General features: G+C 38.9%; 1 protein-coding gene across 1 annotated transcript; it reads left to right on the top strand.

Moving 5' to 3' along the window:
* The first annotated feature begins 5104 nt into the window (after positions 1-5104).
* Positions 5105-30409, top strand: CD28 (CD28 molecule). Its single transcript, XM_012725296.1, has 4 exons — positions 5105-5159; positions 24048-24404; positions 24656-24780; positions 30281-30409. Exons 1-4 carry the CDS (start codon positions 5105-5107, stop codon positions 30407-30409), a joined length of 666 nt encoding a protein of 221 aa, XP_012580750.1.
* The last annotated feature ends 33486 nt before the right edge of the window (positions 30410-63895 follow it).

The raw sequence follows: 63895 nt of genomic DNA, 5'->3' as shown, positions 1-63895 counted from the left end.
ATTTGAATTCCTTGTATGCCTTTTTCCTGTCTTATTGCTCTGGCTAGAACTTCCAGTGTTATGTTGAAGAGCAGTGGTGATAGTGGACACCCTTGTCAAGTCCATGGGATTTTAAGTCTTGCCTGCACTTTTAGTCACTAAACCCCCCAAATTCTGCTGCATTCAAAATAGTAAACTGAGTCTGGATATGCTTTGGGTATAAGAAATATTTTTATTTAGCCCAGAGGAGAGATGAAAGAGATACAGACTGGTAAGAAATGTCTCTGACCTGGACTGAAAGGGAAGGAAGTAAATCTCTGAGTCTCTTACATTATTCAGCTCACACAGAATAAGGGAGATGACAGGAGGAATACAGAGCTAACGTTTTGTTTGACTTAGGGTAAGGTACATTTTAAACTGGAATAGTCTTAGGATCGTGTCTTTAGGAAACAAGCTGCAGGAAGATTGTCCTTTCCAGGGTCCCAGAGAGAGGAACCTGCAATTGCAGCCCTATTAATTAGGGGTTGGGAGGACAATAGTGGAGTGTTTCATTGTTACAGTAAGTATCCTACAGAGCATTCCCTTTTTGCTAGACACAGGATACAGCACGAACTAGAGAGCTGTGGATGCCACCCTCAAAATGTTTATAGTCTAGCGGAGGCCACAGGCTTCAAACAAAATACGGCACAAACAAATGTGTGGTCACTTTCCTTCATGTCTTCTACCTCAATTTACAAAGAGCGGGATGGAGGTTACAGGGCGCTGAGGTAGGGTGTGTGTGTGTGTGTGGGGGGTGTGGGCAGTGGAAAAGCATCCTGAGGAGGTTCTATACATTCTGAATCTGGGAAGATGAGTGTGATTTACTCCAGCTGGAGGGAAACATCCTTGCCAGGGGGAGTACATGGTAAAACTTTGTAAGGAAAATCTCTGCTTCTCCTCACTCATACAAGACTTTCAGGCATTAAATGTGTGGGTCTCTCTCTGTAACACCTGAGACACCAGCTGGGTGTCCTACAACTTGACTCAGTTCTGATACTTTTTACTTGGAGTAGAAGGTCCCAAAAGTTAAGGGCTCAGTCCCACAAGACCACCCCCCTTTCAGATGCCAATTATAACCAGCTTGTATTTCCAGTTGGCCGACCGCAAATCATTGTTCCCATAACCCCCTCAGGTATAATAATTTGCTAAAATGGCTCACAGAAATCAGGAAAACACTTATTCCTAATAAGGGATACAAATGAACAGCAAGATGGAGAAAGATATAGGATGAGCTCTGGGGGGGTCTCACGTACACAGCTCCTGTGAAGTTGGGGTGCTTCATTCTCCCAGTTTGGAATATGTTCACCAACTCAGTTCTCTGACTTCGGTCATTCAGGAATTTTTATGAAGGCTTTGTCATATAGACATAACTGTTAATTAACTCAAACCCCAGCCCTTGCCTCTCCCCCCAAAAAGAGATTTTAAGTTCTAATAACCATCCTGAAGTTATTCAGGAATCTACCCTGAGTCATCTCATTAGAACAAAAGGTGCTCCTATTTTCCAGGAAATTCCAAGGGAGGTAGAAGTTCTCTGTCAGGAATAAGGACCAAAGATAAAATATTGGAACAAAAGCTGCATCTAGCGCCTTTATCACTTAGGAAATGGCAGAGCTTTTGGGAGCTCTTGCCAGGAGCCAAAGATGAAGACTGAAACAGATGTCTCTTATTCTAAGCATGGAAGTGTTCCCCATACCCTTCTCAGGCTCTTATACCCAGGCATAGTTTCTTTTGTATTTCAAACAGCCTGTGGAATTCGGTCACTTGTATTTTATTTTTCTCCGACAAGTCATGTAATCAGAACTCGTGCATTTATTGAGTGATTAAGGTTGTTATTTTTTCACTTATGATACATATGTCCTGAATTTCAAGAATATGTGCAGATTTAAGGAATTTGGAATTTATCCAAAGAAGTACAGGTACATTTTTCTGAAACAAAGTTTGATATGTCTGCCCAGGGCCATCTTGGGTTCCTACCCCTCACTCTTGTCACACAGGCTCTATTAAGACAACCTTCCAGATGTTGCCATGGAAAGGTAAGCACACTCTTCCCATCCTATGTTCTGAGGGAATTTGCAATACAGGAAAGAGTTGACAGTGCAGAGTCAATATAGTACTATGATTAGGACATAGCAGCTGAAGTTAGAAAGTTCTCGTTTCTAATTCTAGTTCCACCACTTCCTGACACTTTTTGACCTCTTAGAGTCAGTCTTTTCTTCTGTAAAATGGGGATAATTACATCACTTCCCTTACAGGTTGTGTGCACATTAAACGAGCTGGAGCATGTAAAGTGTTTGGTATATAAATATTAATTATTATTATGATTATTGGAAATGTATCACTAGTAAGGTCCCACTGATGGATTTAAGGTCTTTTATTTTATTCTATCACTTCTGCTTCTTGGTATTTATTTAAATGACATAGCATTTCAAGAACAAATGTGAAAAGGAATGCAAATATCAAAGTTTGTGTTTATTTTATTCTATGCAATGAAAACTAACTAGGATTGGTCAAGTAATAGAAGCAAGTACACCGAATTATTGGTTCATGAGTTTGTATAAGTCAGTTATCTTTTCTGGGCTTTACCTTCCTTCTCTGCAAATTAAAGGTATTAGAACAGGTAACCAACCGTACATTTTTCCAGTTAAATTGGTTCAGTTAGGCACTACCACATCACATTGACTAGATGCTGTAGAATGACCCTTAACAATCCTGAAGACAGGTGAAGGCAGTTATTAACTTGCTTCTGTTGTTGTCAGTTACAGGGAAATTTTTATTCTCACTGTACACATCTTGTGATAAGGTTTAGAACCCCTTTTTTATTTTTTTAAAGATTTATTTATTTATGCATACAAGAACTGGGGTACAGCCCAGAGGTGGGGTGGGGAGAGAATTAATCAGAGGCATTATGGGGAGTAGAATAGGTGGACTGACCAACATACACTGCTGAGGGGAGCAGTGGGTGAGGCAGAGAGGTCTGCTGTGCCATGTAGGTCACCTCCATGGCTGGGGATCAAACTCATGCTGCTGTGGCTGCAGATAGTTTCATAGCGCTGCACTTTAACTTCTTTTGCTACCAGGGAGGCCCACAGGTTCAGAACCTCTTGTTATAGATCCAGGTAGTCTAGTGGCTTCAGAAAAGGGCTATATTTTAGAGACAAGATGTTTCTTTCTTTAAATTTCCCCTGGGAAACATGTTTCCCTAACTAGGTAGAGGATCAGAATCAGAATGGTAAGTCAAGCTCTTTTCCAGAACTCACCACTTCACCATGAAGGGTAACTTCACCACTTAGCTTTAGTTCAGAAAGGCAAGTGAATCATTTCCAAGGACAAACTGTTGCAAAGGTCAGAGAGATATATTGTTCTGGGAGGATTACAAAGACTATGTGAGAAAACTGAAAAGTGGACAATAAGGGTCTATCAGGAGAGAAAATACTTTTGATTTGTCACTTATTAGATCAAGAGGGAGGGACGTGACAAGAAGGAGAAGGATGTGAAATCTTCTACCACTTATAACTATGTCATTAAAAATGTTCACTGTAGCATTTCAAAACAGCAAAACAATCTGGTAATACCACTAGGGAATTGTTAAGACAATTTTATGATATGAAGATAAACATTATGTATCAATTACAAATATTTACAAAGAATTCTTAAATTCTCTCACCTCTCCTCCAATCCCCCATACCTCTGGCCTGTACCTCAGTTCTTCTATGCATAAATAAATAAATCTTTAAAAAAAATACTTAAATGGGCCCTCCCTGGTGGCGCAGCGGGTTAAAGCACTGCACTGAGAAACTAAAGCCACTTCAGCATGAGTTCGATCCCACCTGCCCCGGAGGTGACCACATGGCGCGGCAGACCTCTCCTGACCCACCCACTGCTCCCCTCAGCAGTGTACTTCATTGATCTGTCTGTTCTGCTCCCCACTCTGTCGCTGGTGAATGCTCTCACCCTCCGCATCTCTGGCCTGTACCCCAGTACTGTATGAATAAATCAATAAATCTTTAAAAAAAATACTTAAATGTCATGGGAAATATTCATGATAAAAAAGATAACAGTATAAATCAGATGAAAATGATAAATAAGACATAATATCAAATGTGTAAGTGTCTTAACAAAAAGCCACAGAGAAGGCTGTGGCCAGGATGTTAACAGTGCTTGTGTCAGAGTTTCATTGTAATGATTATTTTAAACAAATGTGCCCTTTTTTCTAAATGAGATATGTCCGTTTTTATAGTCAGAATCAAAGATAATACAAGCTATCTTAAAAAAAAAAACCTACATGCACAAACTCCAAATTAGAATAGTCATATGAAGTTTAGATTGTCAGGAAAAAGAAAAAAAAATATTGGAAAAATTCTGAGAAAACCATTTAGTACAAGACCAGGTGCCAGAAGAAGAAAGTAGAGTTGTCTGTGGCCCCTAAAATCCTCAGTGCAGAAGGGCTGCCACGGGCAGAGGCCTGCAAGGGTGGTTAGTAGCCTTAGGGACCCGTTGGGTGATTCTACTTTTATACCTTTTCATTTTTAACTCTTAGTAAGTCCTTGAGGGACAGAATGAATATACTTCATTAGGGGGTTTCTGGTTTCCTTACTATTCCCCTAAGGGCCCGTGATGTTTTCTGACACCCCCCTCTGCTTAGGGCACCTCCTCCAGATACTCAGTGGGTTGAATTTGTGCAAATGGGGTGCTTTTGCAAATTCCTAGAAGTGAATGTGAGGCATGAGATGCAGCCTAGCGTAAAGTAGCAGTATTGATAATGATTCAGAGGTCGACATTCTTTTTTTTTAAAAGCTTTATTTATTTATGCATACAAGAACTGGCGTATGTTCTTTTTCAGTGACAAGAAAAAGGCTTGTCTTTAAGAGAAAAAGTCTGAAGTCATCATAATAATGTAATATCCTGTGTGTGAAATGTCAGTCACAATGCTGCGGTTTCAGTTCCTTGATCTGTGCCTAAGGAAGGCAGTTGGTGGTGGCTGTGGATGACTGAGAAACTCAGGCCTGGGCAGGTGTGTCTCGGGCTCACCTCACCATTTGGGCTCCTCAGGGAGGGGCAGCAGGAACCCTGGCCCACTGCTAGCACCATGGTCCTCAGGCTACTCCTGGCGCTCAACTTCTTCCCCTCCGTTCAAGTAACAGGTAAACACTTTTGACTTCTTTCTTCTTCCAAGTTTTTCCAAGTTTTCGAGCTCTTGGATTGACCTCGATCACCTTAAATTTCAAACACCTTGTGAAATTTAGACATCTGAAGAGTAGTTTCGCTCTCACATGGTGATCTGTTGTTTGGAAGGTTGCCGATTCTCAGACTGCTGCATAGTATTTTAATGAACATCCGCTGGAATTCGATACTATCTGTTTAGGTATTAGTTGATAGTGTCCCAAGAATCTGTAGCTCATGTTTAGCTTTTATTTTATTTTATTTGGGCTCCTCAGGAAGGGGCAGCAGGAACCCTGGCCCACTGCTAGCCCCATGGTCCTCAGGCTACTCCTGGAGCTCAACTTCTTCCCCTCTGTTCGAGGGGAATGAAAACGGATATTAGCATGTTGGTCCTGAAGCTCTGGATTTAGACTGCCTGAGATCGTATCACAGATTCACTTCTTATTACTGAGCTTACATGAATATTTAAACTCTCTAAGCCAGGGCTTCCATATCTGTAGGGTGGGGATGATAATACCATCATCATCATCTCAAGGTAATTGTGAGGACAGAATAAATGCATGTGAAATGCTTAGTGTACTTGGTGCTTGGCTAGCAAGGTAAGGATTAGTTATAATTATATGTCTACCTGAATTGAATGAGTGCTAAAATGAATTCTGGAGTTGTCACAGAAGCAAGTACAACCCAATGCAAATAAATCAGTTTTCTTTTATAATTGACTGATATTGGTTTTCTTAGATTAACATCTTTGAGTTTCCAATGATGATGAGGAGAATGACACAACTAACAGGACGGTAGCTAATGCCATTTAGATGAAGAGCTTGAGGGTAGCAACGCTAATTTGTCAGGATGTGTGCCCACTCACTGCTGCAACCCAGACCTGAAGCACCTTATTCTGACCTTGGAACCTTATTTGGATTCCAGAGTCAACCTGCTTGACCATTATGCTAGTCTCCTAACACAATGCGCTTTGTAACTTCAGTGCTACTGATCTATTCAGGGTGAAATAATCAGAAATCATGATGGCAAGCACAAAGAACTACTCTGGTAGGCAGGAGGAGGTGTTTGTTCAGCTTGTCCTTGCAGTTCGAATAGGATCTCTCATCTCCAGTAACTGTCTAATAGGGTCCACCTGCAGGTTTCAATAAGGGCAGTATTTTCCACCTCAAACATACATGGAAAAGCCAGTATCTTCAATTTTCTTTCTCATTTATTTTGAGGGGCTGCAATATTTGTTCCACCATAGCATGTGCTCTATTGGGAATAACTCCCCAAATGCCACACATATAGTCGTATATCAATACCCATCTATTTCATGGTCTGAGGTGCTAGTGAGCACACTTACAAATTATCCATATTTATAAAAGGTGTTGAGATTAAAAAAAAGACATATTTTGGTGAGGGTAGGTGTTAATTCTCAGTATTTAATACCAAACATTTAGAGCTACCAAGATATTCTTTAAAAAAATTATTTTAAAGGAATTTTTTTTAAAAAAATGTTTTTTTAAGAAAGTAAAGAACAGTTTATTTAAAGATAACTAGAACTATTTCAAACTGGTAATTGTATGCTTCTCTGATGTGCATGGTGGACAACCACCTACCAACAATTCATTGGTTTTTTTGATTTTTTTTAACATAAGACTCAAAGCTTTACATTTTTCTTTTAGAACATTTTTGAAATGGAGACTAGCTAAAATAACAATTCAAACATGGAACCTTTGCTACCCATTTTAAGATACATCTAGTTTTCAAATGGCAACTCACCCTTGCAATAACTTTCAAGATTTGCTGCTGAGTGGTCATTTAATGAAGTGGGAAGGAGTCAGGGTAGAGAGGGAACTTCTGACATGACTTTTCTAGTAAGAATATCTATGAGAAAGAAAATAATTACAGCAAATAAAAAAGTCTGATCCATTCTAATCAGTGCTGCAAAACTGTCTGTGACTTCTAGTTTTTCTCCACGAAGAAATTATAGATACGGAACTTCTCTGGTCAAAGTATAATTGTCCTTTCTAGAATTGCCAGAGACTTATTATTCTGCGCTGAGATGTAACTGTAAAGAGCAATTCTTTTTTCCATTAATTGAACAATGATAACTCATTGGTTCATAGTATAGTTTAAAATGAAGGTTAAGCTTAACCTGATTTTTCATGATTTTGATGATTCTGTAGATATATCTTTATGGCTATATTCAAGATGTATGATGCAGGAAGGGTGAAGAAATCCTAATCGATAGTTCCTTTGCTAAAGCTATACGTTTTCTATTGGGTTTGGACAGTTGTGCAGTTACGATCCACAACAGAGGATTTTGCTAGACTTTGGCATAAATCAAGCTTAGAACTCAAGTCCTTGAAAGGTAAATGACTAATGATTGAGAGGAGTGTGCATGTAACACATGGCATTGTTCATAGATATTTTCAGCCCGTATTGGCTATTTTTCAGCCAGCTAACCATCCAGTATGAAGACTAGGACAGGAAAACATTACTTATTTTTCCAGGACACATTTATTTTTATTTCCTCCTAAGCAGCAAATAAACTGCCAAAATGGTCAGTTCAGACTACTATTGATTTCTCTAGTGCTGCTGCATTTTTCTCGCCACTTCTTTTTCTGAGAGGCACTGAAAATAGGAAAATGGTTGGAATTTGATAAAAAATCAGCAAAGCATAGTACTTAAGAACTTTAATTTTTAGCTCATCAAATTACCTTTCTGAGATAGTTGTGCACAAAAAATTGTGATGTACCCCTAAAGTTAAGTGTTGCTTTGAGACAAGTCTTAGAAAAGTAAAGTAAAAAGATGCAAATTGAAGTATACAATATATGGGCCTCCCTGGTGGCACAAGGAGTTAAGCCTTCAGTACTATGAAGCTAGCCACAGTCACTGCAGCATAGGTTTCATCCCCAGCCAGGGAGTGCGTCAAGGCACAGCAGACCTCTCCTGTCTGGCCCACTGCCCCCCTCCTCAGTTTATTTCAGTCGTTCCACCTATTCTGCTCCTCACTCTTGTTTCTGGTGAATCATCTCACTTCCCACACCTCTGGCCTGTACCCCAGTTCTTGTTTGCATAAATAAAACAAATCTTTCAAAAACAAGAATATACTACAGTACTGTATCGACATTAAAAGATACTTCTTAAAAAGGCAACCATCCAGGCCCTCCCTGGTGGAGCAGCGGGTTAAAGCACGGCACTAGGAAGCTTAAGCCACTTCTGCATGAGCTCGATTCCCGCCTGCCCCGGAGGTGACCACGTGGCGCGGCAGACCTCTCCTGACCCGCCCGCTGCTCCCCTCAGCAGTGTACTTCGTCAATCTGCCTGTTCTGTTCCCCACTCTGTCTCTGGTGAAGCCTCTCACCCTCCCCATCTCTGGCCTGTACCCCAGTTCTGTATGAATAAATAAATAAATCTTAAAAAAAAAAAAAAGGCAACCATCCAGAAAGGGTTTTTCTAGCAAGGACTATAAAATTAATATCAATACATCAATACCAGGAAATAGAATGAGTCTTTCCCAGATAAATTAGAAACAGAAATGAGTCTGAGACCATAAATCTGAGGCTCTCATATTCAAACATTTGCTCTGGGTGGCAAGGGGTCTCAGTGTCTCTCCTTCCTTAGACCTAGGCTGTCCTCCTCTATAATGACTTTATCCTATTTTCATGACTAGACAAATGCCATATGGCTACTGTTCAACTTTTATCATGTGTGGATATCTGCCTCCAAGTATTTCCTGTATGCAGTGTGCTGACATTTGCAAAATGAACATTTTATGCCACCAACATCCCCCAAAATTCATTTTGTAGTTTATCATCTCTAAAACAATAGCTCTTTACTGGTTAGGTAGGCACTGACAGGGCAGCATAATTCACTGCAGACTCTCGTCTAAAAATCAGGGGACAGCCACTCTTGAAAGCATAGCTGTTTCACAGCAGCTCATTGAGGAGGATAAAATCTTTTCTCCTTTTCATCTTGGCTATGTTTTGTTTTCCTTTCAAGTAATTTATTACTTATGAACGTCACAGTGGCTGGAATTTTTCTTTTCAGTAAATAATTTAGCTAAACATCAGAAAAAAACCAACATCTGGCTGTTTTGTGACTGACTGAAAGAGTCTCTGGTTTTCCAAGTCAAGGAATCTGTATCTCTTATGGTGATTTCTTTCACCCTCTTTGGTCAATGACATGGTGTTGTCACCAAAAAATGCAACTGGAGCATTCTCAATCTGAGAATTGTTGCATGAGAACTGGTCCGTGCAGTTGAAGTGAAGGTAACTCAGGTCCCACAAAGACGTGGTTGGAAAATGGGTGTCTAGCTTCTTGCTTGTTATTCTCGTTTTGCTGACTCTGAACACTGGAAGAAAGGCGTGCTGCACAAAATGAAGAGTGACTCAGTTTCTTGGTAGAGGAGCTTAGACTAAAAAAGAGAGCTTAGACTCTTTTTGCCTTAACATTTCAATGTGCCATAGGCATATGAATTTAGTCTGAGTATCAACATGCAGTTTGTGTGTTTATCACTCTTGCTGCAAGCAAAACTGCACTATGGTGGAGAACCTCTTAACTCTGATTTGCTTCTTTATCTCAAAACCATTGTTAGTACTGTCTTTGCACTTGTTACCATCTCCATCATGTGGGGGTCTGCAGCAGCCAAGGTAAGCAGCTTAATTGTTTTTCATGATGCCATCAGTCACCCACTCACAGTTCACTTTGACCTCTGATCTATTTGTGAGCCTCTTCAGCAGAATTTAAGTCACCCTCTTGACTCACAATCTACCAAATAAAAATTAATCACAGCAGCAACTCTTGACATCTCTCGCTAATTCACCAAAGAAGCGGAATCATTGAGTCTTACATTTTTGACAGAGCTTTAAAAGAAGGCAGGGGGTGTGGAGGGGAGGAGAGAGTGTTTGACTTATTTTTCTACTTTTTAATTGTTTTTACTTTCTGACAAAGTAGAGTTGTGTTCTTCATTGATTAGGGAAGAACATCTCTGTGACTGTATTTGAGTTTCCACGGGACGTGATGACTTTCTTTGATACTGAACATTACTACTAATAAAAGGGCACATAATTGAAGAATAGTTTTAGGAATGCTGAGTCAGCAGACTACCTTTGTGATCCACAGACTCTCTCCCACAGAACTCGGTAAGAATGGCATATATAAGGAGAATGTTTCCTTTCACCATGCGTTTCCTGGATGAAGGTGGGTGAACAGTACAAGGTTATTGTTCTCTGAAGTACTGAGTTTCTGTGCTGGTAAAGTGCCTACTTTTTCTTATGCTTTGGTAAGGCAGGTCTTCTTTCATGTGCTCACTCAACGGATATTCATAAATATCTATGTGTTATTTTGGTTTGGGGACAGATACAAAAACCCATTTTAAGCTTCAAAAAAGTGAAAATGAGAATTGTAAAATCTTCCTAGGAGTTTTTTTTTTCTTCCAATTTTGGAACACTGGGAATAATACTCTATTCACATTTCTTTTATGGAAAAAGATTTTAAGCAGAAGCAGCCATAGAATTACTGAATTCAATTACAGACATTTAAAGATTAGAGGGAATGTAGACATCTCTCAATTTATAGAACAAAAGTTGTGTTGATGCTTCTTAGAAGATGTTCATAGAAAGATTGCACTGCTATGTTTCCTGGTACTCTGGATATTTTGGGGCTGACCACATTGGATTACTTATCCAATCTACCTGCTTTTATACCCTATTCTAAGATCCTTAACTTCAGTCTTTCAGGTTTCTTCACTATTCCATACACCTGCATTCTATTATATGAACTTTCTGATGCTATTTCCATCTTGGAAACTCTTTTATTCCCCTTTCCAGTAACCATATCCTACTCATCTTTTGCTTGATGTACTCAGTGTTGGGTACAAATCTTTGAGAAAGCTTCCCCTGGATATTAAGCCATTTATGTTAGACTTAAAAGAAGAGTTTCAATGGGAGTGTAACTCAATTAACAAATATTTATTAAACTTCTGTTCTATTTTAATCTCTACTGGAATCTGAGGTATTATAAAAAGAGGATTAACAAGTTATTTCTGCTTTTGTGGACTCTATGACATAGTTGAGAAGACTATATATAGCAAAATGTAGCAATTGGAAGTAAAAAATACTTGGCAGCCCACTGCCTCACCATGACGCCGTAATGATTGCATATGTTGTTGTCCCCTCAGTATCTCACCCAAGACCCTAACAAAGTGGGGGACTTCTTTCCTTCTAAGGGTTCCCAAGACTGTCACTGTAATTTGGAACATCTGATTTTCTTACTAGATTTCACAATCTTGTGAACTCCTTGTGGGCAGATCATGTCTTTTTTATCTTGATATAATTTCAGTACAGTGCTGAAAGTCTTATGGGTGTTCCATAAATATTGTTGAAAGAATAAATGAATGAATCAGAACTAAGATGGGGAAGATTAAAATAAATATTCCAGTAAGGTTAATAAAGAATGGTAAGCCTTTATGGAGAGTAGGGAATTTAACTGAATTTTTTTTTTTTAAGATTTATTTATTTGTGCATACAGAACTGGGGTGCAGGCCAGAGGCTCAGGGGCGGTGAGAGGCTTCACCAGAGACAGAGTGGGGAACAGAACAGGCAGATCGATGAAGTACACTGCTGAGGGGAGCAGCGGGCAGGTCAGGAGAGGTCTGCCACGCCATGTGGTCACCTCCAGGGCAGGCGGGAATTGAACTCATGCGGAAGAGGCTTTAGGTTCTCAGTGCTGTGCTTTAATCTGCTGCACCACCAAGGAGGGCCCTCAATTGAGTTTTATAGCTAGATATTACTTATACTGCCTACCATAATATTTTGTACATAGTAGGCATATATTTTTAAAAATATTTATTTATTTATTTCAAAAAAAGATTTATTTACCTATGCATAAAAGAGCTATGGTGTAGGCCAGAGGTGTGGTGGGGTTGTGGGGGGTTAGAGGACTCATGGGGGGCGGGGAGGGAGCAGAATCGGTAGACTAACTGAAATACATTGCTGAGGGGAGCATTGGGTGAGACAGGCCAGGTCTGCTACACCATGTGGGTCAGCTCATTGGCCTAAGGTGGAACTTTTGCTACAGTGCTAAGACTTAACCCTTGCACCACCAGGGAGGCCCTAAATGTTTTAATTTAATTAATGAATTTTTAAAATTAAGGTAACATTAGGGCCCACCCCCTTGTCCAAATAAAGTATCACTGCCATTATAACTGTTTGCTAACTGACTTAATTTTGTTGAAATGCTGAAGGACCCAGGTGCTGGTTGTATGTGTGTGTGTGTGTGTGTGTGTGTGTGTATAGTGTTGTAGAGGTGATGGGGCTATTAGAGAGAGAAGACGCATCTCTAAAGAAGGAAATGGAAAGAGAAAAGGTTTATGGGAACAGCTTTGTTACGATAAAGCTACAGTAGAGCAGCAATACCAATCTAACAAACCTGGTATATAATACTCTCAGAAGAGGTTATAGTGTTAAAATTTCTATCAGCAAGGGCTACTAGAACAATGTGGACCTTGACTTTGAAGACTTAGCCCATGTGTGATTTAAATTTGCTTGAGTCTTCAAAAATGTGGCTGAGTTTGGCCTCAGCTGTGACGGAGATAACGGGGTCACAAGGGTAAGACAGCCCTGCCCAGTGTCACAGGCCAGCTCATTTCTGGTCAGACAAGTCAATCTCCAAATCTTCCACACCCCTCGCCCTGCCTCCCTGGCCCTAAAGCAAAGAAGTGACTATTTGCCCTTAGTTGTGGGAAGTTAATATTGACTGATTATTTTAACCTTTCTTCTTCTTCTTTTTTTTTTTTTTCAAACTTAAAAGCTAAAGTCAAGATATGGGCATATCATTAGAAGCTTTAGTCTGCTATATGGTAATATAACTTTTCTAGACCTTCATTTCCTTATTTGATATATGACGTAGTTGGATTCAAAGACATCTTAAGATCTGTTTCTGACTTAAAATGCTTCTTACATGGAATAAAAACATTCAGGCCCTGGCCCTCCCTGGTGGCGCAGTGGGTTAAAGCACAGCACTAAGAACCTAAAGCCACTTCAGCATGAGTTTGATCCCCATTCCAGAGGTGATCCACATGGCAGATCTCTCCTGACCCACCTGCTGCTCTCCTCAGCGCTGTAATTCGTCGATCTGCTTGTTCTGCACTCCACTCCGCCTCTGGTGAATCCTCTCACCGCCCCTGTACCTCTGGCTTGTACCCCAGTTCTGTATGCATAAATAAATAAATCGTAAGAAAACAAACACTCAGGCCCCAACAAAGCAGGTCAACGAACTCCACTTCTTTGAGAATGCTTTTACAGTTTGAGAGATATGATAAAATATTGTAAGCCAATCTCTTGGGGAGACTGGGAATCAGGATCTTAGATACTCAGATGCTTAGAAATGACAGGAAGACTTTGGGAGACAATATTGGCTTTGCTCCTTCTTATCTTCCTATGCAGTGTTAAGGTTTAGCACTATATTTATCTGCAAACTTTCAGGTCATGACACTGTACTAGTGATCCTGCATTGCCAAGGTGGACCTGCGTACACTCTTTGGAAGTAAAAGATCTAGGGACAATGACAGACAAGAAAAATGTGACTTGTCTTCTTTACAAAGTTGTTTGAATGATGGATCAAACAATGGTAAGTCTGGAGGAAAACAAGGACCCCAAATTTGGTTACTAGGTAGTAACCAAATACATAGTCAGAAAATAATATATTAATATAGAAGTCCCTTGATTCCGATGGGATTGCATTCTTGTAACTGAATTACTGCCATAGTATACACAAAGAAGGCTCTTAAGACCCTGGCTGTCCACTATTTGGACTACTGACAGCCTATAAGGGTAGCGGGCATTTGATTTTGGGGGGTGACTTGTTGGCTTTTGGTATAGTTAAGAAATTCTGCTGTGTCTTTGATTGTCCTTCTAGCATCAGGAGCTGAGAGGCCCCCTTTAGTAAGGACTGGCTCATATCATGCCCATGTTCACATTGCTTTGTGTTTAGAAGGTTTTAGTCCTAGACTGCAATGCCTGCATTGCTGGGCAGTGTCTCTGCGTGGCAGGGGTGGATTACTGTGTGACAATGTTTTTTGGTAGTGTTAATATTAACTGTCATCCTAAAATGGGAAACGTCCCAGTGTTCATATCTGTCTCTGACTTTCTGAAGCTCTAGTCTGATATATTTTGTTGCCAGATTTTTCTTCCAGGATGCTCTACCTGCTTCTCAAACCCAACATACTACAACTGAACCCAGAGGCTTTTTTTCCCTTTTTAAAAAATAATTGTTTTTTTTTAAGAGTTATTTTTATTTATTTATGCATATAAGAACAGGGGTCTGGGTTAGAAGTATTAGGGGTGGGAGTGGTGGTGAAAGGATTCACCACTGACAGAGTGGGGAGAAGAAGGCAGATCTACTGAAATATACTGCTGTGGGGAGCAGTGGATAGGTCAGGAGAGGTCTGCTGTGCCATGTGGGTAGCTCCCTGGCTGGGGACTTACTCCAGCACAGCAACTGTGCTGTAATGGCTGCTGACAGCTTGATAATGCTGAGACTTAAACCTTGTGCCACCAGGGAGGCCCTCAAGTAGCTTTTTTCCAAAAAAATTTTCTCTTTTCACTTGCCTAATTTTGTCTTCCCTTTCACCTTCTCTAGTCCATGAACTTCTTACCATTTTTGATTCCTGCTCACTGTCACTGAGCACAAGTGAACACCTCTGAACACCAATACCATGCTCAACATGCCATCCCAGCTGCTTCCTTTGCTACTCAGGACTTAGAAGCTTGCATTGATGTTATAACAATCATGATCTCGGTGTCTCTACCTCAGCTCTTCCCTTTTCCAGGCCAACATGCTTTGTGTGTTGCTGTGCTAACCTTCCTGAAGTATCACTTACCACCTCATTCTCAACTGAGATGACTTCAGCATCTCCTGTTACTATCATGTGTCTCTCATGAGCATTTGAGGCTCTCCATGTTTGTTAACAGCCAACTGCCTTGCCCAGATGGACAGCTCCTCTAGTCCCCAGGAAATCCTTCCACTAAGGTCATTTCCTTCATCTTAGTCCATCTGAATTTGCCCAGAATTCATGGAACAGCTAATGGCATGCATGTGCAAAAATTCTAGCCTCACCTCCTCTGTCGATGACCTCTAGTAGCCATGCATCATATAGGACTTCAGGCTGTAACTCATTGTACTTGTTTTCAAATACCTAAGAGGCCATATCTTTTACATTTTCCCATCTTCTAAGAATCTAGTTCATTAGGTCACTTTATTTGTAGAACGAATGCATGAGTTTGTCATGGCAGGAATCAGACTACCAAAGAGCAATTTTCTGACACATCAAAATTTCTTTTCAAAAACTACTCATTGATAGTTTTGATAATTTTTCTCTCTCAAGAATCAGTATCATGTCTAGGTGCTCAGATGGGACTTTTTGCTACTCAAGTATCTAAACTCTGATTTCCTTTTGGATGTTTGCATTGACATAATCAATTTTAGAAGGGTAAGGACATATGTCCATTACACTAGAGAGTCTGCTTACTTAGGAATACAACCTTTTTAGGAAATGTATGGGCTTGATGTAAGTGATAGTTGCACATACACAAATTTGTGCATGGCAGGTTGCTTAGCTTGACAATTTCTCTCGAAAGAAGGCATTTCTATGTGGTCTCCTCAACACAACTGTCTTTCATCTGGTTCTGGTAACCTCATCTTCCGCTCAACCCTTTGGCTCTGAAGGAGGTCATGAATTTGCTGATATGAGCACTGGGTTCTAGCATGCTGGTTGTGGATCCAAACCTTTGCCAACAGTTCCTTTATAAATCAACTTTCCTTCTACAATCCAATTTTGATTGTGCCATCTGTTTTCTGTTGATGAGACAACACTATATCTACCTCTGTCTATATGCTAAACCTGTATATCTAGACCTAGTTCCTGCTTATTTAAAGTCTTTAAAAGAGGCTTTCCTGGCCCTCCCTGGTGGTGCAGTGGGTTAAAGCACAGCATTGAGAATCTAATGCCGCTTCTGCATGAGTTCGATTCCCGCCTGCCCTGGGAGGTGACCACATGGTGTGGCAGACCTCTCCTGACCCACCCGCTGCTCCCCTCAGCAGTGTACTTAGTCGATCTGCCTGTTCTGTTCCCCACTCTGTCTCTGGTGAAGCCTCTCACCGCCCCTGAGCCTCTGGCCTGTACCCCAGTTCTGTATGCACAAATAAATAAATCTTTAAAAAAAAAAAGAGGCTTTCCTTAAATTTCTATTCAATAAGAAGATAGGGAAGGGTTTGAGGCAATCCACAGAAGTATATATGTAATCTGCAAAATTATATTCATTTAAAAAATATTTTATTTATTTGTGCATCCAAGAACTGAGGTATAGGCCAGAGGCACAGTGGGGTAAGCAGATTCACCAGAGACAGAGTGGGAAGCAGAACAGGCAGATCCACTGAACTACACTGCTGAGGGGAGCAGAAGGCAAGACAGGAAAAGTCTGCTGTGCCATGTGGGTCAGCTCCCTGGCCAGGGATTGAACTCGTGTTGCAGTAGTTGCGGATAGTTTCATAGTGCTGTAACTTAATCTCTTGTGCCACCAGAGAGGCCCTACTGTTATTCATTTTAATACAAACTACAGAGTCTGGAATCTGACAGGTTCTTAGTAGCTTTGTTCTTAACTTCTTAGTGGTCTAGGAGGGCGAGCAGGATGCTGTGCCCCATAAAGATGGGTACTCTTACTTACATCTATAGGAAGCCAAGCCACCAGCTCTCAAGTTCCCGTAGGCACAGGTGTTCCTCCCAGAAAGCACAGTTGTTTTAGAGGTTTCTGAGCAAACACTGGCTTGCCTGCCACTGGGGGAGCCTGAAAAGTGGGTGGTCAGAAGGCCACGTGTTGAAGGGCATCTCGGGCCTGAATGGAAATGTTTCAGAGGAAAGTTATGGTAACTTAACCAGCTCTGTGGTCAGGAGGAGGTGTTGTGTTCCAGGGAAAGCAGCATCACCTTCACAGTCTGTTCACAAACATCCTAAGGCCAGATGCTTGAGAACAGAAAGCTTTCATTTTCTTTGGTTCCTGCTTAACATGTTAGATTTTGTTCAGTCAGAATTTAAAAAAGGAAGCAATGTGATTAGGATCTGACAAACTGATTTTTAAAATGTAAAAGAAACTCCAATGTGCACAGATGGCACCCAATAAAGTTCATAAAAAGTTCTGAAAGAAAACCACATTGCTAGTTAAACGCGTATTCTATCTTTTTTACTGCTTCCTTAACGTCACAGTGCAGATTTCTGTCTGGAGGGCGGCTTACTTCATTCTGCACCATTTTATCTTACTGTACTGTGTGCCATTTTCTCTATGGTGTGCCTACTAAGGAAAGGAAAACTGTCATATAAGTTAGACAGGCCAAGTATAATTCAGCAAGGTCGTGAAGTTAAGGACCTTCTCAAGCTTACACTGAAAGTCACTTTATGTATGGACTGATGTTCACCTTCAAGTTCTCTTGTACACTTAGGCAAAGTGATACAGAAAAGTGCAATGATAGTGCCCTCCCTGGTGGCGCAACAAGTTAAAGCACAGCACCTATAGGCAGCCACTGCAGCACAAGTTTGATCCCCGGCCAGGGAGCTGACCCACATGTCGTGGCAGACGTCTCCTGTCTCCCCTCAGCAGTGTATTTCAGTAGATCCACCTGTTCTTCTCCCTACTCTGTCTCTGGTGAATCCTCTCACTGCCTCCCCACACCTATGGCCTGTACCCCAGTTCTTGTATGCATAAATAAATCTTTTTTTTTAAAGAGGTTCTGAACCTCATGACAGAAAACACAGTTGTTTTAGAGGTTTCTGAGGCATTGCGTGTGACCATATTGTTGGTAGGCCTTATCTAGAATCAACCTATGACCTTCAGGAAATCTCTGAAATTGTAACAGAATGCTTCCTGTACATGTATTAGAGAGTTTGGAAGCATGATATCAAGCCAATCTTGCTGAATGTACAAAGTTGGTTTTTTATTCATTCATGATCTAAAACATCACTTTTCAAATAACAAACTACATCTTAACTCTGCTACTACTTAGGTGACCTTGTTAAAAAAAAAGTAATTTCTTTTGTTTTCAGTTGCCTCTTCTGTTAATTAAAGGACTGGCTGAGATCACTTCTAAATTTCCACTGAGATGAGCAAATTCTACAGAATGGGGCTGTATGACATATTTTAATTTGTTGACCTGTTTGCATTTAAGCTTAATTCCTGAAATCCTAGCATTAACTAAGCTAGGGAGGTACCTTTTAGGGCCAGGGTTCCTTCTCATATGTTGGAATAACACCTCAGAGATCAGTATCCACTGTACCTGTGCATATAATATAATAATATACTTATTGGTTTATATAATACATGTAATAATTGGCCTAAATAAAGAGGGAAAGATATATTCTTTTGTAACCAACCTCCCTTACACTCCATTCTCATGGAAGTGTACAAGCACATTACAATTTTCCAGAAGTCAACTTTATTGCAGATTATCTGTAGGAAATCTTTTAGCTCTCATAGCCTTGCTCATAAGCAGCAGATAAGTACCTCTCATCTCCAATCTTACTCTTCATGTTTCCTGTTGTCAAGGAGAAGTTGTGAGAGAAAGAAATTTGAGGTTACTGTTTCCTGTTTCTCCACACCTTTAGCTGGTTTAGCTGCTAGGAAAGGCTTTGAAAAGCAAAGCACTAAATTCATCATGAAAACAACTTGTCAATTCAGTAATAACATGTCAGTCAGCCAAGTTTTGTTACCAAAAGCAAATCAAATTGGTGGACTGTCCATGTTTCTCCTATAGTCTAGTAGGTAAGACCTAGAAAAACATAGCTATTCATAAAAGGGAAAACAAGATATTTATTGGGAAGAAGCTAGGATAACTAAGACCGAATTGGCTTAGGAAGGATGCTTTTCTCTCCTAGCATGAACCTGAAAGCAAAGAGGCATCAAACAGAAATTATGGAGGAGGCAGCTGCTGACCTGAGGCTTGATGCCTGCATACATGTTGGCTCAACAAGTTTTTACTATGTGAGCCTATGTAAGAAGAATCTTTGTGTTAGGGAGGGGTGACGTGGGAGGCTTGGGGTAAGGTAGAAGATTTTGGGGGAAGATAAGGCAGAGAGAGAAAAGGAAGAGCTGAGGCAGAGGAGATAGAGAGGTGAGAAAGTATGGCTGATGTAGGGGTTAAAGAAACCTTATTTTTCCGGACCGTACGTTATATAAGACCCAACTGGCCATAAAACAGGAGTCTACTTGAGTATGTTAACAGTCGAGCTAGATAACAGGATCTTGGATTTCTCTTTCCTGAGAAGTTTCTTAGTTTGTAGTGGTGAGGCAGAATGAGCGTAGGAGAAATGTGATGTTTTAATAAAGCTTAGTTTTGAATATGGAGGCCCCAAGACAGAAGGAAAATATCTTTCATTACCTCACTATAGTATGCTTTGCAAAACTAAAACAAAAACAAAAAACAGTTTCAGGAGAAAAGACCACTGCTACCCACTTCTGAAAAAATGGCCAACACTGAACTGAACTCCAGGAAGTTAGTGGTGTTTCCGACCCCTTTGGGGTAATTTGTATTTTCTTCACAGGGGCTGTTTAGATTGGAAAACTGTTTTCTTCCTATCCCAGATGTCCAAACCTCATTTCAGTTTCTGAGCTGTCCATTTTTGTCACGTAATGAATGAAGGAGTGACAAAGGCAAAAAGAAAACAGTGTTACTTACTAGTTGGTTTCTGTTGGTTTCTGAGACTAAGTCAATGCTAAGTTATGCCAATTTAGCTTGAAAAGCTACACTGAGTTATCCATATCTTTCTAACCAGAGTCCTGGCCCTCATCACCTCTGGCCTAGACCATTACAACTATATCCTAACCAATCTCCACATTTTTAAAATTATTTCCTCCAATTTATCTTCTACATTTTGGCTAAAATGACATAAAATGATAAGTTGTGCATTTTCACTTTTTGTTTAAAATACCTCAATAGGTCCTCATCACCTGCAGGAAAGAGCACATCCTATATACTTTGCTCGCTCTACTAATCCTGTCTTTCACAGTACATGGTCCAGAAAACACTGAAGTTTCCGTAATTCTCTACATCTGTCACACTTTCACCTCTTTATCTCCTCTGACTAGACTAATCTTTTTCTCTGTCTTATCTTTCCCACAATCCCTTACCTTGCCCCTGGTTTCTCACCTCACCCTTCCCTAACACACAGGCTCTTCGAAGGTAGGCTCACCTTCATTTAGTAAAAACTTGCTGAACGTGTATACAATCCTTCATAGCACGGGTCAGTCACCTCCTCCAACATCTTTAGCTGGCTTCCCACTTGTCTTTAGGAACTCTCACTTCTGGTCACTGTGCACTGTTTTTAAAATAGTTTGTGTCTTTTCCCCACTCGAATGAGCTGCCCTAGGCCAGAGACTGAGCCCTTTTATCTTTGGGAAATCAATTTGTTCCTTCCACATGCATCAAGGGTATGGAGGGTGCCATACCTGAGTTAGATAAACCACATTAAGGAAACTACTGGGATCAAGATGCTAGAACTTCTCTTTCTTTGTCCCTTCTCCCTCCTTCTTTCCACATTGTGTTTGGAGAATGAGGCCAAATCCAGACTTTCTCTCTAGCTGTCATCAGTTTACCTCCAGCCATCTTCCCCTTTTAACCCTCACAAAGAAGTGCTACTCCCATCTTTTTTCTTACATTAGTTTCAAACACAGATCAGGAAGCATGTGAATGCCCATTAAGATAGAATCTGAGTAACTGTTACCAGAAATGTGATTTAAGGAAGGCTCAGTAAGCAGAAATACAAAGGCCTAATCTGCACTCTCAGAATATGAGGGAACAGGCTGGCATTTCTTGCTGGATTAGTTCCTTTCATCAGAAAGGATCACCCAGTGATTCTTTTTAAAGGATTCTTTCTGAAGTAACTAAGAAAAAGGCCAGACAAAATAAAACAAAAACAAAAAAGTGAGTTAGTTTTTCCTATTAGAACAGGTTGAGGACCCACCCTGGTGGTGCAGTGGGTTAAAGTGCAGCACTACAAGACTATCTGCAGCTACTGCAGCACAAATTCAATCCTCTACCAGGGAGGTGACCCACATGGCACAGCAGACCTCTCCTGTCTCGCCCAAGGCTCTCCTCAGCAGTGTACTTTGTCTGCCTGTTCTGCTCCCCACTCTGTCCCTGGTGAATCCTCTCACCACCCGTGCACCTCTGGCCTGTACTCCAGTTCTGTATGCATAAATACATAAATCTTTTCAAAAAATAAAGTAAAATAAAAATAAAACTGGTTGAACTTTTTGATTCTTTACATGTTTATTCTTCAGTACTTTTTGGGAACATTTGTGAATGAATACTAAGTGACATTAAGTTGTTGAGACACAAATTTTGAACAGGATTTAATGAGATGGTAGTCAGACTTAGCTGCTGTTAAGAATGAGATAGTCAGATAATCATCTTGTTCTTATCATTTAGTGAGCTACTATTTTTCATACCATATTCCATAAAGAAGTGTAATGTACAATATTTGTCAGGAGATTTGGAAACTGGGTCAGATGAGTCAAGAGTTATCAAGTTGAAGCACATGAAACAAGATGTAGAATCTGACCAAGTAGCAAATGGGTGACACAGACAGTAGTCATGTTGAGACCTGAACAGGGAGAGATACTCTAGACCATAAGCTAGTGATGAGGGCACAAACAGAGGAGAAATACTTGCAGTGTGACCCTGGGATGTTGACATATATGGTCCAATTAATTGGAAGGTTTTGCTTTGAAAGTCTATGGAAACCTATGAATTGAGGATAAGACAAAGCTTTCATCTATGAATCCACTCAAACATGATTATAGATCAGAGCTCCTGAGAAACTTAAAAAATAAGAAATGTCTAGTTTATATGCCAAGAGATTCTTATTTAATTGTCTTCAGAATCAATGGTTTCTTTTAAGTTCCCTTGGTAAATCTAATATACTGTCTGCTTGAGAAATCTGTACACCTACAATGGTTTTCAACTCAGACTGAATATTAGAATATTAGATTTTTTAAAAATGATCTCAAAGATGCCTCCTAGAATGGAAGAAATTATTTATAAATCACTTTTCTGATAAGGAAAGTGTATGAAAAATATGTTAAGAACTGAGATAACTCAACACTAAAAAGACAAGTTGTTTGCTTTTGAGAAATGAACTGCATTTGTCAAGTTAAGCTGGTAAATTATCTAAATAGACATGTCTTTAAAAGGGTATACGAATGAGTAATAAGCACATTAAAAAATGCCCAGCATCATCAGTCATCAGATTAATGCAAATCAAACCACAGTTGCCACTGCATATTCACTAGGATGGCTGCAATGAAATAGATGAGCATAACAAGTGTTGGCCAGGACATGGAGAAGTTGGAGCCCTCATACATTGCTGGTGGGAATGCACAATAGTGCAGTTTGCTTTGGAAACAAAGTAAGTCAGGTCATCAAAAAGTAAAAGTGTTCAGAATAGACAATACAAGGAGAGAGAAAATAGATTTGCCAAGAATTTGAGAGAGGGGGGGAGGAATGGCGAGGGCCTGCTAAAGGATAGGGGATTTCTTTTGTGGTATTGAAAATATCCTGAAGTCAGATAGTGGTGATCCATGTACAACTTTCTGAATTCACCAAAAAGTCCAGTGAAATATAGATTTTAAGAGGGTGAATGTAAAGAAAAAGGATGAACTAAACAAAATAGGTGAGACTTATGGTACATGAATTGTCTCAACAAAGTGGTTGTGAAAAAATGAAGAGAAACAATGCCTAACCTCTTACCCAAAGACCAATTAAAATCAGAATTCCTGAGAAAGGAATCTGAGCATGTTTTTCTTTTTTTCATAACTTCAGTGAGATTTAAGAACGGCATAGTAGATTAAAAGCTAGACGTGATTTAGTAGTATGCAGTTCATTTTTCAAAAGCAAACAACTGAATACATGAATTCAAATTTAGATTAAATTGCATTCATTTCAAGAGTCTGATTTCATTTGCTTCTTCAGCACAGGTATGTGAGCATACTGCTTTAAATAACTTTAAAATAATTCAATTAGGTAGATAATTAGCATACAAACAATAAGAAATTTTTTTTATATTGAAATCTGAATTAAAAACATAAAGCAATGTATTGCTTTAGCAAAATTTTGGAGGATCACGGTTGCAAAGTTGATTCTCAATGCCTAAGTGGCCTCTTTCTCAGGTAGCTGAGAAAAAGTCAAGTAGCTGACTTGAGTTTTAATTCTAGCTTTTCTCACCATCAGCTCAGTGATTTTAGAAAATTATTTAATATTTCCAGCCTCATACACTTATTATGGGGGGGAATAATATACTGTCCTACTCTTGGAATGGTTAGTGACATCAGAATGTTTCAAAACATTTTAACTTCTTCACAAAAGTCTGTATTACAACTTATAAGCGAATCTATTTTGTATCTGTGTGAGGTGATAAAAGCTACTTTCAAATGTACCAGTCAATCAGGAAATTAAGCAAGTAAGCAAACATCCTGGGAATCTCAGTACTGATTCAAAAATTCCAAATACAAAGCTGTGGTGTTCCATGCCAGCAGGTCACATTCTGCCTTCCACATGAAAACATGTCCCACTGTCCCATTCAAAGGAGGATGATAATATTATGAAAATGTAAAGCTCTAAACTCTCAGCAGAATTACCTCTTCCCCATACCTATGTGATTTACTGTTTAACATCTGATGATTATTATTTTGTCCCTGCTAGATCATGTGTCTTCATCTGCCAAGAGAAAAGCTTTCCTGGAGATCTCTTTATTTTGTTAATGAATATATCTTGATTTCAGATTAAAGTAAACAAACTACCTTTGTTCTAAGCAAATGATTTTCTTTCCCCTTCAGCAAACCAAATTTTGGTGAAGCAGTTACCTTTGCTGGTGGTGAATGACAATGAGGTCAACCTTACCTGCAAATACACCCACAATATATTCTCCAAGGAGTTCCGAGCGTCCCTATATAAGGGAGTGGATAGCTCCGTGGAAGTCTGTGTAGTGAATGGAAATAATTCCCATCAGCTTCAGTTTCACTCAAATACTGGATTCAACTGTGGTGGGAAACTGGACAATGAAACAGTGACATTCTACCTCTGGGATTTGTATGTTAACCAAACAGATATTTACTTCTGCAAAATTGAAGTCATGTACCCTCCTCCTTACATAGGCAACCAGAAGAGCAATGGAACCATCATCCATGTGAAAGGTAACATAAAACTTTTCAGTGGAGCGCCCTAAAGTCACAGTTTTCAACAGCAGTCTTGAAAACTGAGTCAGGATCAGTGGTGGCATTGGATCAATCCCAAAGACGGTAGAATGAAGAGTAAGTCTATAAATTCTAAGTTAGAGATATTGTGCCTATCTTACTCTTCACATGTTCTCTATAATGTTTAGAAGGCAGGGATGTACTCTTGCACCATTCCCATATCATTTAATCTACTCTATTCTATTTTTCAGAAAAACATTTTTGTCCAGAATCCCCACCTTCTGAGTTTTCTAAGCCATTCTGGATCCTGGTGGTGCTTGGAACAGTCCTGGCTTTCTATAGCTTGCTAATAACAGTGGCTTTTTGTATTTGCTGGGTAAGAGAAGCAGTACTTCTTTTTTGTAACTTTTCTACTGTACATGTGACTTGTACATTCTTAAGAATTTGCCTATGCAGTTTATTTTCTGTTTAACATCTGATTATTGTTATTTGCTTTTTACCCTGCTAGATTTGAGTAGGTTTTCTTTTAGGCTGTCCCACTTTATCTGAGATAAAGATCTTATGTGCATTCTTTTTCCAGAAGGCAAAGACTAGGCAGCCAGGCAGAGTAAGAACCAAATGGGTAAATTATGGTGAGAGTATTAGGAACAGTTGCCCTTATTCTCTCAATTTTGCAACAACATTACCCTATGACACCTAAAACTGTTTTATACATATGTATAAAAATCTAGGCAAAAATCATGAGAAATCTGGCTACTGAAATTATCATTCAAACTCACAAAGAAACTAGGTCTGTTTATCTGAGTCATATTACATCTCTTCCAAGCAGGTGAATTTTGAGGCCAAGTATGGTGCTGTCATTATGAAACTATAATGAAAGAGTTTTCTGAGCACTCAGGACTGAATTGAAGTTTACCAACTTTTGCAAATAAACTTAGTCCATTTTTCTTTACTTTTCAATGTTAAAAGTTTGATGGTCAAAACGACCTTATCGACTGATAAGAAGGAAGCTCAAGAGAAGTTCAGAAAAGTCAAAACAGGGATGGGAAGAGCACAAGGGGCTATGGTGATGGGACATGGGTGAACTGGTAGGGAATTTCATGGGGACGACACTGATAGGAGAAAGCATACATTGTATAAAAATAAAGCATGATGTAAATTATATATAAAATAAAAAACAGAAACGCATAATGAAATACTAAAATTCAAAAAACAGAAGGAAGCTCCTCACTAAACACCTTTCCCTACCCAGACATTTCTGTTCTAAGTATACAGTGTGGTACAAAATACCCCATGCACTGATTCCATGATGTCTTGGAATTTATTTCCTAGAAATTAATTGCATGTATGAGTCATTTCTTCAATAAGAAATGTATACTCCTCAAGGATAAAGGACTGTTTCGTTTCATATTCACTAACCACTTGGGATTAAGTACACGTAGTGCTTAATGCTTACTGCATTGATGAGTGGAAACTCCTGTCGTAGCCAAACTAATTGGATTTAAATGAACATACCTACGTATGTTACTCATCTTTAAGACATACTTAAGGCATATATTTAATCCACACAATGATTTCTGGAAGCTATGCCATGTGAAATCATCCTATTTACTGTAGCTGTAGTGTTGGGTGGCAGAGAGAACAGTTCTGCATTCACAGTCCTGGGATCCTTTTAAATGTTTACTGGCCTATTGCCAAAGTTTTCCTCTCAATGGTTCTCCAAATACTTCTCCCATTTCAGAACACTCTAGGGGGCAGATGGACTTTTGTCAGGCTGCCTGTTGCTTAATCTGTACCTTTTTCAGGATAGGGAACAAAGTGTTTGATTGTTCTTGGAAATCCTATATATTAGATAGCATCTTGAGAATTTGTCTGCCTTGCCTTCTGCAAGTTACTTAACACTGATTGGGGCATTTTATATAGCAAAATATTGCCCACACTTCCTCTGATATTAGTTGAGCCACTTTACCTTTTTGGATTTTGCTGCTTTCATTCAAAGTGCCTTCCAGCTTTAACCTCTGTTGGTATTTGCCAATGATTTTAGGATTTAGAATCTTAGATTCCCATCCAGAATCTCAAGTGCTCATTGTAAAAGCCAGGTGCAGTGGCTCTTGTGTACCCTTCTAGACAGGTGCTCCTCTATAATTTAATGATCCAGGTCAAAGTCACTTACTAGTAAGTTTCACAGGAAGTCGTTTTGGGAACTACTTTAACTCTCAGAGGCCAGCTGGTACTTCTTATCATTTAAAACTTACTGTAAATAAGCAATAGAATATCGGTTGCTATAATCACAAACTAATTTGCCAATTGACTTGAATCACCCAAAGGGATAAAAGTAGCTTCTCATTTTCAATGAGTAAACAATTTACTTTTAACTCAGAAACAGAGTCATGGTGTGTTTTTCTCTGGCACTACTAGTTCCTAATGAGGTTCACCTTGCTTTGTTTTGAGAAAAGTCATTCTGTCTCACAGGCTCTCTGTACCTTGGGAGGTCCCAGTTCTTGGCATAATTTAGAAATCTGTGACCTCTTAAGAGTCAATTAGGCTACCCAACAATAACTTCCCTTGATTTGCTTCTCAAATGTAGGTCTTTGTACTGTTTAAGGGGTGTGAAAGAAATGTATATGTACACTTTAAAAAACTTTTGAGTTTGTCTTTTCCTGATAATGTTACTATTCAAGCAACCAGCAAGGTTGCTGTGTTAGGTAGCCAGACCACTAGGGCTCCTGATAGTTGAATCATTTCCTGGGTAGTTTGGGGGATCCTATTTTTGGCTGGTCTGCACTATGCCTTGGTATAATTTCTATTTTCCGGAACTTCCTGAGGGCTTGTGATGTGCTGCTTGCTGTAGGCAGTTCTAGGCTGAGTGGGTTTCTGGGAACAGCTGTGGATTCTGTCTCACTTCTTGACTTGTTGCTGACATTTGAGTACATAAAGAGTTCTCCTCTGCCAGGTTGTCACAGACCAACACCTGTTAGTCTCACTCAATCACACATTCACTCAACTGAGCTGGTAAATCTGTTTGCTTCTTCATCTATAGGGGGCTTCTAAAAGCCACGGTAGTTTCCACTGAAAATCACCTTGTGGAAAGTGGAGATAGTGTACAGGTAGTATTTGCCTTTAGAGCCACTAGGTTATTGATGCCATGTCTTTCACTGTATTGTTTGGTGTATGATTTGTGTCTTCTGCTGAGCACTGCAAGGAACGGGAAAGGGAAGAAAGGTCCTGAAGTCACACACTTTTAGCTGACAAAGTCCGAATGAAGGGACAGACCTTATCAGCTGCTCACATAGACACATTGGGTGAGCCCTGTTCTACATACTGTGTGTGCTAGATGCACATGGTTTCTGAGTTACAATATAGTGTTAATGGTCATACAGAGGTCATTTCTACCTCACTGCTTTATTCAGAAATAGGGCCACAGTGATTAAATCTCACTATGACAACAGTTCAAGGATAAGCTGAGTCAAGCTATCTTCATTGCTGGGGCTCCTTATCAGCTATCATTTTACTTGGATGGCCAGCATGAAAGACTATTACTTGGGAGTCTGGCAAATGGAGTCCTCATGTTTGGAATACGTACTAAAATACCTCCTAGGGTATCATAAGCAGTCTTCAACATTTAATCAGGGCAGACCTTTCCTTGCTCTTACTACTGCACTGCTGTGACCCTATGCCCAAGAGAACTCTAGTCTTTCATTTACAGAAAGCATGTAAAACCAAAATATTTGAAGAACAACTTCCCTCATCAGTTTGTTTCCATGACTACCCCTCTCTGCAAGAATCACCCGATTATGTGTGTTTCTACTCTTTTTGTTCCAGCTATGCATCACCTCTGATTCCAAATGACCAAAGCTAACTTTATAACCTCTTTCAAAAGTATGTTTCCTATTGTTTTCATATCTTTGGATATAACACCATCCTTCTGTTAATCCAGGCTCATTATCATCAGTCATCGTTGGATATGAGCAAGATGGAAGAGTTAGAGTCAAGCTTCTAACAAAAAGCACTATAATTTAGTGATATATTTTGTATCTATTGCTTCCTTTGTGTCTTTTTTGTTCCCATGATCTAATTCTTTGGGTCAGGGTTGCTCAGTCTTGACTCTTCCCTCTTGCTCATACCCAAAGATGACTGATGTTTTGAGCCTGGGTTAACAGAAGGATGGTGTTATAGCCAAAGTTATGAAGACAATAGGAAACATATATTTGAAAGGTTATAAATTTAGCTTTACTCGGGATTTGAGGTGATGGATAGCTGGAATTAAAAGAGAGTAGCATGAAACACACATATTATTGCCATTTGGAACCACATAAATCTATGTTGTTGGGTGTTTAGCATCATCTCTGGTTTCTCCCCACTAATGGTCAGTAGCATTTCTTCCAACTGAACAAACCAAAATGCCAGCAGATGTTGTCAGATGTCCTTTGGGACAGGGGATAAGAAAGCCTAGAGGTGTCATGGGAAGCCTAAAGTCTTAGGAGGTATTGTGTAGGTAATCATACTTATGGTAGATATGAGAAATACTGCAAGAGGACCAGATTTTAGGGGAAGAACTTTTGCTTTGGTCATATTGAATGAAAGGGCTCTTGATTGATTCTAGAGACAAAAACCTAGGCAAATAGATGGTAACTGTGGATGAGATTGCATAGGAAGTAAGGGTGAAGTGTGCAGAGGGGAGGACCTAGGCTCCAAGACTCAGAGTCTAAGAAACTTTAACACTGAACGGCTAGAGAAGGATGAGCTTTCAAAAAAGGTAGGGAAGGGGTGATTGGAGAGTTAAGAAGAGGTGTCATCTCCCAGGAGGTAAGGTGGAAGACTTTCAAAAAAAAAAAGAGAGAATAATCAAGAATGAATGCTGCTCAATGTTCATGTAGATGAGAACTGAAACCATTTAAGCTGTATTGAACAATGGAGGCCTGTGATTTTCCCAACAATTCCTTGACACTTACTTGTGTCCCTTTGACAAAGAGGTGTGAAGGTTTCAGAAAGGAGTACATGGAAATGAGGCCAAGCCTGAAGTTATCTGCTTGCTAATTAGTAGACGTGTTCATGTCATTCATGTCTAACATGGCTACTTGTGCATCAGGCTTACATGCCAGCAAATAGTTTTCATAATAGAGATGTATGAATCCTAAAATCAGGATGGCTGTTTTAGAATTTTTCTGGATCTTTTATCAAACATACAAATTTTATCATCAAATTACCCCGGCAAACACATGCTCTTAATCCCTCCTTCCTAAGATCATTGTGTGTATAATTCTTGCTCTAGTTTAGTATTGGCCCTCAACCCTGGTAGAAACTCATATATAAAAGCTTAACCTGAGGAACAGGGATGGAAGATGCTACCGTCTTTTCAGAAATATGCATACACACAAAGAAAAATACAACGTATTGCCTATAACCTTAACTCCCATTTAATTTAAACTCCATTGCTAGGAATTTATCCCAGACTTACAAAAGCTAAAGAGCCTCTGATTGATTATGGAAAAATGCCTTCTTAAGCAATGACTAATACAAGAAGATTGCAATGGGATGCTTCATCTTTGCAAAGGAGGTAGGACCTTCAAGGATAGTTACACATCAACAGTGCATCTGCTAATTATACATATTTAGAATTCAGGTCAAATGACTGTACTAGAATAATATGAGTGCATTTATCTAAAACACTTTAATTCAGAATTTTCAACTGAATTTAGAAGGGTTCAAAGTTGTTAGGTTCTATTAGTGCGAGTACAAATGCTCAGTGAATTCTGGTGCTCAGCTTTATCTGAAAATCCATGTTTTAGTTCCCTCCGAAGTCTTAGACCTCCTCCCATGAAATCTACTTAACTTGTTCCCAGTCCCTTTCTCACTGACACTTCTACTTTCTGCAGAATGACAGTAAGAGGACCAGGATGCTTCAGAGTGACTATATGAACATGACTCCTCGGAGACCGGGGCCCACCCGCAAACACTACCAGCCTTATGCCCCAACGCGTGATTTTGCAGCTTACCGCTCCTGACACGGACCCCTATCCAGATGCCAGCCGGCTGGTACCTCTTCACCTGCTCAACACTGCTCTGGATAGGAAAGCCATGCCTCGTCTTCAGCCGGCCGCCTCGGGCCCTTGTTAGGCCACTAGTGCCCAATTCTCTTAAATGATTAGATCCAATAATGTCATTGTGAGGCTCTGAAGTGGAGTTAAATAGTAGCATTGTGACAGAATATATCCCATGGCTCAAAGTCAAGATTACCATGTATTTATTGACGTGCTTAAGAAGTTATGGCAGAAAACAAAAAGTGAGTGGATTCTGTTAGGCTGAAATCTGCTTGCAGCTTCACTCCTTTCTCATCCACCTGCACATTGAAGTCAAGCAAAGTGCAATATTGGAAGATATTTTAGATGAAGAAGTAAAATTAGGGGGTTATCCCCTTTGGCTAAATGGGGGTTTAGGGTGGGAACAGGTTAGAGTGTGGTGGGGGAGGAGTACACATTAAAAAATATTAAAACACTTGTTCTTCACTCATGAAATGAGTCACTCAATTCCTATAAATGTTTACCTTTCTGTTTAGAAAGATTTAGACATTACCTTTGATGAATGCTGGTTGCATTTAGTCATTCTGACCAACAGAATGCCTTCAAAGTAATGTGAGGCAAACTGACTTGTTTTCCTTATACCCTGTAATGGGATTTCATGTAGTCTTCACAATATGATTTCAAAAGAATAAAGTCCTCCCACACTAAGGAAGAATGTGTCAGGAAATAACAAATGATGTCAAATTTATTTAAATTTGATGTCAAAATTATTTAAATACTATGGTGGTTCTTTGTCAAATCAAATAGGCTTTTCTGGCCCATAGACTTCAGGTTTTTACAATTGATCTCTTTGTTGTCTGCATGAAGATCTGAATGGCTGTTTAAAGTGCATCCAAAGGGGAAGTGATGATATTGTGAAAAAGGAATGTTAGCATTTATTAGGCTGTGGGGGAGACGAGTACCAGGAGTCTTCTGAAGGAGGGAGAAGCAAAGGGAACAATCTGATTCTTGTCATGTGCCAAGGGGCTGGCTGACAGTAAGTGGAAGTTTCCAAGATGGCAGGCAGAAGGAGCCCTCAGGAAAGCAACTTTATAGGGGCTTTGTGTATGGCAGGGTGTGGAGCTCCAGGACTCTTGTGGGTTGAGCTGCTCTCTACAACTTGGAAAAGTATTTTGGAGCATGTCTTCTAAACAGCATAAGCACAGTTCTCAAGATACCCTGCAAAGTCTAAACCTGGAATGACCATGGATATTTTCCTGCTTCCAGTTTGAGTCAACTGGAATATGACTTGAGACCCTGAAGAAAGAATCTAGTAATGCCTTTACAATCTATTCATTGCTTCATTTATTCACATGAAGGAGGGGTTTGGGTTTTGGGGGTAGATAGACTCGATTCATGTCCCATGACTAGTTGGCATCAGGCGAATCATTGCCTTTCTAAGATTGTGGTTCTTCAAGTATAAAATGGTGATAATGATCACAAATACCTGTCACTGTACTATAATCTCCATGAGGGCACAACCCAAGGCTTTTTTCTGCTTGTTCCTGGCACTTAATACCATATCTCACATATGTTAAATATTGTTATTATTGCCAGGTAGATACATTAGGCATAAAATTAAACTGGCAAAGACATGAGAAGGAAGAGAATATTGTACACAAATTTAAACCCCTAACCAGGGATGAGGTGCTATAGAATTTAATAACCTCTTAACTTCCACCATTTATGTGTTTCTTGGAATATTTCAGTTTGCATTCTGCCCTACTCCTTATATATGTAGATAGAAGTTTTCTTTTTCTTTTTTAATGTGTGGAGGGATAAAAATCAGGACTCTTAATCCTGAAATCATTGCATTTTGGTTGATTTTTTTTTTCCAGTGGGCTTCCATTCCCTAAATTTAATTAACCCAAAGAAGGGCAAGCTAAGTAATAGTTGGGTGGTGAACAGCTGTTGGATTTATACATGTGCCACTTTGCCATGTTTTTATCTTGTCATGTGACATTCTTAAATCCACGGTATCCCACTGGCTTTGAAAATGATGGAGCTAGAGAATATTTATAAAGGGCAATGGAAAAATAAATACAATTTAAAAATGGAAAGATCTGATCTTTGGTAATAAATATTTTTTTTTTCTGACGGGAAAAATACATTTACTAAAGATGAATCACACTTTAGAGTTTTCTTACTCACTCTGAACAGAACCAAAGTAGAACTGTTAACAGGGAAGTCAATTTTCACTATTAGTATGAACCAAGAAATGGTTTAAAAACAGTGGTTGGAGCAACACTTTTACAGTTTCAGATATAATAATTATGAAGAAAACAATGCCATTTGCTGCTATCATTGTAAGAGACGTATAATTAATAGTATTTGTATAATTTTTTTTACTGTGAACTCACTTATTTTGGGCTGACTATACCAATTTATGAAGATCAAGTATACGCTATGATTTCTGTATTTCGTGATAAATACAGAGCTCCATGTACCTGTTTAAAAACTGTGCTTTGATACTGTCTGGATGTTGTTCCCTAGGGAACTACCTGTGTTCCCTTTATTTCCTTCAGGTCTCTGAGTAAGTGCCTCTTCTATCTTTGCTTGTTTTTCTTCCCCCATAACATTTTGGCATTGCTTACATTAGACTTATTTATTTTTCTTGCTCTCCAAACTATGAGCTTCACGAGGAAAGGAACTTTGTTGCCTTGTATATTGCCATATGCCAATGCCTAGAACAGTGTCGGGCTTGCCAGATAAATATTTATTGAGTGGCTGGCAGAATTTCACATGCCTTTGTGAATGAATTACCAGTCATTTTAACTGAATTAATCACACTCAAGGAGAGAACTTGTTCTGTTTTCAACTTTCCTATTAATAAGTACAAATATCCATTTTATTAGGGAATGTGGAGGTAAAACATATAAACAGAACGAAATCTGGTGAAAGAAAACCTGATGATGAAGTTCATTTGCATTTTGTGTGGGGAGGAAAGCCATTACCTCTAGAACTAATGATCTTTAAAGGTCATGTTAAATAAGAAACAGTCAAAAGTAAGTTGATTTCCTACTGAAATCCCTACATTCCTTCTTAAAGTGGTATTGATAATCTTTAAAAACCATGTTGTAAAGCCTAAGACTCCTGGAAATGTTGCCTTTGTAGTAAAAATCCCAACCTTCTACTGATCTGCTGCTCTGTCTTATGAAGTGATTTTGCTCCAGCAACTTTTCTACAGATGCCTTCTATAAATGACTGCAATTCAAAAGGAACAGAGAGATGGGTCTGTTGGGGACAGACAATTTCAGCTTCTTCACCTGTCATGCTATACTATCACTGAATACTCGAATGGCTTGCAATAGTTTAGAAATAAAAGAACCTTGCAGCCAAAATTGTATCCCTTAAAACAAGTTGAAAATTTAAATAAGACTTATTTTGACAGCACACACACATGAACACCGAGAACACTGCCACCATCCATGGGTAGGGGAAGGCCCTTGAACAAGGACACAAGGGCTGGTCTGATAATTTGTGCAACAAATTGTATTCATCTCAGTGCAAATTGTACTTTGAGAGTGGTCTGAAGCCAAATTGGTGTGCAATGAGTTCATCTCAAGACTTTTTTTTGTTGTTGGAATAGATCTCATTAAACTTAATAAAGCTAGAACACACACTTGAAAAATATGAGCCTGCATGTCTCCTCCAACTCCAAGAAAGACTGAATTCAACTCATTTCATGAGGTCCAATGGACAAATCAAATCAACTGGAAAAAGACAAGATTGGTAAAAATCAGCTCTTGAGTGAATTTTCTCAATAAACTCTTCTTCATTGGGCTGATAAATATAGTGTCACTTAGTTCTGCAAAGGGGTTGTAGTATCTCAACTTCAAATTCAAAATGAAATAGATGCAAGATGCAAACTTCACCTAACAGACCTCTCATCTTATCTTAGTTACATAACAATGTGTACAGTGTAATGCCTACAGTCCGAAGTCACTCTTTTCTTCAGTCTGATAAAATAGACCAGTCCCTTCAAAGCTGTATTCTTTCACCTCTCTCAGCTCATCTGGATCACAGATAATAGAAGAGTGAGAAAAATCAGACACTTCTGACCTCTCATAATGGATCCAGTCCTGGCCACTACAATAGTTAGCAGCAAGTAGGATGGGGCGGGAACCTTGCAACTTTGTGTGATATCTTTGTTTTTCCTTAAATCAAGTTGTGTTCTCTAAACTGAGGCATTATCTCTTGACTTTTCAACAGTGGTGCTCAGAAGTTTGGATCTCCTGGAAGGAATCTGAGGGCGGGCCTTTCTTCTTTCTCTGAGTTGGTATTCCAAAGTAACACCTGCTTTCCTGTTGAAGATTCACAGGCTATTGTTCAGAGCAGAAGGTAGTACATTTTTTCACTGCTCTGTGTTCAGGAGGTGGACCCTGGACTCCACACTTGAAAATGCTTGGGACAAAATACGGAGAGCCTAGAGTATTTTGTCATTTCCAAGCTAATGTCATTAATGAGGCTGCTCCAACAGTCAGAATGAGTGTTTTCAAACCCATTTCCCTCTCGTAATAGCCTTCTGAATGATGGGGAGAGGTTTTAGAATACTGGGAATTCATGGGACAAACAATTACAGAAAGGTGAGTTTTTCTTAGTGTAGATTAGATTCTACTTATATTTCATCTGATGGAGTAGCTATCTAGTTGACAGATTTAAACGCTTCAGTGGGCTCCAAAGAACATGTTGTGAGATCTGGGTGGAAATGTCAGTTGAGACAGAAGAACAGTAAACAGCTTTGTTTTCCTATAGTTGTGGTTTTACATGGTGATGATGACACACAGAGATGAAAATGTGCAGTATGAGCTCCAGTTGTTATCTGAGTGAGCATCTCTGCCAGCACTGAAGGATATGTGTGGGTGTCACCTGCAAGGAGAGACTGGAGGGGGGGTTGGAGAGAGAGAATGAGAGGCCCTGTTTCAGAGAGAACAGCCAGTTAATCAAAGATCAACAGTGACAAGTGTGTTGTTTATTTCATGAGCATTGTGTTCAGTTTCCTTCCTTGTTCTTCTCCAAGTCCGAATTTAGTCTCTGCACTAAACATATGCTATCTGGTAACTGAAGAAAAGGGTTGTGGGTTTAGCATGGGCAACATGGCAGTTAGCACAGAAAGTTATTTCTTTGTTTTCTGGGCACACACTTAGCATTTGATGTGTGAGCTTTCAAGTGTGCTAATTTGGGGAACCTGTGATACTACATAAAGGTGGATGCACCTGAGGTTGGAGACCTCTCACACTCAACCTTGTTTTATGTTTCTTCCTTCTGTTTTCTCCTGTATTCATTTAATAACTACATGGTGGGTGCCTACCCAGCTCTGGAGCTGGCAGTGAGCAACACAGGCATTCCTCTGTCCACATTTCCCAAGTGTGGAGTGTAGACTTATTTTTTTTTTTAAAGATTTATTTATTTGTTCATACAGAGCTGGGGTACAGGCCAGAGGCTTAGGGGCTGCGAGAGGCTTCACCAGAGACAGAGTGGGGAGCAGAACAGGCAGATCGACGAAGTACACTGCTGAGGGGAGCAGCGGGCGGGTCAGGAGAGGTCTGCCGCCCCATGTGGTCACCTCCGGGGCAGGCGGGAATCTAACTCATGCGGAAGCGGCTTTAGAGTCTCAGTGCTGTGCTTTAACCCGCTGCGCCACCAGGGAGGACCCGGAGTGTAGACTTTTTAATCCTTACTTTTTTTTTCAATCACTCACTATGCCCTACTTACCCAGTTTTTGTTGCTATTTGGTATCTTTGTCTTATTGATTTTTCTTAAATTGATTTGTTTGAGTTGTTTAACATCTTTAACACAAACACAAACCGGACCTAGTTTCTTAGGTCCGGTTGAAACAATTGTTTTTTTTTTTTCTGGATAGGGACACAGAGTAAATATTTCAGATTCTCCAGTCTCTTACAGCTAATCAACTCAGCAATTCTATGGCGCTGCAAAAAGCAATATGCAAACACGTAAGTGTGTCCAATAAACCGTTGTTTGTGGACATGGATATTTGAGTTTCATATAATTTTGCATGCCACACAATAGTAGCATTCTTTTGATTTTCCCCTGTGTTACACGTGCAAAGTCCATTCTAGGCTCATGGATTGTTCAGAGGCAGGCAGTGGGCTAGAGCTGGACTGCAGGTTGCAGCTTGCTGATTCCTGACTTAGACCCAAGTCACAAATGAGCTACAAGTTTGTCTTTTGAGTTTTAGCCACCATCTATATTTTTTTTAGGGCTGTAAAGAATCTATTTGGATGGGTGTAAGGCTCCTTGGAAGTGGTGAATGTTAAATATCTGCTTGGACATGGGCATGAATCAATGAAGTAGCAATAAGAAACTTCATCTGAGAGAAAGTAATTTTTGGAAGAAGAAACAGGAATTTATAAGAGGAGGAGAAACTTTCAAGACGATGGGTGTGTCCTGTACTTTATTGCTAAAAGACTAAAGATATTGGGGAATTATGGTTATTCCTTACTTAAGTTTTCCTTGTCCTTTATCCCTTTTTCTAGGCATCACATTCTTTCAATCTATTGGGAAACAAAGTTAATTGAGTCACAGAAAGCATGGGGACAAAAATGGCTGTGTCTTACCTAGGAACAGGGCCACTCCCCCCCCCCCCCCCCAAAAAACCCTCAAATTCAAGTTGGGATGGGAAGAGTAGAGATAGAAAATAGCCTTCTCAAAGCTGGCTTCCTACTCAGCAGCCACCACACTCGGTCTTTACTTGTCCGCCATTTTATGGGTGACCACGAGTAATGCCTCCCGAATCTCTACTTATGCTCAGTATTTCATAAGCAACTGGTGAAATCAGTCTTACTTAGACAAGAAAGGCAGTGACTGGACTCTTACCATTTCTTCACCTCCATTCCCCACCCTTGTCTACAGTTGCTGGTTACACCCAAGGCACAAATAGTCCCTGGAAGCAGCCCAGTATATGTGGGCAAACCATCTGGGCAATTTAAAAATAGGGTCAGATGTAGCATTTAGCCTGCTCTGTCAAGCCAAGTTCAGGAAATTGCCTCTAAAAGGTCAGATGATTAAAATTATTGTGCCAATAGTTTAGGAGACCAGTGATAAAAAATATTCTGCCAGAATGGATTTACCCTGACTTTGTGCATGGCATTCAAGTTCTGGGTCTGGGTGGACAGCCTCAGAAATGACAAGATTTTTCTTTTCCAGCATGTAAGGACACTGTGTACACTGCTGAATGCATTATGTGCCCAGTACAAGGGCCCCCGGCCAAGGGCATAGCTGGGGTTGAAATTCAAGGTCTCCTCAAATAACACACCTTCAAGAGCTATGCCAACCTGCAGAGGGTGCTTTTCTCTAAAGCCCACAGTAGAGGTTATTGAGGCGCTGACAGAACGCGCCTTCCTAACATTTGATTACTGAGCTCTTTATAGAATAAACTAGACCCTCACTCCCAAAACAGGAATTGTCTAGGTTGAAGAAGTCAAAATAAAATAAAGCCAATATATGGAAAGTTTTTAGTACTATGAAAATGTATGTCTTCCTAGTGCTGCCTTCAGTCTTTCCTTCCCCTCATTTCTGCATATTTTTAACTCATTCGGTTGGGTTTTCCTGACATACATCTAGTGGGGCTGTTTTTAGGTGTAATGTGAGGAAAATCTTCCTGGTTTGGAACTCCAAGGAAAACCAATGTTTTTATGTCCAGAGAATACTAAATTTAGGTTAGTTCTTGGGATGTCCTGGGAACCACTCACTGAATGTCAGCGTCTACTCTTCCTTCCCAGTCAGGACTACCTGGGGGGAGGGGGCTAGGTTAATCTGTAATCTGGTTCCTATCATAGCTTCCATGCTTCTTATCCTGAATCTTCTAAGTAACCTTGATATAAATGCTATTGTTTTATAGCTTCCTTCCATCATCACACTCCTAAGTTTTATAGGTATAAATATTTCATGTTTGAGACTTGCCAATCAGGATTATTTGAATAAATCTGTAATTTTCTATAAATATTAAATCCAATAAGCTTCCATCACCCTTTAAGAAGATAGTGAATTTTACTAGTATATTAAAGCTAAAAATCTTGAAAATGTCATGGGATTTGTGTATTTTTATGTGGATTTAACTTGAAAGGCACTGTTACAGCATGCAAAACTTAACTTTTTTTTTCAGTGTTTAATTGCAAACTTACTGTGTACTACATTTAGAGAAGATTATTATTCAGTCTCTTAAAATTAACTGAAAGGTTTTGTCCTATTGATGGGTACATCAGTTAAAAAGTTGGCACTTTTCAAATAATAAACTTCTTGAGGATACTTTACATATTGAATCTTCTAAAGTGAATTCTATTTTAAGTATGTAAACTGGATGAATAAATAGATGAATGAGGCTGCTTTTATTTGATAAATATCTGCAGACATTCTGGTGTTTAACAACAGACTGTAAAAATACTTGGGAATGGGCCCTCCCTGGTGGCGCAGTGGGTTAAAGCACAGCACTAAGAAGCTTAAGCCACTTCCGCATGAGTTCGATTCCTCCTGCCCCAGAGGAGATCCACATGGTGCGGCAGACTTTTCCTGGCCCACCCGCTGCTCCCCTCAGCAGTGTACTTCGTCGATCTCCCTGCTCTGCTCCCTGCTCTGTCTCTGGTAAATCCTCTCACCCTTCGCATCTCTGGCCTGTACCTCAGTTCTATATGAATAAATAAATAAATCTTTAAAAAAAAATACTTGGGAAGACTGAGGAACACTCATAAATATTTATTATTTCTTAAATTGTTAAAATGTATTCTATTAATATACAATTTACTTTTTACTTTTTTTTTAAAAGATTTATTTATTTATGCATACAGAACTGGGGTACAGGCCAGATGTGCAGGGGCAGTGAGAGGATCCATCAGAGAAAGAGTGGGGAGCAAAACAGGCCAACTGACGAAGTACACTGCTGAGGGGAGCAGCAGGTGGGTCAGGAGAGGTCTGCTGTGCCATGTGGGTCACCTCCAGGGCCTGGGGTTAAACTTGTACCGAAGCGGCTGCTGTTAGCAGCACTTCAGCCCGCTGCACTACCAGGGAGGGCCCTAATATACATTTTTAAGACACTGTGTCTGAAGAAACATAACTTTAATTATGTCCAGGTTTTGACTCCCATGTGTTCCCCAGGCATCCTGGGGAATGGTTAAGTCAGAGTAGGGGTCTTAGTTTTTTTTCTGTCAGTGGCTGCTTTAGGCATGGGCACATCAAAAAGTTCTGGCCAATGATGTGAAGGTATAAAGAAGGACCATTGGGAAAGTTTCTTCTGCTTCTTAAAAAGAAATCTGTGGGAATAAATTGTCTCTTTTCTGCTACAAAGTGCAGTGTCCACAAACAGCACCAGAATAGGCAGCCCTATGGAAGTTGCCAGAGAGGGCCTCGCCTCAGAAGAACAAAGTGAGATACACAGAGCAGAGGAGGAAAGAAACCCAGGTCTCGATGACATTGCTGAGTAGTAGATTGGTCAACACTGAAATAGCTTTTCTTTCAACTTCTTATCTTGTGAGACAGTAAATGTAAGTAGTATGAAGCTTAAAATATTAAAAATAGCAACTCCACATTTATTGACCATATAAGTACTCATAAGTTATTTACTTGGAGTACAAAGAAAGGTAACTCAATAGTATCTTGTTCTACTGACATGTCTCAATCATTGGTCTCCAGTAACCAAATAACTAAATACCATTACCGTGCTCAGGAGAGGATACATATATGCTGAAATATGAAATCTGGGCAAGTTGTTTGAATGCATTACCTCTTGGGGGCTATTCTGGATGAAATAATAGCAGACCATACAGGCCCTCACCAGAGAGACTTAAGACTTTCTTCTTTCCATCTATGAATTGAGGTGAAGGAGCACTTCCTAGAAAGTACCTGAGGAATTTGTAGTTATATATTGACTTAAAATATGCACATAAAAAATGGGAACTTGAACTTCTTTGTGGAATAGGACACCACTCACAGTAAAGTTTTTCAAGATTTTTCTAGCTGAGTGGTCTCTTTCACTTCCAATGTTCCTAAAACACAGCAAAATTCAGGAGAAAGTAGCAGAGACAGATCTTGTAGGGGTAAAACAATAAATGCTAAATTAAAAAATTCCAAAAATGTTTACATTTAAAAAGATACATGTAAATTTAAATTTAGCTCAGTCACTTAATATGTCAAGTGGCAGAACCCATTCCCACGATTCTGCTAATGAAATTTGTCAGAAAGTCAAAATGGGTGTATGAGGCCTGGACCATGGTCCTTTCAGTCTCTCTTACCTTCTGACAGTGGCTCTTCAGGCAACACTGACCTTCCTTGGAATGATACATTGACTTCTAGAGTGGCTGTGGGATTTCCCACAGGAAGGCTGACATCCTGTGAAAAAGGACACAAATAGGACAAATGTGTTTACTATAGTGATGGACACTGAAGACAGAAAGGAGATTCAAGACACTGTTTTAATCTCAGAAATGTACTATCTGATTGGGTAAACGACTCTTCATTGGGTAGTACACAATAAACTCCAATGAAATGATCTATAGTTCAAGTTCAAAGACAAAGATGATTGACAACAGGGATACAGATCTTGTTCTGGACTGTAGAGGTCTATATTCCAGTTGTAGAGATATGTGTGAAGTGGAACTGCTTTGAGGAGGAGTGTTTGTACTTCTGTATTGTTGATTTACCTAGCATAGATGTCATAGTGACATACATGCCCTCAGTCACGTACAACAATCTGTTACCCTATTTATTCTCAGTAACAGTGTTATCAACACTTTTGATCTTTGTCAACTTGATAGTTAAAATGGAATCTTATCGTAAAGTTAATTTGCATTTCATTTTTTATGAATCAGATTCATTTTCTTTTTATAAGATTAAGAGTCATTTGTACCCCTTTTTCTGTAACTCTTTATTCATATTCTTTATCTACTTTTAAAAAACGTTTTATTGTTGCCTTTTTAATATATGATTTCCTTATGGAAACTCCTTCATTTTAAAGATGACTAGATGTAAACTGTTATTACATTTTTCATTTGTCTGCATTTATTAAGTCCTCATTCTATGCGAGGCACTGAATTTGGCATGAGTTAGCTGTATCTCCCAAACAATGGACAATAGAGTACTTCTACCCCACCACACCCCTATTTTTTGCCTACGATAAAGCTAAGCTTAGGGAGTTACTGGAGCTCAAAGGTAGGATAGGTAGGTGACACCAGCTGAATCTTCAAGGATAAGGAGACTTAGCATGCTGATGAGGGAGAATTGCATTTCATGGAGACAAACTTGTGCATAAAATCACGAGCAGTGATTTTGAGGAGGTCAGCATGTGAATAGTCAGTGGCGAACAGGTTAAAGGTGGGAGTGTATAGGAGATGAGACTAACAGTGTAGACTCACATCATGTTAAGGGAAACTTTATGCTAGTGATGCTAGAAACTAATAAAGATATATTATTGTAAGTATATTATAGTTAATGCTCTTGCTTTATGGAAAACTGAAAGTAAATGTCTTCCTCTCCCTTGTCCCCTTGTTAGTTGGTACTTAATGTTTTATCTTCTGATTTCTTGATTTATAAAGCCTAACAGTATTTATGGATTTTATGGTATGAAAAATGAATCATTTAGCTTATTTCTACTAACTCCTACCATTCAGATTTTTTGGGAGTTTTTTTTTAAGTAATGTAATAGATTAATTTACATCATTTTGTGCATTTTTCCATCACAGCTGTAATCCCTTGGGCTTCCCATCACCAAATCACCCATGTGCCCTCACCATAGTCCAGTGCATTTCTTTGGGGAGGGTTTTAAGCACAAGAGTGATGCTGCTGGACTACCATATTGAAAAGCATTTTCCTAAAATGTAAAGGAAGGCTTGACGGCTACTGTAAGTTAAGCAAGAAGGTGGCATGGAGAAAGGCAGAGAAGAAGGTTCTTAGAGGGAAGAAAGATGGAGATGGTGATTCAAAGTTAGAGGAAGGGAGAGCTGCTCCCTGGAACTGACTGGTGTCAAAGCAGATGATACTTACAGGGAGTCAGGAGACAGTGATTTTAGGGAAAGGAAAGATTAAAGCAGTCCATTTTGGATATATTAAGTTGAACATGCTTGTGGGAATCCATCTAGAGATACCAATGAGGTATCTGGACACAGTGGTGCCACTTAGGAATAAGATCTAAGGTGGGGGATTTAATTGCAAGTGTATCAAAGTTCAATTTTTTATGAGGTGTACCCTCGCTTCCCTCAGTATACCTCCATAATGAGGGTTTTTCTCCCCATAAAAACTCTAATATATTTCAGAGTTTATACGTATGGTCCTAAGGAACATAACTTACAACAGTAAAGAATCAACATCAAGTTCCCTGCATGTTATCTAGGTGTACAGGTATACAAATTTTGGAATCATTCAAATGATTTAATACTGCACAATACTCTGAAATACCATGTGGAACTGTGCTAACTTGTAAGCACCTCTGGAACCACACATTTTGAACTCAAAGAGAAGCAAGAGGAAGGATTTTTAATAGTAGTGGAATGTGTTATCTTGCTGTTTAACAATTTACTGCATTCATGGTATCTGAGAAGAATCATTTAGAAGGCCAAAATTTCTTTTCCATTGAAGAAAAGTGCTGGCACTCAACTTTCCCTAAACATGGAAGCACTTTCTGCACCTGAGGTTGGCAGAAATGCCTCCTGCCACCTTTATAGTAGTTGGAGGCAGTCACCCAGTATTTTGCAGTTATATGCAGCATCCTTCTTTTTCCTGTGGAGAGTATTCAGAGAGAAAACAGAATTCTGAAGTACACCAGCAGTTAAGAGGACCAAGGGAGGTACGTCTGAGGTGACCTAGAAGGAACTGACAGAGAGGACAAGAGTGGAACTGTTTAGTTGAACCATGTGAAATTACTGACATTAATTAAAAATATTAATAGGCTTTTTTTTAAGCTCAATTGTAAGGTCTCTGCAAAACTGAGTGAAAGTACAGATTCTTAGGTATCCCTTCTTTCTCCTGGAACCCCTTCAATATCTCACTCATCATCAACATCTCCCACCAGAGTAGTATTTGATTATAATCCATGAATCATCATTGACTCATCATGATCAACCCAATCCATACTTCACATTAGTATTCAGCCTTGGTGTTTTTATGTTCCATGGATTTGACATATGGTGATGCTTGTTCATCACTATAATATCACACAGAATGTTTTCACTAACCCAAAAAATTCCCTGTGTGATAGTTTTTGACTTACAATACTATTACAGAAGAGAAAGGATCACGTGTTGTCTAAAAGAGAAGGAAACCCTGAGTCTGTGAATATACTCAACAGTACTCATTAGGCAAGTTAGTACCTTCACAGGAAAAGATGCCATGGGGTGATAGGTATGGAAGCGAGGTACTCTCAAGGAAAACTGTGACCAGACAGTGAGGAACAAAGAGTCTGAAATTAGAATGTCCTGCAAGAAGTTTCTACGTGAAGAGAAGCTACTTGGCACTGAGCTCCTCGACTGAAATTAGGAGACTTGACTTGGATTAATTGGCTGTTGAATATCATTTTAGCTTTGTCTTCATAAGCTACATGCAGAGATATCAAAGACATCAAAATCACTGGTGGATCTCCCTTTACCTGCACTCAACATCCCAAAGCCTGTATTACCTTTAAATTCCTGTTGAATACTATTATGTATGTATGTACTGTTTTCATATATTGGCATTCAAGAAGTTAATACTTAAAGGTTCAATTATAATAATTATGGTCAAGTTTTGAGAATATTAAGCTAAGAAAATGTTAAGTATAAAACACTGTGCCATGTGCTTTTTTTTTTTTAAAAAAAGATTATTTATGCATATAAGAACTGGGGTGTAAGGGGTGAGAGGATTCACCAGAGATAGTGTGGGGAGCAGAGCAGGCAGATTTACTGCAATACATTGCTGGGGGCAGCAGTGAGTGGGTAAGCAGAGGTCTGCTGCACCACGTGGGTCACCTCTCTGGTTGGGGGGTGGAACTCCTGCTGCAATGCTGCCATAGTTCCACAGTGCTGCGCTTTAACCCACTGCACCACCAGGGAGGCTTATGCCATGTGCTTTGTATACTTGGTTTTTTCCAGTTTTCATACATTGCCATGTGATTAGCTTTCTCATTATTTCATTCATTTTAAAGGCCACAAAACAGAATTAGAGAATTTAAATGATTTTGTCAAAGTATGGATCAAGGGTTCCAACCCAGGGAATTAATTTCTTGGCTTACTTTCTTAATCATTTTGCCTTATGTAGTCTTTCATTCACTTTATTGAAAGCAATCAAGACACATAACTTTTGGTAACTTAGAATTGTTCTTAGATATGAATATGAAAAAAAATTCCCCATGAGGTTTACCTGTGGAAGCAAATAAAAGAAGAATGAGTTATGCAGAGAGGATCCCAGGGCAGATATACTCTTTCAGTGAGGACATTTTTGTTCCTTATTGAAAACTGATCAGACACTAAAAAAATTCTGAAGTTGATGCTAAAAAGAAAGAGGTTAGAGACTCTTTGCTTGCAAGTGGCAAAAACATGACTTGGAAGTACCTCAAGTAGAAAAAGAGCAGTTAGCAGCTCATGTGGCTGGGGACAGAGAGTAGACAATAAACCCAGGTCTCCAGGGCACCTAGAATTTCTCTCTCACTTCAACTCCTTTCTGGATACAACCTCAGGCATTATATTTTTCTTTCTTCACAAGATTTCAATCTGAAAAATCTCAGGTAATTGTTCTGAATTGTTCATCCTGGATTAAGAACCAATAGGAAGGGGCTCTTGGAAAAAGGGGGAAGATTTCTGGAGATAGCAATGTCAGGGGAGCTGCCATCCTATTAGTCTCTAAAGAGGTCTAAGAACTGTCTAGACATTTGTAAGAACACAGAGGTTTTGGAATTCTACATTGGCTTACATACTGGCAACATCACATGAATGCACCTCTACCTTTTATTCCCATGTGGGATATATTGGTTTATTCATATTGCATATTGGAGCCACTACCAATTTCTTTTTTTAAATTATGTATATGTATATATATATATATACACACACACATTTTTTCATCATTCTTCATTTTCTTCATTTCGTACATTTTTTAATCTTGGTTGTAACCCCCATGGACATCCCACCACCACTTCACCTATGTACCATCACCATAGTCCTATGCACTCTTCCTATGCTAGTTTGTTTCTGTTCTCCTCTCCACCCCTGTAGAATGTCTCTGGTTGACAGTTGTTTGTTGATTTTTGGTTTTACTTCATTAGAATTGCTTTTATTTTTTCCTGATCCCTTGCACTCCTGCTATGAGTGCAACCATCCAGTATTTTTTTTTTTTCTTTCTGGCTTATATCACTAAGTATGACCCCTTCCAGCTCCATCCATATTGCTGCAAATGGCATGCATTTATCTTTTTTATTGCCAAGTAATATTCCATAGTGTATATGTACCACATCTTCTTGATCCAGTCATCTATTTTTGGGCACTTGGGTTGATTCTACATCTCCCCTATTGTAAATAGTGTGGCAATAAACATAGGAGTGTGGTCGCCACCAATTTCAAGTATTAATTTTTTTGATGAGTTATGGACCCTGTGGGAATCATGACAGGTTTTTCCCCCCAGAAAAAAGTAAAAAAAAATTATTTATCATGTTTCAGGATAATTACTGTAGTTCTTGGACCTGTAGAGAAATACTTCTGAAACGGCAGTGCGCAAACTACATTTTAAGAAAGTAAACTTTATGCCATGGTGGTGTTTGTTAATTTCTCTGTTTTCACAAATGCCAAAAGACCTACTCTTGGTTGCCAATAAATGTGTATTTTCAATGCATCTTCTTGCTGAGTTAATTTACAGGTGATCCTTTATTATTATTATAGACCTTGCTGTCATCTGCTATAAGCCTCTTTCTCCATGGCGGTCTCAACAGTAAGAACGCACTTTGTAATTCCTGGAGGGTGGATTAGGCCTGTGATAAATTTCTCATAACTGAGGGGGATTTAGGACAACTGGGTGATCATTTGTCTAGAATAGGAACTGTAATAATAAAACAGAAGAATGTAGGAATTGAATAAGTGAATAACACCATTGTTACCATTTGTTTGAGGCTATGACAATGCTTTGCATCTTAATACATAACCTAATATCCACAATAAATCAACATACTATTTATTTTTCTCTATTTTTCTATTGTGGGTATCTAGACTCAGGGAGGTTAGTGATTTGTCTAAGGTTGGGTGATTAGGAAGTAGTAAAACAACCCATTTTATTTAGCTTCTAAATCTACTCCCTTCACCAGTGCACATATCAATTTCATTATGGCTTAAGTGCTTAAGCCATCTTAACCTTAAAATTCCTAATAATTCTGAAATTCTAATTCTACAAGTCTATGAATTTTTATATGAAATCAATGTAGCAAAAGGTAAGGAAGTAATACTGCATGAGGTTTCCTTCCTACTTGTTTTTCCTTACTTCATATATTTTTTGAGAAAGGTGGTCCATCTTCATAACTTTTTTTTTTTTTTTTTTTTTAGATTTATTTATTTGTTCATACAGAACTGGGGTACAGGTCAGAGGTGTGGGGGGCAAGAGGCTTCACCACAGTGGGGAGCAGAACAGGCAGATCGACGAAGTACACTGCTGAGGGAAGCAGCGGGCGGGCCAGGAGAGGTCTGGCTCGCCATGTGGTCTCCTCCGGGGCAGGCAGCAGGCGGGAATCGAACTCATGCGGAAGTGGCTTCAGATTCTCAGTGCTGCGCTTTAACCCGCTGCGCCACCAGGGAGGGCCCGCATCTTCATAACTTTTTAACAAACAAGTGAGTGCAGTGGTTTTCACATTCAAATCAAACCCAAGGTTGTTTTCTCACTCCAGTTGGGTCTTGGTAGAATGTAGTCATTTATAAATTTGGTGGGGCTTATTTTTTATTGCTCTAACTGGAGTGGAGAGAATGAGCCATGGAGGTCTGTGGGAGTATAAGGTCATGCTGGAGGAGGAATTGGTACCACAGTGAGAGATGTCCTTTACACAGATGGCTTTTGGGTGTTTGGGAAGAATTGTCAACACCAAACAAGATACAAAAGGAATAAAGAGGGCAAGAGAGTTGGGTTTGGTCCAAGAACTTGTGATCTGACTCAGATACATGAAAATATTTATAAGGAGGGGAAGAAGGTGTGTGCTTAAAGCAGATAAGAGTGGGCATGCAGGGGAATGTAAATTTGTGATTTGAGAGTATGACAAGCCTTTTTGTGCCCCAAATAAGGAAGTGGGTGCCACCTAGGCTATGCTAATGCCTAAAATGTGCTAAGTAAAGAAAACTAAGTAAAGAAAACTTAGCATGTTCTCCGTTTTAATAGAGGCACGTAAACCAATGCACGTTGAACTGTATGTCAGAATGAAGGCAACAAAATTACCATGTAAATTGAAAATAGTGGAACTCAAAAATTAGGTCTTGAAAATATCTCTTTAACATAGAGGGTATGTTAACAATTAGGTAATAGAAAATAATAATGTAAAAAAATGGAAGAGTAGACAAAAGATAAAAAGTTGTATTTGCTAAAGAAACTTCTGCAAAAAGAAAACAGGGAGTCAAAAATTTGGGGAAACATTACAGATGAAATAGCTTACAGAAAGTCATGATATATATTAGCATATGAAAGGTCTTGAGAAATCCAGTAATTAAAAAAAATGAGTTAACATCATTAAACAAAAATTTCCCAAATTTGATGCCTATTTGATACCACAATATCTATTAAGAACTCATAGAACTAATGTTATGGATCACATTTTTGGGTGTTGATCTAAGATTCTTTGCTCTACTTTGGCCTCAATAGAAGGTGGATAATATTTGCTTTATCCAGTTTGAAAATGAAAATAAAAATAAGAAAAAAAAGTAATAATAACTTGAAATTGCATTGAATATTTCAATTACAAATATTTTCTCTGTGGATCTTCATGGAAACATGCTGAGATAGCTAAACATTCTACTCCAATTTTATAGATGAAGTTCAGGCATAAAGAGTTTACACATTTATGATAACACATAGCAGAAAACAATCTTTTACAGCTAAATGATGAACCCATTTTGATTTTGCTATTAAAAATGTTTTTATATGAATCTTTGTGTTATTGAAAGCATATAACTAGCTAGAAGGGGGTCTGATGGGAAAAAGTGTAGAAAAGAGAGAAATGTACATTGGTCTGAATGATAAAGAACTTCTTAGTCTTTCTCCAGACAGCCAGCAATTCCTGCTGGAGTGGATGGCTGTGTGGACTTTTCCTGTTCTTTCACTGGCATCCAGCTCCAGGGAATTGCCCTAAAGAAGACCAAAGTAAATCAAGGGGAGAAGAGTAGGCAGGACTACCCTAAGAATCCAGAGAGAAGGGAACAGAGTCTATTCATATTATCCATATTCAGTATCTGCAGTAGACACTGAAAAAAAGTTTATTTACTATCATGGATTCCATCATGATTCTATATTTATCATGATTTGAATGATTCATTTTAAAATATAAATACTTTAATTGTTGAGAAAAAGAACACAAAACACCTCATGGCTGAAGTGCAGAATACTTTATACCTAACTGAATTTGTCTCACTATCTTACTGATATTCCATTCTACCTTTTAATAAAACATTCATATAGCTATGAATCTATTTCTCCCCTCCCCCAATTATCTTAATTTTTTTTTTTTGTGGAGCTAAAACTACCCTCCTCTAATTATAGTGACTTTTTTTAAAAAAAGATTTATTTATTTATGCATACAGAGCTGGGGTGTACACCAGAGGTGCAGGGGAGATGAGAGGATTCACCAGAGACAGAGCGGGGAGCAGAACAGGCCGACTGTCTAAGTACACTGCTGAGTGGAGCAGCGGTCCAGTCAGGAGAGGCCTACCTCGCACTGTGGTCACCTCTGGGGCGGGGATCGAACTCATGCTGAAGTGGCTTTAGCTTCTTAGTGCTGTGGTTTAACTCGATGTGCCACCAGGGAGGGCCCAAATTATAATGACTTTATAGTCTTCATCTCTGACCCTCTTTATCAGTAGTGCTTTAACTATTTGATCTTTATGTATGTTAGAGCAAAGTTGTCATAAGCAGAAGCTAGTCTGTGCTGTTTAAGAAAGAATTTATCAATAGATCCATGCACCCTAAACAGATATTTTGTGAATACAAGTACAGAGTAACTTCTTCAATGCTTACTATGTACTAAATTCTCTTTTGTGGTATAGTTGACATCTAACTTTGTGCAAGTTTAAGGTATAAATGTGTTTGATACACTTACATACTGCAAAATGACTATCACTATATTTAGCAACACCTCCATCGTGATCTGTAATTACCATGTCTTATTTTGTGATAAGAACTAACAACCTTTGATTATACTGCACAGTATTATCATCTATAACCACCATGCTTTACATTAGATGTCCAGAATTTATTAGTCTTCTAACTAGAAGTTTGTATCCTTTGGCTAACATCTCCCAAAACACTAAATTCTTAAAGCATTGAATTCTTATAACCTGTCTTGAGGTCATTCTCATAATACTCCTACTTTGAAGATGAAGAAACCAAGTCTTAGAGTGTTTAAGTAACCTGCACAATGGTAAGGGGCAGAGCTTGAACTGGAGTTCTAGTCTTCGTGAACCCAAAGCCTATGCACTTAAGTCCTATGTCAAATACTCTTAGGAAGTTTTGAATCAGAAAATGTGAATAGCAGTTCAGTAGGTATATTCGAAAGAGAATTTCCTCAATGTGTGTGAAGTGGACAAAGATGGGAACCATTTCATGAATCATGGTAGGAATATGTACAAAAAACTTCTGGGAACAGAGGCTGTCAAATAACCAGTGCTTTTTTTGTTAGAGGCCAAGGAATCACACAGAAAATAAAATTAATCAAAGCCCAGCACTGTTTCAATCTAAAGTCTCCCATAAGTCCATGGTTGTCATAGTGAGGGATAGCATCAGGAAGTTTAGGGAATGAAAATGACCCATGGTGCTATTTTCTATGTGAAAGGTTTTGGCTACTACCAAAGCAAATCTGGATAGCAGCAATATTACTGGGCTTTCACTGGATGCTCAACATCTCCCTCTACAGGGCTCAGTGGTGCAAATCTTCTCTTTTGTGGGCTGCAGGAATTTAGTTCACACCCAGCCAACTGGAAGCTGGCTCTGACAGCCTTAGGAATTTTATCAGGTAGTTTATGGAGACTGTGTGGCATGAGAAGCTCACAGCCAACAAAGGGCAAATGCATTCTGAAAGCATTGGAAATGTATCACAATGCTCCGCTTTGGGCTTGTATTCATAAAGACAGATGTGTAAAGCAAATACAACTAAGTTACCTACGTATCCAAATCAATTAAGAGACTCAGCTGTACAAAGTACAGTGCTGCTAGCCCTGTGCCCTCTAACAAGTTAGTTTTGAATTTGATGCCACTGACCATGCAGGAATTGCTGTATGCCAAGAGTTGAACACTGAAGAAAATGAACACTTTTATAAAAATTTATATACCCTGTCTAAAGTAGCTCAGAACTCACTTCAGATCACAACAGTGCAATATGTCATTGGAATGTAAAACAAAACAGAGTTCATTTACAATGAAGAGACAGAGGAAATATATTTAGACTATAGAGTTGAACAAACTGCCATACTTGGGTAAGAAAATGGCTATATGATTTCCAGTTGCTAAAGCTATAGGGGAATTACAGAGCCATGTATTTTTCATTTTATGACAATAGGAAGCAAATAAATCTATCAACAGATAGCTTTCCCCACCCTGCAAATAACTGAAATCATGAATGAATGCCATGGGGTCAGTAGTATAAAAGATACTGAACCAGATGGTCTTGAATCAACCATCCATAAAGACAGAGGGTCTAACTTTAAGAAGTGTGAAATGACTTTGATAAAACAGAGCAAAAATTCTTTTCCCAGGGCCAATAAAGGAATTACTATGAAGTTTTACATCAAGGATTCTCAAGCCTTAGTGAATCACCTGGGAGCTTGATAAAAAGGTAGATTCTTAGGTCCTTTCCCTGAGCTTTGGATTCAGTAGATTTGAGGCTGAACCTAAAGCTCTGCACTTTTTAAAAAATATTTTATTTATTTATATGTACAGAACTGGGGTACAGGCCAGAGGTGCAGGGGTGAGAGGATTCACCAGAGACAGAGTTGGGAGCAGAACAGGCTGACTAATGAAGTACACTGTTGAGGGGTGCTGCGGGTGAGACAGGAGAGGTCTGCTGCTCCATGTGAATCTCCTCTGGGCAAGGGATCGAACTCACATTGAAGAGGCCGTGTCTAGCTTTGCAGTGCTGTGTCCGAACCCATTGCGTCAGCAGTGAGGGCTCAATGCTGCACTTTTGACCCCCCACTCCACAAAGGGTTTGAAATGGAGGTTGTCTATGGCTCTGATTCTAAGACCTGTTGGGACAGTGTAAATGGAGTGGGGGCAGGTTCGGGGACAGGATCTGTTTACAGTGAGTGGAAAACTAACTGGAGGCATTTTAAAGACCATGGAGTTGAAGTTCATAGGAAAGGAGAAAGTTTCAGGGCCTAATGTGGGCCAAGCTGTGTGCTAAACACCTAGGGTATACTGACTCATTTCGGGGACTGAGTCGCTCAGGTGTAGTTTCTCTTAATAACACATTATGCCTCATAACTATCTAGAGTATCTATCATGAGCTACTTATTAGAGGAAAAGCCTACTCTATTATTCTAGTTACAGAATTTTGTGAGCGTAGTGTTAATACCACTAATTTACTTAATCCAAAGTCCCAAGAATATCAAGTGTTCGACTTGTTTTGTCAGTTGCTCACAGTTAAGAAACATAGACTTCTATAGGCTGTGTACCCATAAATGGAATAATTTCTTTGAAGCCCTTTCTACAGTGGAGAAATCTAATCACATCAGGGGTGATGGTGAACTAACCCTGAGCCTAGAGAGCACATGTGAGATGTGGGTGATGGTGAGAACAGGGCTGTTGAGGGGTGAGGTCAGAGAGTTCTTTTAACTCTTTCCATTGTGGCCACCACGGGCTGTTTCTGAAAACAGAAACAAAATAAACAAAACCCCACCTGACACTGGGTCAAAGTGTGGTTGACTTTGAGAGCCTGGTATTGATGCACATCCATATTCACGATGGGGTGCAGGTCAGAGGAGAAAAATGTGCTTCTGGGAGTTCACACAGGATATGTTCCAATACTGGTGGGATAATATGAAATCTTTGAAGGTTCACATAGGAGACTATCAAGTCACGAATCTACTTTAAAAAATCCTTCATTATGCAAAAGCACAGGACATCAATCTTGAGGAAAAGTTACTAAAAATAAGGGGGAAAAATCCAGTTTTGAGATTCAGACCAATCAAGGAGTATATAAGAGCAATGATACAAAATACCGCTCCCACACCAATGTAGAAAGCTAGAAAGCTATGAATTTTATCAGACATTCCTTTTGTCTTCACACCAGGAGTCAGTGGTACACCTTCCACCCTCTCCATTAAATGACTGTTAAAACAGCTATTTCAGCTCAATGCTGACCTTCATTATTCACTGTTTAACATTTGGCCTGATAATATTATCAATCCTAAGTACTAAGAATATGTTTAAATCAACTAAAATATTGCAGTTATGTTCTATTTAGGGGATTTTTCTCTGCTTGTCTTTTAACCTCCTAAAAGCAGGCGGCCAACTTATTAGCTCATCTATTTTGGCACAATGAAACACCAAATGGTTTTAAAAGCTTGGAAAATGTAAAAGTTCAGAGACATCACAACAAAATCCAGCTTCTAATGCTGTTTATGTACTTTCTGTGGGATGTATAGCTTCATCCTGTGGAAGGATTTCCTTCGTTCTGAATCCCCCAAGGTCTCTGACTGATTTCCCTCTTCCTTTGGCAATGTTTGTGTTCAAAAAATAATACCCAAGAGTAAGATAACCATCTTGTTATTACTTTGTGGATACATATGAATTCTCCTACAATTTCTATTCTCTCTTCCTCATAAATAATGACATGAAGAACCAGTTTTAAGCACTAAATTACATAGTAAGTGATCAGGAGTCTTCAAATGGCACTGGGAGAGAAGGAAAGCACAGCTGAAAGTCAGATATTGCATCATCTGGCCTTCCTCTGTGAAACAAAGAAAATTATTTGTAAAGTATTTACAGATGCTCTTATTTCAAGTGACATATTACATTTGTTTCAGTGGAGTTTTTCAATCTGTAACTTTGAAATTTTCTTTACTATGGATAACCCCATAACAATCCATTGTACCCTGGAGTATATTTGAAAGAAAAATAGTGAAACCAAAGCTAAACTGGCAACTTGGATAAACTTGGGGAATTTTCTGGGATGTTTCAGTTTCATAATGCATAAGTTCTACCTTGAAACTACTTGTGCTGCGTGACTTTTAAATTCATCTTGAATATATTATATGAGTATTCAAACTTCAAATTCTTAGGAATTGTGATTTTTTTTCAGGAAACAAAGACTCAAGGCATTGTCATTTGCAATATTTGAGCTTATTGGGTTGAAGATTCCTTCAAAAACTCTACTTTATTCAGAGCAATAGAAACAGCACATAAATCTAAATATTTCCCCATTTAGTCTAAAGATTGTGGAAAATATGTTGTTGATTATTTTATAACCAAGGAGCAATGGCTCAAGAGCTCATTCCCAGATTTAATAAAGGACAAGAGGAGGTTCTCTATGAGCCAGTTAAAATAATTGATGTTACGAATTTGAAGAGATTGTCTGCACCCCCATCTTCATGACAGCATTATTTACATAGCCAAGAGTTGGAAACAACTTAAGTTCCCACTGGCAGATGACTGGATAAAGAAGCCCTGGTATACTTCTCAGCTTTAAGAAATACCACAAAAACAAAAAAACAAGTAAATAAACAAACAAAAAAACAAAGAGATGAAATCCGGCAGCAACATGGATGATGAAGTAAGTCACACAGAAGGACAAAGAAAGATTCATTCATATAAAGTGCATAAAAGAAACAAAATAAATGCATACGCCAAATAAAAAAAATAGCCTGGACTATAAGAACAAATCAGAAGAGGAGAAGAACAGGGGGAATGGGTGGGTAAACTGTAAATTGGTAAAATTGGTCTAGTTTGTGTAAAGGATGGAACTGACTTTTAGTGGTCAAGTTAGAGTAGCATTAAAGGCGCTCATTTGTAGTAAGGCACTTCTGATTTTATATAATATCATAATCTAATGTTATATCCATAAAAATCAGTATTGCTTTAGTTGTTTATTGTATAGGAAAGGAGCTTGTGGAGAGGAGAGATGAACAAACTGTTTAAGTGAATCAAAGAACTGAAAGAGTGGAAAAGAAGTTTATCTTGATTGAAGTCAGTTGGATATCTCTGGTTCAGAATCTTGGGGGAATTTTCTGAGTATCTCCCGGCACTTACTTGGCATACCAAGATAAACAGGAATACCAGAAAGAGTTTGATCATATATTTTAGTTTTGGCTCTCTAGCTTCTCAGAACTGATGGGCCAACAATATTCCCCCACAGGCTGATGCACCTCTCCAACCCCTTTACATTTTTTAGCTTCATTTGTTATTTAGAGTAAGTGTGAATAAAGTACATGTTACATCAGAGTGCGATTGGGTTCATCAGTTAACAAGAAATTATTTGTTACCTACTCAGAAATGTCCTGTGTTCGGGTCAGGTGGAAGTCCATGCAATGACCCCTTTCAGCCGGGAGCCTAGGCACCTACACTGTTTAGTAAGCTTCTGCTCTAGCCAAGTCAATTCACTTGCTAGCCCCATACAAAACTTAAGCTCCTTCTTCTAGAAAGTTGTCGGTGCTTTCCACCTGGAATGCTTTGTCCATAAACCTTAACTGTTGACATCCTTCAAGAACAAACAGACCAAAATTCAGATTTTTTTTAAAAAAAAACCTTTATAAGTAAAACATGCCACTTTACTTTTTCTGACTAATGCTTACAATTACGTATAATAGATTACTTTGTTTTATTATTGAACAGGAAGATCATAATCTATTTTTGTGTTTGTAAGGTTAAAAAAAAAAAAGCCGATAAGAAGAAATGAGCTTTCTTTATGGGCTTAAGAAAAATCCATAAAAATGATATCTTTATTTTCAGTGAAATGATTGATTCAAAAACCTGCCATTATCGGAAATTGTAAAAATGTTATTTTATAAACTGAACAAGAAACTAATTACAGAAACACAATTAACAATATAAATTTTCTGAGAAAATTGATAAATATGCCTTAGATCCAGTGCTATCAATAAAACTTTTGGCAATGATGAAAATATTCCATGTGCTGCCTGATAGTGTAGCATCTAGGCACATACTAAGCACTTGAAATATAGTAGGTATAAGTATTATTTTGCTATGACTTTAGATCATATTCAGAATAATTTTAGTTTTCAAATCCTTTGTAGCTCAGTAATATATCCACAGGGTATCTTTTTTTGAGAATTTCAACTTTGTGGAGAAACTCCAACATAAATAGATCACAAAGTATATGCTTAGATGTCTTAACTGCCTTTTGGTTTCTGGTGAGGTGATGTTGGGGAGAAATTTTACATAAGAAATTAACAAACTGACTATCTTCACTTTCCAACACTTTTGGTGCTGAAATATTAGCTAGACATTAGCTATTTTCTTGGGCTATTTAGCGTGTAGAAATTATGATCTTAATAAAAGTGGGCTAATCTAAAGGCAATTACATAAACTGAATAAAATTTTACCACTCTAATAACTTCTAATAACCTCTGTCAGGTTGTTTTACCTAGTTACAACCTGCATTTTATTAACTTAATATTGTATATTCTTGGACTATATCCAATGGTATCCAAAAAAATGACTCATTTTCAAACAAAAATATGAACCAAAAAATAGTAACCTGAAATACTAGAATATCTTACTTATTTGTGATCTAATATGGCTATATTTCAAGAGAGGAATGTTGGTCATTTCATGGATTGTAGTGTCTGAAAGACAGAACTCTGTATGGTTTTGGGGAGAATGTAAAGGGATGATGATAAAAGACATCTTAGAACTGGCTAAAGCTATGGCTACTAACGTAGCATGCCATCCCGGATTTGGCATATAAAGGTGATTTAGTTTGAGGCACATCCATCCAACTGGTTCCTAGACATAAGGATTTTTCTGACATTCTGTAGCCATCAGAATGTTTTGTTGTCAGTATCAAACATCAATCCTTGTTAAAAGAAAAAAAGAAATGTCAGGCCACACACAAAATCAATGTGCAATCTAAATTTAGAATTTAGTTTAAATTCTAACTAGTTTCTCCCCAACATCACCTACTCACTAGAAACCAAAAGGCAGTTAAAACATCTTAGCCTACACTTAGTAATCTATATATGTTGGAAGTTTCTCCAGAAAGGAGAACCACTCAAGGAAAGATAATTCAGTGGCTATGTTACTGAGTTCTAAAATTTGGAAAAGAGACTGGAACCTAATAGGTCGGACTACAGGTTCCACCAGGTCTCAGTGCCACCCTCACTGGATGCAGTGCTGGTGCTGTCCCCACATACTTCTCAGTCATCTCTAGATCTTTGATTCACCCACAGGAGGGGAAGTCCTTGACACAAATATCTCAATGATCAAACCTACACCCTTTACTGTATTTTTCAAGGCTGAGGTTAATTGCAGGTCCTTTTAGCTTCTACTTCAAGATAAAGACAGTGGGAATTATCTCTCAGAGAAAAGGTACACAGATTTTAAGAGAAATGTCCACAATTCTTTCTGGATGAGGTACTCTGGAATTTGATTTGGTTCATCCACCAAACAGGACTGATCTTCAAAGAGGTAAAGTTAGGGCAGGTTGGGTATGGGGTTGGGAGTCATTTGGAGGAGAGGTGTGGATGTTATACCTGTGAACAACAACTTCAAATCTTTGCAGAATTTATGCGACCTGACATTATGAAGGTATATATATCAAACATGGCACAGAGTATGCTGGAAAGATGATGGATCAACAATTTCTACCTACTCTTTCCTTTTATTGCTAATAGCTCTAAGCCTCTTCTAGAAGAAATGGGAGCTATGACAGGGAGGCAGATGGATGATGGAGGAATGAGCTTCCCTTTCCACCATCCTAAAGCCAGGAAAAGCTAAGAAAAAAAAAATGCCAAAACACACAAATTCCTGGAAGGGTGTGGCCTCTGGACAAGCCTGAGCTGAGCACTCAAGGAGAAAGCTGACACTGGCTGCTATCAGTGTTCTTCTCTCTTTGGCTCCAGGAAGTAGAAGGAAAAGGCTGGATCTTCTCAATTTCTGAAGTTAAGCGATTAGGAGAAGCCAAAAGGAGAGAGGGATCATCCCAGTTATGGAGCATGGTATTGAATACTCTGAATGTGTTACAGTGCTGTGCTACTCACCCTCAAGATTCTAAAGGTGGTGACAGAGCAAGTTATATAAAAAAAGGAATTCTTTTCTGAAATGGCCCTAAATGTAAAATATAACTGTATAAAAAGATCTATAGCATGTGTGTTTATGTACAAGTTTTTAAACAAATTAAGTCAAACAAGTAATCTTAAGCAAATGTCATGTAACTTCATCTGGAGACAATTCAGTAAGAACCTCCAACGGATGTGTTTATGTATGCTTGTACCAGTATCATGAACCAGCAAAAAGGAAAAAGCTGGAAGGTACAGGATTGTAAGTATTTGGTGCCTCAGGGGGTGGGAGTGTAAAGATGGGAGCAGAAGGGATATAATTAGCTTTGTTATTATGAGCTTTTGAACTGTATTGTTTTACTTGTAATAAACATGAAAAACAGGCATTTGGGTCCTTTGATTGGTCTTAGGATTGAATGAGACTTCAGCAACATCTGAAAACCTTTTTTCTCATATTCCAGTCAAAATGCTTGAGGAATTATGAACATGAAATCATCAATAGCACAATATTAGTAAAGAAACAGATGAATGACTTCTTGCCAATACAGTTGAAGTTAATAGGCAAGGCTCTAGGGACGCTACTTAAGGAAAGAGGTTATGAATTTTAGGATAAAGATTCATATTCTAAATATAAAGAACTGTACATGTATATGACATATATTTAGTAAGTGAATCATGTGTATTATATATATTCATTATATAAAGAAGAATCGTGTGTGTGTGTGTGTGTGTGTGTGTGTATGAGTGCCAGTGGTTAATACTTCCCATGGCCACTTGGAATAGCAAAGATTCTCCACATGGAAGAATGATGCAAATAAGACTTTACATATTTAAAAGGACATTTGTAAGTATGAGGATCCAGGTGTACTTTATGTAAACGCAAATTCTGTTTAGAGAAAGACTCTGGTATCCTTATGGGAAGGCAGTGCAAATTCTGTTCCCATTAGGTAGTAACTTTCATTGCTGTGGGTAGTATAGACCCTAGTGAGTGTCTAGCATGGCTGACTGTCCATATCTGAAACTGTTATTTCTGTGGTTGTTAGCATCATAATAATCATCGTGGTCCTATGATGAGATCTGGGTGTTAGACAAGAAAGAGCCTGCCCATACCTCAGCCTGTTAGTTGCAGAATGAACTCAGTGGAAGAGAGTCTACTTTTTCTGGCTATAAAATCAGGTTCAGGGAGCAAAGAGATTGTGGAATATGGAGACATCCTGCTCCTCCTTTCCCCCAAGTGGAAGTGCGTTGCTTCTTTTCTGACTTAGAAATCACTGCTTTCTAGAACAGCCCTGCTTAATACCCACCCCTTTTTATACTGGCATATACTCCAAGACTACATACTTCACTAAATATATCTGGATTTTCTTAAAAACCAACACATGGTGGTGACAAGTTGCACAGTAACTCTTGAGCGCCAGAACTGTTTGCTTCTTCTCTGAAGTTGAACCTGAGATAAGAACTAGGGTGAGGCTAGTTATATTTGGAGGGGATCCACTTGAATAGGAGTGAGGGGAGGTAATAAGTTAGGAAAGGAGGAAAGCTAACAGGATGCATTTTGAGGTTGGCACAATAAGCTATATGGGCTTGATTCTCCCAGAACTTTACAAAAGAATACAGAATACCTCTCAGAAGCATCCATTTCAAGGATCAGTTCTTTTACCACTGTTCAAGATTCCCTGAGAGCTCCATTGCCCTGAAACTCAGGGCTTATGTTTTCACACTTCTTTGGAGCCCACTCCGGAGAAGACCGTCAAGTAAAACAAAAACAAACCAGAGCTGGAGACATGGGATGAATGATGGTGCAAAGACCTACAAAAGTCTGCTTCTTCATATAAAGAATGACTGTTAATATCAACTTATTTTTAGAACCCTGAAAATTAATTAAAGGTTTATAATAATTCAAGGAGCATTTGTTCTAGTAAAATGACTGAATTTCAACAAGAACAACAAGACTGTGGCATTTGAAGGATGACCACAGAACTTAAGGAAACACTGAGGTGAGCCAGTGGTCTCCAGAGGGTTGGACATATTCCCACCAATTTAGAAAGACACACATATGCACATAGTCATGTATATACTCAAGAAAGAGCTAGAAGTGCCTAAGCACTCACCTCTGGCTGACTTGAAGGCTTTGTGCAAGCAGGAAGTAGAAACACAAGCAAATTAGAAATGACTTGCTATAGTGTTAAAGGTTTGCCCTAACACACACACACACACACAATCTGTAGGCACTTATTGGGTGGAGGACTCATTGTTTCAAGGCAATTAAGCATATCTCTGTTCAATTATTAACTGGTGAGTAAGCTACAGATATTGCAGGATGGAGCAGAGATATGGGGTGAGAATCTTAAATTCAGATCTTTTCACCTGTGTACTTCCTGATGTACCACAGCCCTCATATACTTTGGTCAGAACAGCCAGGTGGTCACTGCTCAGGTGAGCATAGGGAGGCAACATACCATGTATAAAGGGGTGTTACAGCCACTTCACACTTATCCACAGCTCAGTCAGAATTTGTTCTGCTACTGCCCATTAGCAGCAGCTGGTGCAGAGAACAGAGACTACCTTGAGAGCCAGAGAATACAATGATGTATTTGAAAGGACTGGAGAGCTCAGTATATGACAACACAAGGACTCACCAATTGCTCATTTCTTCTTGGATTAGAGCTACACAATACTAAGCATTCACATATTTTCATACGTGTGGATCCCTGATTTAAATGTTCAGTTTCCTGCTGGCATCTGACATGCAACCACAACTGTTGAGAATTCCAGCTCACAGTTATAAATAAACTTGGCTACACAGATCAGAGACAAAGGAAGGTATGAACAGAGGACTATGCCTGCTCTACCAGGATAAAAGACTAGTCTGGAAACCACATAATTATAATGATATCATTGAGCTGGGATGGGGAGACAAGGAAGAAAGAGAGTCTAAACTCAAAAAGCCTCACATGCAAAAAGGCATGCTGACGTAGGAAACTGTGGCGCAGTCGGGAAACCGGGACTGGTGGGGAGTTTGTTGTGGCTGGGTGAATGTGTGTGCATGCGTGAGTATGTGTGTGTGTCCTGGCTGGGACAGAGAAGGGCCAAGAACACTGAGAGATGAGGACAGGATCCAGATCATTAAAGGTCCTCCATTACTATTTTAAGGAGTTTGGATATCATCTAACAATTGGGAACCACAGGAGGGTCAAGTAACAGAATTAAAAGTAGAATGATCACTCAGGTTGGAGTATGGAGAGAGGCCTGAAAGGGTACAGGAATGGAGAGTGAGGTCCCTGGCAAGAGCCTGAACTAAGGCACAGTTGGCAGCTTGAGTGGCTGACTTTGGACCAGTCCCTGAGAGGCCGAATCCTGGGAATGTTTCATCTATTGTCTACTTCTTAGGTGACATTCCAATGATGAGAATTGAGAATCAAATTTCAGAAATATAAGTTTGGATGATAAATATAAATGTTACGGAAGAATTGGTAAGGAGAGGAGAGGGGAGAAGATGATGCGAAAGAAAGTATCAAAGAAAGGAAAGAAAGGAAGAGAGAAAAATACACGAATACATAAAACTAAAGAGGTCATTCTAAGGCTGCAGAAATACCTCCTAAGGATTTGTTTATGTAAAACACACACAATTTCGAGATGGATATCTTTACTGAAAGAATTTACTTCCAAATGCATTTTTAAAGAGCTCATTATTAAAATAAAGGAATTATCTCATCGTGATCTCATGTATATAGATCATGCCAGAGGTAAAAGGTTATGAGCCATACAAAGGAAACGGATTAGTGTTCTGTGGTTTGACAACATGCATTCTGAGCAGGAGCCAGCATATAATTTCACATCTCAGAGAAGTTAGATTCTCAGGAGGGGCTGAAAAATGTGTACTCATTGCGGGTGGTGGAGGAGGGCAGGAAGCCAGGTTACCAAATCCTTGTCTGGAGCATGTGGGCAGATGTGAAAAGTGGGAGGAATGTTCAGACCACACCGTTTCCTAGTGAAAATGCCAACGCAAAGTTGCCACCATAGCAACACAGCCTTCTTAAAACAACAGCAGCAACAATATCAATTGCATTACATGACAAAAATGTTTACTTTTTACTTATCAGTAAAGTTTTGTATTTGTTTTTGTTTCACTTTTATCCACCTGATTAAGAATGTTCTATTAGAAAAATTTAATTTCTTGATGAGCCTTTTAACACAGAGGCAAAAGTTCATTGAAGAAGACAATGTAGTTTTAGCAGGAGAGAAATAAAGCAAATATAAACTAATAAGAAAGTAAGAGATGGCTTTGGGATCTTGTGTAGGTACTAAAATGAAATCAGGTGGGTCCAGGGCTGAATTAAGGTCAGCAGTGCAGTGGAAAAACTGACGATTTAAGGATTCTTTCACAAGAGTAAGGCTGGGCCTGCGGAGGCGAAGTCATGCAAGTTCAACGTTAGATCCTGTCATTATTCAACCTTTTGATGTTTTGTTATTGTGGATTTGACTGCATGCACTATAAAGTAAACCTTAAGTTTTCAATATCCAGAGGTCCTGGGGTTGACCTTCTCTGGTTTCCCAAGGCTAGGCTATATGGAATTGGACATTTCACAAACTAAATTGGACATCACAACCTAATGGTGTTTTCTCTCTGCCTGCTCTGAAGATTTTCTCTGTTTTGGTTTTAAGTAATTTTACTACAATGTACCTAAATAAAGTTTTCTTTCTCTCTCTCTCTCTCTAGTTGGGGTTAGCTTGAGAGTCTTGGATCTCTGGGTTTATAACTTTGATTATACTTAGAACAATTTTTAAAAATTAATTTACTATATTTTTAAATTGAGGTAACACACTGGTTTACCACACTGTATGTGGTTCAGAGGCAGAGACTCACACATGGTCAGACACACACGCCACACCCACCGCCAAGCACACGCAGCCCTCCACCACAGTCTACTGTGTCCCATCTCACACTTGACACCACGATTCCACAGATTTTGAGGGTTTGTTATTGGTTTGGTTTTGTGTGATCTTTTGTTTTGTTTCTTTAAATTACTTAGATGAGTAAAATCAGCCAGTATTTGTCTTATTCCATCTGTCTTATTTTGTGTAGTAATCCCTTCCACTTTCCATGTTGCTGGAAATGGCAATAGTTTCTCTCTCTCTTTTTTTAAATAGCTGAGTAGTATTCCATTGTATATCATATGTTTTTCTTTTGCAAAAAATTAATTCCAGCAATTCTCCTGCCCATCTATGACTACACATTGCCTTCCTGTTATTTTTTTTCTTTTTCTTTTCCTATTAACCTGTCCTTATAAAATGTAAAATAAAAATTAAAAAAATTCTCTTAGTTTTGGGGCTACATATTTATTACTTCATACATGCATAAGTTCTACACACCATCTACCTAACTACTCATCCTTGATACATCATATTTTTCTAATTTACTTCAGTTTTTGTATACTTGTTTCCATAATTTGATTATTAAATAGTCAAATATTAAAATAGTGCTGCAGTAAATACAGGAGTACGCATATCCCTTCAAAATAGTACTTTTGTATTCTTTGGGTAGATACACCTCAGAGTGGAACTGCTGAATCATACAGCAGGCAGATCTATTTTTATTATCTTGGGACACCTCCATATTGTTTTCCAGGATACTTCTCCATCGAAACTAGAAAACTTTCTCCACCTCCTCACCAACACTTGTTTTAGGGCTTTTTGATTTGGGTCATTCTCACAGGTGTGAGGTAGTATCTCATTGTGGCTTTTTTATTTTTTTTTTTGTTCCTCCAATACACACCTCAAGAGGTGTGAACCTATTACCCTGAATCATGTACAATATTGTAAGCCAATGTTATCTCAATAAAAAAATAACTGAACAAGAAAATCTGTAGTGGTAACTTAGAGTTGAATTACTTTTTCTTTCTTGCAGGTGGTACTGTTGTTTTAATTTATTATTATTATTATTATATTATGCCTTTGCTATTTTCCATTGGTACTGAGAATTTTTTCATAGTTTTCTGCATCACAAGTTTGGGACTGAGGCTGGGGATGTCTAGTTGTTGGTCTCTGGCTG

The sequence above is a fragment of the Condylura cristata genome, unplaced genomic scaffold (assembly GCF_000260355.1).
Source record: "Condylura cristata isolate star-nosed mole 26May11 unplaced genomic scaffold, ConCri1.0 scaffold00002, whole genome shotgun sequence".
NCBI classification, from domain to species: Eukaryota; Metazoa; Chordata; class Mammalia; order Eulipotyphla; family Talpidae; genus Condylura; species Condylura cristata.
This window is presented reverse-complemented; position numbering and strand designations above follow the sequence as displayed.

What these genes read in the sequence shown, in the direction of transcription:
- CD28 (XM_012725296.1), top strand. Translation starts at nt 5,105, where the DNA reads ATGGTCCTCAGGCTACTCCTGGCGCTCAACTTCTTCCCCTCCGTTCAA. An exon ending in CCCCTCCGTTCAAGTAACAG is followed by an intron (nt 5,160 to 24,047) that starts GTAAACACTTTT and finishes TTTCCCCTTCAG; the next exon opens with CAAACCAAATTTTGGTGAAG. An exon ending in TGGCTTTTTGTATTTGCTGG is followed by an intron (nt 24,781 to 30,280) that starts GTAAGAGAAGCA and finishes TACTTTCTGCAG; the next exon opens with AATGACAGTAAGAGGACCAG.